General features: G+C 42.8%; 1 protein-coding gene across 2 annotated transcripts; it reads right to left on the reverse strand.

The window, feature by feature from the left end:
• Positions 1-20,565: 20,565 nt before the first annotated feature.
• On the reverse strand, positions 20,566-45,210 carry PLCXD2 (phosphatidylinositol specific phospholipase C X domain containing 2). 2 transcript variants are annotated; one of them, XM_064644117.1, is made up of 4 exons: positions 45,057-45,210; positions 31,345-31,805; positions 29,897-30,138; positions 20,566-26,643 (listed from the first exon to the last, which is right to left on the reverse strand). In XM_064644117.1, exons 1-4 carry the CDS (start codon positions 45,178-45,180, stop codon positions 26,481-26,483), a joined length of 990 nt encoding a protein of 329 aa, XP_064500187.1. In that variant the 5' UTR covers positions 45,181-45,210; the 3' UTR covers positions 20,566-26,480. The 2 variants fall into 2 exon arrangements, with proteins under 2 accessions (XP_064500187.1, XP_064500189.1); XM_064644119.1 differs by lacking the exon at positions 45,057-45,210 and adding an exon at positions 40,106-40,200.
• Between the last annotated feature and the right edge of the window lie 7,941 nt (positions 45,211-53,151).

Consider the following 53,151-nt stretch of genomic DNA (forward strand, 5'->3'; position numbering starts at 1 on the left):
GACTCCTTCTAAAGCAATGTATGCTGGTCAGGGGTTTCTCCTTTCCACTCCTGATTTGTCTCTCATACTTCATTTCCCCATCAAAAACACACTTTGAATCTTTTAATCTCACAGTTTTTCCATCTGACCGTGGTATCCTCCAGGACCACTACAGCACAACAGAAGACCCTCCTCCTTGTTATCTTTCCTGTGCTTCTGAGCATATCAGGAAGTCAAAGAAGTGCCCACAAATGTGATAATTTTTAAGTACGTTCCCTTATGTCGCAGGAAGGTACTGAAAAGGAGTCCTATTCACACTCCCCACTCTTCCCCAGCAACACCTCTAGCAGATGCTTGCATTGCTCCCCTAAGGTTCAGCTCTGGAAAAAGCTCTGCTTCTCCATTAAGGTTGCTGCTCCCTGTACTTTCAGCAGCACAACGTGAACAAAGCCCAGAATAACAGCTCCATCCAGCACGAGCTACAGCATGAAGTCTGTACACAGGTGCCCTGCCATAACACTAATATAACCATCAACCCATTCCAAATGCCATTTTTCACAGAAAAATGGAGAAAGCAAGTCACAGACCTGCAGGGTCTCTCATGGGTGTTGTTTCAGTGTTTACAGCCACCTCCATCCCTCTTCCCCTTTTTTGTACCTTACCATGTTAACCACCCCTGAGAGACACGGCAGACTGGGTGGATCCACCAGGTATCAGAGGGAGACAAGGGGCCCAGGACACCTGAGCATTAGCACAGTCACATTGACAAAAAGCTACCCCATCTGCCCCTCTGGGGTTTTGATCTCATACAGCTTACCAGGGCTGCACCGTTTGTGTTGTTTTTTCTTCCTGGGAGTCTAAAGCAAATCAAGCTCAGATGTGATGTTAGGCTGGCTATGTCTCCTCTGCCTATTCCTTCTTCCCCTATGGTAGGATAAGGTCCTGCCAAAACTCTGTGACTGGAAAGCAGGAGGCTATTTCAAGTCTAGAGCTTAGCAGCCTAAATGAAATAAAAGACTAGTGTCCTGAGGACTCTTTAGCAGCTCTGTAGCTATATGGATTTAATGATTTATTGTGGATAAGCCAGTCAAGAATCAGTGTCTGTTCTTGAAAAACATCATGATATTTAGGAATAATTCAGTCTTAAGAAGCGTGAAAGGCTGGGAAATTCCCAATTCTGAGTAAGACCAGTAAAAATCTTTTTTAGAGTCACATTTCCAGTTTCAATCAAGGGAAGCCTTGTCTCAAACATTCTTTCTTCACTTTCAAATGCATCTTAAAATACCAAATGCAGTTGGGGTCGAGTATACTGTTCAACAAACCAAATGAAACTTTCCCAAAACATGATTGATGAGGTATAGACATTTCATTTCCTCCAAAGAGAGGAAAGTAATCACCCCAATTTTTGCCAAATAATTTTTTTTCAAGATCCACAATTTCATAGAAGGTTATTTTAGTTTTGATAAAATTGCATTTTCTATTCTACAGAAAGTGTTTTCATCAAAACTTTTCCAAGCATGTTGAGCTGTAATGCTGCAGAAACTTTCCATTCAGGAGGTGCCTCATCCACAGCCATCATCAATTCCTCCCACAGTAGATGCCAGTGTTTGCTGGGAGCAGTGCAATTTCGTCCTTAAGCTGTCTGCATACTCTTGACAGACAGCTATTGTGTCTGCATCAATACAGCTGCTATCTGATAATCCAAATCCCTCATTGTTGTTTCCAAAAGAAAAGCATGCTTCCTTTCTTTCTTTTCATTTCCTGAAAAGCTTTTTTTTTTTTTTTTTTGGAAAACTAAAATCAAAACTATTCCCTGATTCAAGAATCCAACACTCAATTGTCCATCGAGTTGTTTCCAATCAACTATTCTGCCTGGAGTTCATATTCTACTTTACTACAGAATAAAGGGGGTTTTGTACATTGCACAAGATCTCATTCCCTAAGGCTACTGCTCATCCTGCAAGCCTCCCCTTCCACATGACAGGCTGTTCCTCCCTGTTCTGCTCTTGGTTAGGACTATCTGAAGGGCAAGTGCTGGATCCCAACGCAGACATACCCCTCTCAAGTGTCATGCTTTGGCTGGTGCCGCCAACCACCACCATCCACAGCACGTTGCCTCCAGCTGCCTCGGGGAGATGGAGCCGTGCCCGTTCTTCCGAGAGGAAGCCGGAAGGGTAGATGAGGTTATAAACAATGACTACCTTGTAATTAGCAGCAACACAATTACAAAATACAGGGTTTGAAGGGGCTACACGGTTGCTTCAGAGGAGCCCTTGTGCTGGGTGAGCTTACATCCCCAGTTTCAATGCACTGGGCTTATTCGTATTTTGAAATGGACACTAAAGAAGGTTCAGTGTTATAAAGGAGCACTGATAACACATCATTCAAACATCTTTCTACTTTGCACAGACACTTTAAACCATTTACCCATGAAACAACATGTCCAAGGCAGCTTCTTAGCACAGGTCAGATGCTGAATGGGAGGCACATTCCACCCTATAAACATTTAAGCCACCAGTAATTAACTTATCGGAGGCCACGAGTGTCCTTTGGTCTGCCAGTGCCTCCTCCAAACAACCAGGCAGTGGGAGTGGGTTTGTTGGTATGCACCAGGCATTTCAGGCATGAATCCCAGCCTTGTCCCAGCATACCCCAGTACGTGGACACAGCCAGCCGGCGGTGGAAACCTCACAAACCATGCTCTGAGAACGTGGGCGGTGCTCAGATTCAAAACACAGGCAGCGTGAACAGCGATAACATCAGTATTACAGAAATCTGATAACTGCATTACTGAATCTTACTAAAAAGCCCACAGGGGCTCCAGGAGTGGTTTCTTTTCTGCAGCATGTCTTGCCCGAGCCTGAGGAATGGATTGGCTCCTGCTCAGATCTTGCCCCTGTGAAAAGCCTGCTGCATCCCCACGTTTGCACAGGTACTTAGTGTCTTGGCAGTCTCCAAGTGGATGAGAAGATATAACTTATCAAAATCCTGTTAGTTGTCCGTAGATAGGATGCAGAAGGAATAGTTAAATTCACTAGCCTTGGGTACAGGCCATAGAGAGCAAGACGAGCTACCATTTTAAGAGGACTTGAACTATATTCAGCTCTCAGTCCTTCAGACTCCAGCCACCTCAGGACTTCACTTCAGAGCAGACTCCTGAACTGGTCACACATTTCCAAATTAGGGCAAGCATACAGCCAAGTGAAATCAGTCCTCAGAAGTCACAGTTACCTTCTCCTAATATCAGCTTACCATCATGCACCAGTGGTGTAAAAAAACAGCACCAGCTGTAAGGAAAAGTTGCAGCATAACTTGAGATAGTCCTGAACCACCTTCAATTCCAACCAAAGTAAAATATTCAGGTACAAACCTGAGTGCCGAAAAACAAACAGACAAACCAACCAACAATAAAACCCAGCAAAAAACCACCAACCAAACAAAAAAAACCAGTGGTCAGTAGTTGCTCTTGGACGTGCAAATGCACTTGGTGTTTTGGATCTCTTTGCTCTGTGGCTTTCAAAACTATTTACAAGATGACTGAGAATGTCATTCACATCAAAAATAACAACGGTTTTGTAACACTGCACATGTTCAAAGGTATGCCAAGTCTTGAATCCACACAACACTTATGGGAACCAATATTCCCCTACATCCCACCACAAAGTACAAATATTAAAGGAAATCTGAAAGCAAGACTCCTTAACTTTAAAATGCTTCTCTTTGCATGGAAAATATTTTGAACAGAGTGAGCAAGAAAACTCCAAAGCAATGTCCCAGGAAAAGTTTTCCTTTTTCATGTGAAATTTTTATTTTTCAATAAAATCCTTTTCTGCAAGACTCTTCCTACAAGAAAATTTCAGCCAGCTCTCTAGTCAAAATATTTGTATAATCCAGGTGGTAATATATAAACACACAAGGAGACTGTGGCAAGTTTAAAATTACTTTCTCAGGAACGGATATGAAGACAGGGCTGCAACTGTGGTGCAACTGCCCCCCATCTGCTTCTCTTCATGACGCAGTCACACTGACAGGCACCATGTCATTAGCATGCCTGTAAGCTTTTCTGGCTGTCCTGTTCTCAACATCTTCAAGAAGCATTTCAGATAATTCATGTTTTCGTCACCTGCATAGTAAGCTCATGAAGCAACTGAGCTTGAGATGTAATGCCTTCCTATTCTCATTGGGACGTACTCTCTCTGCCTTTCCTCCATGATTCACCTCAAGTCCCAACTTAATAGAAAAGTTAAACTTTTGCTGTCTTTTTTCTAAGTTGACTTGCCTTTTTTTCTTTTTTTTTGTGAGTAGAGAATCATCTCTACACTCTCTACAACTACCTGAAAGGAGGTTGTAGCCAGATGGGGGTTGGTCTCTTTTCCCAGGCAACTATCAGTAAGACAAGAGGGCATGGTCTCAAGTTGTGCCAGGGAAGGTTTAGGTTAGATATTAGAAAGAATTTCTTTACAGGGAGAGTAATCAGAGATTGGAATGGGCTGCCCAGGGAGGTGGTGGATTCTCCATCCCTGGAGATTTTTAAGAAGAAACTGGATGTGGCACTTAGTGCCATGGTCTAGTAACCGCAGTGGTAGTGGATCAAGGGTTGGACTTGATGATCTCGGAGGTCCCTTCCAACCCAGCTGATTCTAGGATTCTATGATCCTATGATCTATAAGGACTTTGGCCTGTAACCATTTCGAAGAGCTGAAACTGTTCAACTAGCATGAGGATCTAGCTCATATTGTCCCATCAGCAGTGCCCAAGCAAGCAGTAGGAGCTCTTTCATTACCTACACCTTTTCCTTAACATCCGCTCCAGTCCTGATGACTCCCTGACAGCCTCTGGCTTGTTCCTGCAAGAATTCCTCAACCTTGTTGTTAGATTTTTAAAAAAAAAAAGTGGTTATACAATTAATGCTTTATACAACACATGCTTTAATACACCGATGCTTCTCCATTGCTGTATGCCTTACACTCTCCACCTTACATCAACAGGTTTCATGCCTAAAAAAGCACTGAGGTACAATATTTTAGTCAGAATCCTTTTGAATAAGTAAATAAAGCATGCAGTCAGCAGCGATTTTTAATCTGATACTGCTCCTGTCCTAAGAGCTACACTTTATAAGGCACACCTCAATCGTATCACTTCACCAATATCAGATCTTAAGTCAATATTTATTCCCTAAAGCTATGCATACTATTTGGCCACCTTATGTTTTGTCTTCTTGTATTTTTCAGATGGAGAATGGTTGTGCGCAGGAAAGACTATTAAAGAAAAAAAGAAAAACATAGCAAAAAAAAGAAAAAAATATGACATACAGTCTCAAGCTCACAAGAATCATTTGACTCTCATTCTCTGGCTGCTTCAGTTTCATTTCAAGTTGTTTCAGAACACTGTAGCTATTTTGTACCCAAACTACTTCTCACTGAAATCAAGACAAGCTGCATGATTGCCGGATGTTGGCACATCCCTCCACTCCCCCCACCTTTCAATGCAGTCGCTGTCAGACTCAAAGCTTGATGTTAAAGGGCTGCTGCATGCCTGCCTTTTTCACTTGAGGGAGGTTGGGAATCTGTAACTCTGCCAGAAAACAGACTCATTTGTTATTAACACAGCCCATATTTAGCCATGTGTCTCCCAAGGAAAAAGCACATACTTTCTTCTTAACAAAGCCTGATCTCTGCACAGCAAAGTCCCCGGGGACTGCTGAATCCCATTTTGCATGGCCAAATAAGGTAAAGCAAGAATCTGAAAAATGCAAACCTGGCCTGAAATCGCCCATAGCTTTGAGGAACTATTTTTGGATTTGTTAACCTTTTCTTAAAAATCAGAGGGTGCTGCAAGGCCTTCGTTTTATTACTTTTTTCCCTCGAATACTTAACTTCTAGAAAAGTAGTTTGGAACACAAGTGAGCTTTAAGGAGATGAAGCGGTAGGAGACCAGGCCTGAAAGCAGCAGTAGGAAGCAATACTGAAGAAAACAGTGTTAAACTTCACCCAAAATAAAAAAGGTGCAAGTCCCCAACAGATACTGAAAGGACATTCTCCAGATTACAGGCAAGCGCTCTCCTGAAATGCACACAAGAAGGAATCCACTAGTTTACGTAACACGCTGAACATCTCAGAGGATTTTAGTTCTGGCCTCTCATTGAACTTCACTACTCTCCTTCTGAAGGAGTGGCCAGATACATTTGTTTAAAGGAGAAAATTATTAGGCATTTAAGGGAAAAAGGATAGGATGAATAACCTGTGTCTACATGTGAAACATCATTGCAAAGACTTCTTCGGGAGGTAACTCTTGACTTCATTTTCCTCTGCCCATCAACCATCACAAATACATCTTGTCCTCCAGCACTCTCTGCTTTGTGACCTGCCACATCTGAGAAGCATACAGCTGTTTCACAGGAACCCAGATATTCAGGATTCCCGTTATCAATTCACATTGAAACTACAAGCATCTGGGACATGGGAAAAAGCAAGCAGTTTCCTACCATTCCAGCTGAAGATGGAGTTACTTAGCTTTACACAGAGCAAGTGCAAAATAACACCACGTGGGTGATGCAGACATGGACCAAATCTTCATTTAAGGGGGTGGGAAAAGCACAGATTTTTCAACATGCTGAAAAAGTAAAAGCAGAAACTCAGCAAAAAATTGATTTTTGCTGTTTTTTTCCTAACTTGGTGAGGAGTTATGAGAAGGGATTAGGCATTGAGGGCATTATGTGACCGAGAAGCTGCTCCTGACTTCCCTGAGAAGTGAAGACACTGTCATGCCATGAAGCGTTTTCTCTTTTTGATTATCACTAGTACAGGCTTCCATAGGGCGTTTTTAATGCTGACTCAGCACCCCGGCTGGCTAACAGTTTTTGTGGAAGCATTACACCATTTGAGTTTCCTTAGCACACTGTTTGCTAGTCTTCTGCAGATACTGCGGAAATACCTGTATCCAAGCAGGATACAGGGAGGGAGAAGGGAGAAGCAGCTATTCACTTCCAAACCCCTGTGTTCTACAGGAGGTTAGCAACTGAAACTGTTAATGTGCTAATTAATCCCTTTAAACATTGTCATATTAGCAGCACTCAGCCTACTTTACCAAATTAAAGGTGAAAGAACAGCTTTTAAGTTTCTCTTTTCCAGGAAATTATTCAAAGGAAAACTTAGAAAACGTAGCAAAGTGGAAAACCAACAAGTTTAAAAGTGAGAAAGATTTACTTTTGCCTACAAGGCACCAGGGACACAGGCCAGGTTTAGCCTGGGTCACCACGTTCAGGCTCCCAAAACTACAGACCTCATCATACACTTTTGTACCTGAGGTCAAGTCTGTGGCCTACAGCAAAGAATGAAATGGCAATGCTGATGCAGCAGGACCATCCGTGTTTTAAGTGATGGCAATCCCAGACATGAGTACAGACTGGAAGAAGAGCTCATTGAGACCAGCCTGGCAGAAAAGAACTTGAGGATTCTTGTGGATGGAAAGCTGGAAATAAGCCATCAATGTGCACTCGCAGTCCAGAAAGCCAAACACATCCTGGGCTGCATCAAAAGCAACATGGACAGCAAGTTAAGGGAGGGGATTTCACTGCCTTTGTGAGATCCCACCTGGAATACTGTGTCCAGCTGGTGTCCCCAGCATAGGAAAGACATGGGCCTGGTGGAGCAGACCCAGAGGAGGGCCATGAAGATGATCAGAGGGATGGAACAGCTCTCCTACAAAGACAGGCTGAGAGAGCTATGGTTGTTCAGCCTAGAAAGAGAAGGCTTCAAGGGAGACCTTGTTGCAGCCTTCCCATACCCTAATGGGGCTTATAAAAAGGAGGGAGAGGGAGTTTTTATTAGGGCAGATAGTGACAGGTCAAGGGGCAATAATTCTAAACTGAAAGAGGGAAGATTTAGATTAGATGTTAGGAAGAAATTCTTTACTGTGAGAGTGGCAAGGCAGTGGAACAGGTTGCCTAGAGAAGTTGTGGATGCCTCATCCCTGGAAGTGTTCAAGGCCAAGTTGGATGGGGTCCTAAGCAACCTGGTCTAGTGGGTGGCATCCCTGCTTATGGCAGAAGTGTTGGAACTAGATTACCTTTAAGATCCCTTCCAAGATGAACCAGTCTATGATTATGTTTCTGTAGCGTAAGAGGAATTTGGAGGTTCCTCCTCCATGGGCAAATTACATTGCTCATCACATGGGACCATGTGCCAACACAAGAGCTTTGGAATAGAAGGGGCACATGGATTTTAAGAAGCATGACAGGACTTTTAATTTTTTTTTTTAAACAGTCAAAATTGTGACAACAGAGAAAGGCTGTAATCAGAACACAGATCAGTCTTCCTCAGCCAGAATACAGTTCTCAGTTTGAAGACTGTAATGCTCTTGAGGTGAAAATGTTATATGATTTTAATAAGTGTACAAATCTGAATATCACTCAGTTGTAGGACTCTGAGCTAATTTTGCAGCAGACTTCCACTCAGTGTGGGATTAGGAAATGGAGACAAAAATCCTCCCATCCAGTCCTGCATAATGAAGACACCTCCTCCTTTCCATGCTGATGCTGGTAGGAAGCACCAATTCCCAAGAGAGGTGAAGATAGGCTCCTTACAGACTCTCTTCCTGATTCTGGGAGCTTAAGGTCTTGGCCTGCTGCATCCTTACCAGGGAGGGCCATAGCATGCCAAATTGGCCAGGACCCAACTCTCTTGCTTGTGGCCAGATTGTGGCTCAGCTGCTGACCTGAGGAGAGCAGGGCTCCATGGAGAGGCCAAAAGGCTACTCCTCTGCCAGCTGGCCAATGGCCAAAGCAACTCCCTTTCCAAACCAAAGCCAGAAAATACTATGAAGGCTCTGACTCCAGCTTGAAACCAAACACAAAATTATAGAAGCTTCCTCTTGCTTTTTCACAAGGTTTTAAAACTGAGCAAGGTCCTGTGAAGCTCCTCAAATTATCCCTGTAAAATTTGTGTCTTTGTCTTTAACATAGTAGAGCTTAGGGGTGGGAATAAGGTTGAATTTATGATTTTGTTTAGGTTTTGACTGATAGTAAAACAAGACCAGGACACTTCTAAACTGAAGGGCCCAGAAAGCTTTAGCCACACTCATCTCATATTCTGGAAATATTTGTTTGGATTTTTTTCTGTTTGTTTGTTTTTTGTTTGTTTTTTTTTGTTTGTTTGTTTTTTTTTTAACTGATTCAAGCTGAAGAAGACAACCATGCCCTAAAAAAAGATTTCTATGCATAATTAGCAGGATTCCTTATTTAATCTAACTCAGGATTAAAAAAAAAAAAAAAAAGACATGGAAACACAGATTCTATATTTAGACTTAGGAGACAGGAAGAGTCCAGGATTGGACTTACCTGGATATCACATCAGGCCCCAGGTCCTTGACAGAGCTGTTTCCAACAGAACTGAGCACCACCAAGTGCAACCATGAGTTGCTGTTCTGGAAGCCATCTTGAAAGGAGATTAGGGGGTGGAAAGCATTTGGACAAGAGGCAGGAGGAATATCTTCTGATGGTTGGTCACATCTGGAACCTCACCAGGTACATGCCATCAGCAATTCTCTGGATGTCCACAGAAAACTGCCAAGCCCAGTTCTTTGCCTGACATTTCTCATGCTACCACACCACACAGAACCATTCCCAGAGAAAACACATCAAAACACAAGACACACACACACACACACGCACACAACCCCCCCCCCCCCCAAAACAAAAATACCCAAACCAATGCTTGTTCTATTTCTGCTAGCTGGAGTGAACAAAATGAAATAGATCTTTGTGTACGTTTACTATCTGTGTGCTTCAGTACAGAACAAAAGGCAACTTTATGCTTAAAATCTTCCCTATAAATCCTGTTTAATTCATCAGAATGAAGGATTGGAGCGGGGACACATTTTCAAATGCTGTACTGGAAACAGAGCTACACATACGTTTAAAGTTCAGGGTGTTTATATGACAGGCGTGGGACTTAGACTGACAAAGTTGATTATTTTTTCCTCATACTCAAGCAGACTAATGCTCTGTGTGCTTGTCCAGGGCCTGGGCCACAGCATCCAAGTGCAGGTCTTAAGTTACCCAGTCAAAGCAAACAGATTTGGGGTTTGGCTTCATGCACCATCCAGGCTGAATTTCAGCTGGCTTTGCTCGAGGTCCACCTCCATTCTCTGTAGCTCTTCAGGCTCAGCACTCAGCCCTACTCTCCCTTCGCATGCTTGGCCTCCTTCATCCTTGCAATTGGAGTTTCCAATGAGTGTCCTGCCTTCCACTGATGAGCCAAGGGCTGAAGCACCTCTCCTACGAGGACAATCAGAGAGAGTTGTGGTTGTTCTTCCTGGGAAGACCTTATTGTGGCTTTTCACTTTCTGAAGGGGTCTTGGCTGTGCTGGGTTAATGGTCGGACTTGATCTTAGAGGTCTTTTCCAACCTTAAGGACTATGATTATAAGAAAGATGACAAATTTTCAGCAGGGCCTGATGCGATAGGATGAGGTGTAGTGGTTTTAAACTAGAAGAGGATTGATTTAGATTAGATATAAAGAAAAAGGTTTTTATAATGAGGGTGGAAAACACTGGAGCAGGTTGCCCAGAGAGGTGGTGGATGCTCCATCCCTGGAAACATTCAAAGTCAGGCTGGACAGGGCTCTGAGCAACCTGGTCTAGTTGAAGATGTCCCTGCCTAAAGCAGAGCAGTTAGACTCAATGGCCTTTAAAGGTCCCTTCCAACTCATACTCTTCTATAATTCAGCAAAAGGAACCAATCCAGAGAAGGTAACACTAGCTCAGATGTACAAAGGATAGGAAAGAAAGAAAATCAGGGAAACAGGAGACAAAAGAAAAAAGCAAATCCACATCTAAGAGACTATTTTGTTTAGTTTCTAAAAGAATGCTTCTGGAAAAAAGATTTTTAGCTTTGGGCTTGGAGTACATAATGGGCAAATTCCTGTTTTTACCCCAAGGGTACTCCAGGTTAGGGGTTCTCATAGCTGGGGAATACAAAGAGCTGGTGGGCCTCTGAGGGGACCTGGAGACCACACCACTGCTCTGAGGTTGGGAATTCAAAGCTCTATGACAAGGAACAACATGGGGAAAAGCTGATCCAAGAAATCTGGGGATCAGTGGTGCAGCTTGAAGCCAGGCTCGTTCTGAGCACCAAACAGGCATGCTTTAGTTTGCAGAGCTCCCCAGAAGAATTGCAATTTTGTACATCAGTTTACAGGCAGAGGAAATCCTCCTTTTTTGGTTTCCACCCTCCCACATTTTCCTCCTTCTCCCTAGAAGTTCTTACCCTCACAGTAAGCCAAGCATCAAATGATTTCAATGTGTGGTTATGCTCAGAGAGGGCAGGGACCCTGGGGAAGCAGACAGGGTGGGGAATCCATGATTGTCACCTTTTCTTTTCCCCGTGACTCAGTTGCAGGCTATTCCAACAAGACAAATGAACTACTTTCAATTCAAATCAATTTTTAAATGAAAGAGTTGTTAAAATCAAAATAAGTATTTTCACATTTTACTGTAAAGATTAAAGAAAGCAGATCTTTGTAAAACAGATTCAAGTGACCAGCAAAGACATCTGAAAGGCATTTTATCAGCTGCTGAGCAGTATTTACTTATGAAACTGTTCTAATTGTTTTGGAATGTGCACCCTGGCTGCTGGAACAGCTCACTCCTGCTGATACACTGAGCAAAGTAATACGGGCTCATAGGACATGCCACTTTTATACAGCATTCATTCTTCATCCTGAAGGTAAATAGCATAAAATTTGAAAAGAAAAAGCAGCAAATACCTCATAAACAGTGACTTTTGCAGAGTTGCCCTACATGTTTCCAAGAGCATCAACTCATCAGCAAAATTAATCATTGCCATGACTGAAATCCTCACAGATCAGTAATTTAGAACTAAACCCATCTTGCAGCTGGAGATCATGTGGGTGAAAACTTATTCCTGCTGCCCACTAAAGCAGTGCTGGAGTCAATATATAGTATGGAAGAAGTGGTGTGTCCTGGCCACAATAAAGCCCTGCTATTAGCTTGCAGTCTCACCCTCCCTTAGTAGTTAAGCACTGAAGGTCTTGGCAGATCAAAGAAAATCTGCTCAATCTTGCCTTAATCTTCTAAAACCGAAGCAGAACTCTGGTCTGCATTACATGTGCCAGGCTCAGTAACAGCCTACCAAAAAAACAAATTGGTAATAGCTCTGTCTTCAAGACAAAGCAATCCCAAATACTGAGTCACAACCTGGAAAGTGTAGTGGTTTGAATGGCACTTGGACTCTCTGCATCACAAAATCCCAGCGCACTTTACCCAGCAGAGCTAGAAAAGCACAGAATAATTGCTATTATGCATGTTGATGTATAGAACATGGAAAATAAAGGACAAAGGACAAATCACCTTGATCCTCCTAGCATTGATGCAGAAGTGAACCACTATAGATGCACAACAGCCAAGTCAGTTCCATTGGCCTGGGCCAAACTTTATAAACAGACTTGTAAACTTCACATGCTTTGAGTTGACTTCATAGGAAGCAGGAATGTCACACACCCCTCCTCCCACCCTCCCTTCCAAAGCCTGAGCTAACAAAATCCTTGGAAAAAGCAGCTTCAGACAAAACCAGGCCAGGCTTGGAGATAAACAGTCCTGTTCAGAGCCCGTGGACCAGGCCACAACAGTCCTTCAGTACTGAGTTGTCCAACACAAGATAAGTGCTCCAGTGTGTGTGATAGTAACCTCAAATTATCTTCTGCAGGAAGCATTGCACACACACTGAAGTTCGTGCTTTGTGCAGACAAAAGGGCTGTGGCTTTTTAAAGAGCATGGTATTTGTTAAAAGGGCAGGTAGGATCTCCATTTGGGAGCAGGCAGATCTTGGAGAAGGGTGAAGGTGAGACAGGGTTAGAGTCTCTCACCTGAGAGGGCTCTTCTCATTTCTGACTCATCCAACAAGCAAGTTTCTTGAGTTTTCTGACTGACATCCCATCCAGGTCTTCTTCTGCTCCATGAGGGAACTGTTTGCAGTTCTCTCTGCATCTCTTCTCCAGATCCAAACCATATAGGCAGTCCTCAAACTCCTCAACTTTGATTGCCACTTCAGCTGCTGCCCCTTTCCTCTCCTGCTGTCAGTCACAGCCTGCCTCTGCTGATCAGCTACATGATCCATTCCTGCTCTCCTTTCACCAGGGCAAGGGTAAATGTCTCCTAATTTCCTGCTTTTCCCTGCCTTCCCTCAACCATCCGCAGTTACCATTTCTTTTTGTTTTGTTTCCTACAGCCAATTTTTTTTTTTTTTTAAACAGCTGGTTTGTTTTCTTACTGGAAAGCCTTTTTTGGCCTTAAGGCAGCATGAACTTCTCCCTGTTTTCTCCTGCTGAGAAGGGACATGACCTAAAGGTGAGAGCTTTGAGGCTGCAGAAGAGATTTCCTCGCACGACCTTTTTAATTCTTGGCCTCCACTGCTTCAGTCAACACCACAAGTGCCTTCTAGTATGACAATCACCATTTGTTGCTTAGGAATTAAACATTGACTAAACACATCATTCTGCATAGGCCATTGAACTGGAAGAATGTTTAGTGAGCTCAGCAGCTAAAGCTTTATTAACCATCTCTGGTGACCTTCTCCTTTGGAAAGTCTTCGAGCCCTTGGAGAAGGCAAAGTGCTCCTTCTATAATCCACAATGCTTTTAAAGCTCTAACATCCCCTCCCCCCCCAAAAAAAAAAGTTCTGCTAGCACATAGATGCTAACTTATCCATCCCACCATGGTATAAAGTTTTTAGTTCCACACTTCATGCTGTTCTGAGTTCTCTCCAAACCGGTTTAGCACCACCCACAGCACATCTACCGCTCCTTCTGCCACACCAGTAAGTTTAAGTGCTGCACTACAAGTAAAAAAAAAAAAAATAAAAATTCTTTTCCTTCCTTAAGTATGCCTGCAATGTTTAACAGTGCTCTAGAGCACAGGTCAGCTAAAGGTGTGTTGAAACAGAACAACTAACAGACAGGACAGCAAGTGGAGTTTTACAAACACCAGCAAATACAGTCATCCAGCAGAATAACAGAAGTCCAAAATACCCCTGGGGGAGGATGCCCCCTCCTAAGGTATCAAAACCAGGGTGAAATGTGTCATGGGATAATTATATTCTGAACAGAAGTCTGGAAAGCCTACTAAAGTACCAGCTTCTCACTCTGGTGCTTAAAAGCAAGCAGGGAGAAAAGTGACACAAGAATTCCTTGCATTTTCTGAATTCTCCTCTTCCTTTACTTGGCACATACGAAAGAGAAAAGCACAGGAGACAAGAGCCCACATTTCCCTCAGATTCAATGCTATTAATACATCTTGCTCTCATCAGATCAGGAAGAAAAACTTTGATGAGTGTTAGGTGGTCTTTTGTGGCTGTTATTCAATAAAACCCAACAAAATAAGAGAGCAGCTCTACCACCTCCCCAAAACTGGACTCTGTTCCATTTGGTGGCATCTTGCCAATGCTAACAGTTTAGTAGGACAGCTAAGTGCTTTTGAAACTAAAATGCAGCTTTCAACACTATTCCTAGACCAATCAGATCTGGAAGAAACCCATCAGTCTGAACACTGTCTCAGCTTGAAGCCAGAAGGCCATACCTAATTAAGCTCTCCTGGGGGACATGGCTACACGTGCCAGCTCCCTTTAGTTAGGAAAAGAACAACACCAGCATTAATGATGAGATTCTCTGGACAGAGCAGATGGACTCTGACCGTCAGGAACCCAGCAAGACAGAAACGAGACAGAGGTCTAAGCATGGATTTGAGATTGAGGAGACACTACCTGCTGGCCTTTCTTTTCCTGTCCTACCATATACAGGAGTCTTCAACAGAAGAAGGAGGTGTGGTGCCCTAAGATGTTAAGAGATGGTATCTGGAAGCAGGTACTTGAGCCTAACTTTGACCCTGGGGGTCCACATTCCCCAGGGGGGTGTGTCACAGGAAAAGCCAGGTGGGACAGCACCCCAGCACTTCATGAAAGGCATTCTTGAGTCTGCATGTGGGAGTTTGGTTTCAGTCTGCTTAGACTAGTACCTGTATCAGACTACACAGTTGCAGTCCTCAGCACTTGAGCAGGAGTGTTTCTCAACCTTTAATGAATGTAGTGCAACACCTCTGTCATCTGGGCAGGTATAATGATCACCATGGTCATATTCAGCATATGAGAAGGTAGTCATGGTTTTCTTCTAAAACATAATGCAGGTTTTTCAGTTTGCCACTTCCAAAACTCTGTAGTTTTGGCAAGGGTTGAGGCTCACAAAGAAAATCCCACCTATGGGTTCTGCAGGCACAAAGGGTGCATGAAGACCATTAAAGCTATAAATGCCCAAACAAAGCAAGACCCCAGGAACAGAACGAGGCAACTGCATATCTCTAATAAAGCACATGGTAGAGACCTGGGGCACCACGCTGGTGAGCCTCTGGAATCTACCAGCCCATGTCCCATGGGAAGCAGGAGGAACAGCAATACACACCTGTCTGGTCAATACTGCGTTTCAGTGGGCATAACGACAGTAAGAAGGATTTTTCTTCTCTTTCCTAAAACACTCTAACCAAACACTCACAGCTAGTGGGGCAGGAAAACAAGGATTTCAAGCTGGCTGATTGTTAGCCATCTACAAAAGCACACACATTACTGGGTACTCCAGTGTCCTCCTTTCCCTCTAAAAACCTTGCTCTAACAGCTTCCACAGCCTCTTCTGCTCCAAGAGTCATAGGATAGTAATAGAATAGAGAACAAATTCACTGGTCAATCCTTTCATTTCACTTTTGGGTAAGTCTAATTCCACTATAATCCTGACCTTGAGAAGCTGGTTCTCTGGTGCATTTATTAACACTGCCTGCATTATCCTTCAGCCTTGGAAAGGGGACAAACCTAGCCCCAAGACAGGAGGAAGGAACATGTGGAAGGGAAATTATACTACTTAAAAGTTCTTGGCAATAAATGCAAGAAGACAAGATTGTCATTATCTAGTTTATTGCATAAAGAAGTAATTTTTTAGTAGTCTAGTTTTTAGTAAATCTTTCCAGAACATGGCAGTCAAGTAGCAATTTAAGAACACAATCCCCCTTGTGTACAAAATCCAGGTGATATGAAGATCATAGAATGGCTTGGGCTGGAAGGGACCTAAAAGCATGTCTAGTTCCAACCCCCCTTCCATTAGAGCAGGGTGTTCAAAGCCCCATCCAGCCTGGCTTTGAACACTTCCAGGGATGGGGTATCCACAACTTCTCTGGGCAACCTGTTCCAGTGCCTCACCACCCCCACAGTAAGAATTTCTTCCTAGTATCTAATCTAAACCTACTCTCACTTTGAAGTAATTCCTCCTTGTCCTGTTACTATGTGCTCTTCTAAAAAGTCCTCTGCAGCTTTCTTGTAGATTCCCTTCAGGTACTGGAAGGCTGCAATTAGATCACCCCAAAGCCTTCTCCTCTTCAGGCTCTCAACTCTATCAGTGTTTCCTCATAAGATGGGCACCACTAATCTCTTTCCTGACTTAGCACTATGAAAAACAATTACTTGGCAGGAGTTTCTAGGATCCTCCAAATTACATTGACTCTATTACTGTAAACTGTCCTGCAGTAGCCTTGCCCTTCCTTTGTGGAAGGACATATTTCAGGAAACCTAACTGAGTTTTAGACTAATTCTGAATCTTAAAGCCTGGAGCAATATGTCTGGTTTCAAGTGCTTTTGCCAGCATGGCTGCACAGTGAACATATCCAATGGACAGGGGCAAAACCAGTCTTGAGAAATACCAGTTCATCACTCCATATACATGGTTGTGGTGTGCAACCAAGGAGACAACCTGCTGAGACAGCCTCAGACAGTCCTGTTACTAAGGGCAATTTTCAAGACAGATTTATGGAGGGTCAGAGGGGATTATCTTTGCAGTACACTTTTTTTTTTATTTTGGCAATGACCAAAGCACATTTTTCAGCAATATCCACTACCACACAGGATGAATTGGCCAATTCTGATGTTCAAAGTCACAATTCCTAAGAAATGCAGAATTAGAGGAAAAAAACACCCTGTTGGTATTTAGGCTGTCATACTAGCAACTGTTATTTTTCTCAGGAGAAACACCTGGCACATCGTATTTTATTTGCTGCCAGTGTAGTCTTTCAAAAGATGCAATCAAATAAAATTCAGAACATTTACAAATGTGGAACTGCATTTAACATATCAGATGAACTTTGTACTGGATGTGATTCAGAGATTGAACTTTGTGTAATAATTTGTTCTGTCTCAAAAAAGCACCCCCAACTGAGAGCTTTATTTTCTGTTCCAAAGGGCAAGTTACAGCACCATCACTGCTGCATACCTTTCCTCCTCCTCCCTTTCCACTGCTCGAGCCTCTCTTTCTGAGGATGGCTTTTGTTTCTTTCTTGCACTTGTGATTTTAGGTTTGGCAATTTCAAGCTGGAAGAAAACCTAGAAATACCAAAACCCAACCCCTTGCTCTGAACAAAAAGAAAAGTGAATTGCTCAGTAATAGAATGTTCAAGAAAAATATTTTTACCATCTTTAATCCTCATTTACACAGACCTTACCAAGTAAACACTGTGTTTTTCTCCACCTGATCTGCCAGAGGGTGACTGATGAAGGGAGGAACACCCCCTAAGCAGTCTTATTTTCCTTTTCTTAAAGTGTATTGGCAAGAAGCAGCACGATAGAAAACAACTCAGCTATCAATTTCTTCTGTATGTTACATTCTTGAGTGTTCAATCCAAGAGGAATTTGTATTAGTTACAAACACATCTGAAGTGCCAAGGTGCTGTGCCCTAGAGCAGAGTGAGGGCCTGGGGGGACATGGTTGGGCCAGCCATTTGTCTGCCCCTCTGCTGAGCCACCCAAACAGCATCTGCCACAAACAGTATCAAAACTTCCTTGTGATTATAAGAGATGAAACACCAAAGGCTCCTACGACTCTGATCAAACATTGAAATTGCCCTTTCAGACCCAAGCATGAGATACCATCTGGGCTTTGCACAGACCAGCCAAGCTTTTAGGCCATTTCAGTGAAAATTGAAAGCCTTTGCATGAAGACCAATACATTGTTCAGCATCTCCTGAGTCACCAGATCCTTTTCAAAGGTTCATCCATCTGCCTCAATGTCTGTGCTAGCATTGTCACACAGTTTCCACTTCATGCAACTACCCACTGGCTTGCTTGATGTTCTAGTGCCTGAGGTACCATCAGTCACTTCTTTTCTTCCACCCAGACACTGCTCACTACAGATAAAGCATGACAAAACTACCCTTGTACCAATTCCAAATTAGAACACAGGCTAAGAAATCGTATCTTGCAACAAAGGGGTTGTTTTATTTTTAAACTACTGAAAACAAAAAATAATCACAAAACAGACCAGAGAAACATTCACCCCTCTGAAGTGCTACCCAACTTACAACCATATGCAATTTGAGCCCATAGGTTATATTGAAAACTTTAATCCACAAATTTGGTCACGTAAGCACTTCTGCCACAAGCACGTGCTCCCACTGGTTGCTGAAAGGAATGGTACCAACTCACTGAGGCAGAATTTTCTGTTGAACCTGCAGATATAAACCTATACAGCTACTTGTACGACACTAGCTTCTCCCTTGAGCAGGCTCTGCATCATCCCAAAGTTCTTCCCCCAAGGTATATTTACTTCTGCTGCAGATAAGAGACATACAAGAAACAAACCATTTTCTACTCTAAACAACCTTCAATTTTAATTTAAAGCAAATCTCTGAATGGAGATTCCTTAACAGATAATCAGTTGAGTTTGAAAGCATGATTACCTTAACAGCTTATCCATTCAGCAAGATACCTGTTTAATGATCCTGATCACACTCACCATCTTTTCTAGGAGAATCCACTTTGTCTTGACTTTAGGCAGTGGCACTGCTATCAGCTGAGCAGAGCAGAAACAAGCATTAAACTCTGATCCCCAAGAAGAGCATCTGGGCTCACCAACCAGCAGTAGTTCAAAACTCACTTGGCTTCTTTTTCCCGCATTTGCTCACCTGAGACCTCAACAAACTGATCCTGCTTAGTACATTTAAATTGGAAAGAGGCTTTTTGGTTAAATGCTTGTATAGCCTAATGCAAGTGCCTGGTGTGCCACCTATCTGATCAGAGGAATCAGTGGCATTCCCATTACTCAGCTCCAGAGCCTGACAGCATTTTCCTCACCTTCCAGCTACAGGTGAAACAAGAGCAGTTGGCAGCATACACCAGGTTTCAAACTGGCTTTCCTTCAGACAGCATGGAAGAGTTGATCCTCCACAGCTAAAAAAAAAAAAAGAAGATTCAGTACCCCCTAAGAGGCAAATACTAAGCCACATGTAATTCAGGAACGATCCTGTTTGAACAGCTAATCACAGGTTTGTGGCAACAGTGAAACTCTGTATAAAGGGCGTGCATAAATTTGTCGTAGAACATGCATCTACTTTTTGCAGTCTCATATGCTTCAAAAAAGTATCAACTTCATGCATATATGTGCACGTACATACATGTGTGACCTTTTCCAGCATTTGCTCCACAGAGGGGGAAGGGGGCAAAATAAAAAAAAATTGATTAACCCCCCAGGGAAGCAATACGATGAAATCATACTCAGTGTTGCACCTGAAGTCCCCTCAGGTATATGATTTTCCTTGCCTAGGGCAACAGTATACAGAGGGGGGGGGGAAAAAAGTCACACTGCTACTGCAAGCAGTGCAGTAGCAACCATCAACTTTTTTTACACACTGGTAGCTTATTCCAGACACATTAGACTCACGTGGCATAGGTATATATTCTGCAAAAACTAGTGGCACACTCCCTGCCTACAGCACATTGCAGACAGATTACTAAACCACTGTGTGTCACTGCTAATATAGTCTGGCTTGTAAACACTTACCTTGAGGTCTGAGACAACAGGTAGGAACAGTAGTGATTAAGTTCGGAATTCCCAGTTCTACCTTTAGAATTAAAGGTAGGCACACCCCGCTCAGTCACTGCTGTCTGAAAACAGTAGGGAATCAGGGCCATCCATTCTCCCCTTCTCCCCACCCCAGTACTCCCACATCCTCAAGACAGGCAAGCTGAAAGTAACTCAAAAGCAGTCTCTCTGATCTCACTGGGTTACAAGCATCCAACATTAGCCAAGGCTCCAGGAGTCATTATCAATGTTTTATTTCCTGATCAAATGTTACTGTGGAGCTTCATCACCTGTATTAAAGCAGTAGAAGCTGCACATAAGTTATATATGCCTTCCAAGATAGACCTGGATCCATGTATTAGCATGCTTTTATCCCAGTGCAGCCAGGCAGAGATATAACCGTGCATGCCCACAAGTGCAAGCACACAGAGATTTCTAATCACTTTGCACTGCTGCTTCCACTGAGAAGTTGTCAGCACATCCTAAAAATAAGCATGTTGTCCAGGTCCAACTACCCAGGAGACATAAGTGCATCAAGATGTGACACTTCAAAAAAACCCCCAAACCAATGTTCAGTGACATGATTCTGCATCAGAGAAGTAACTGAGCTCAAGTGATGTTGGTTGACTCACAATGGAATCATCATGTATCAAAACAGTCAGCAGTACAGAACACACAGTAAAGATGATTAGCTCATGTTATACTTTTTATTTTCAGGATTAAAAACCCCAACAATATAAAGCAGAAAGAAACAGATGTGAACCCCAAGTTTATCTGCAGTTCAGGTGAGGCATCCTGGTTTCACAAAACTATATTGGACGGATGGATCAAGCACAAACTACCACAAAAGAGAACAGAAACTTCATAAAATAAAAATTCACCTGGCCCCTCTGCCCTTTCCCACAGTATAAATAATAATAAAAAAAAATCCATCTGCAAAATACATTTAACATTAAGAAAAAATCCAAGAACCATCAAAATTATTGTTATAGAGGATGTACTGATCAATACTTTTTTCAAAATTAAGAATACACTGCAGTCAATGTAGGTGAGATATCACAGATCTATCAGTGGGTAAAAGAAGTACTGTTTCAATGGACAACACAATATATTTTATATTCCTGAATATTTATGTAATCAGATTCAGCACACAGTTCTAAAGCTGACATTCCTATTCCAGTCGCTACAATTAAAAGTTTACTTGATTAGACTTACAGAGAAATAAATATGCTAATGGAAGTAAACACTTTAACAGGACAGACATACTGATTTAGTAGGACTGATTATTTTTAATACAAAATAGAGACTGATTTAACAACCTAAAACAAAGAGCTAATAGGATTACCATTAAAGGTGTGATTAAGTAAATCACTATACTCTTGCCACAGTTAGTCCTACATATGTGTCCTTAGCATAAAATGTATTTGCTCTTCACCATATGCTCTGGCTCTTTTATTCATCTGTTGAGTTAAAAAACAAGGCTGGAATAAGAATTTGTCAGAGAGAAAAGCAAAATAAAAATAATAATTAAAAAAAAAATCTTATTTTCCACTGCCAAAAAGAACTGCATTTTGAACCGATCTGAACTTTGAATGAAGTTTTGGGTCAGTTCTGTTCCTCACATTAGACAATTTCTCTGTGCTTAAACAACCAATGAAAATTTGCCTGAAGTTTTGTCTCCAACAGTGGTCCTCTGACCAAAAAATTTGCTTATTAGGGATTGGTAACAATGTGTTGAAATCAAGACAAAAGTCTTACTAAAACTTCATATGGACTTTGTATGAAACACTGCAAAGTCAAGTAAATCTCAAGTCCCACATGCTCTCTAGACTTCCATGGGTAACCCAATTTTAAATCAAAATGGCCACATCCTCTATCTACTGAAGTCCTAAACCCTGGACTGCTAGATGATACAGCAATGAACTCTGACACCTGAGACAGGTATGCAAAGAAAATATTTCCAAAGGCTTAGCCAGATGAGAACAAGATAAGCATCTTGGCAGAAGCCCTACTTCTGTTTGAGCCAGAAGTTCCTGCTCAAAAGCAACCTTACAGCATAGGTGCTTTGTAAACTCCAACATTCTAACTCAGTGCAAACACACCAGAAGACAGGAAGACAGCATGTGTTGGGAGCAAAGACAGCGTTTTCTCATTGTTCCTGTCTTCTCCAAAGAGTCCATTTAGCAGAATATGGGCCTTTTTGCAGTCAGCATTTCTGCTCTGAATCACAGAATCATAGAATTACCAAGGCTGGAAAAGACAAAGATCATCAAGTCCAGCACAGCACTGCTGTGCTCAGTATTAAACGATGTTCTCAAGTGCCACATCCACACACTTTTTGAACTCTTCCAGAGATGGCGACTCCACCACTTCCCCGTTCGGTCTGTTCTCATGCTTTACAACCCTTTCTGTGAAGAATTGTTTCCTAATACCTGATCTAAACCTCCCCTGGTGCAGCTTGAGGCCATTTCCTCTTGTCCTGTCAGTTGTTACCTGGAAGAAGAGACCAACCCCCACCTCACTACAACCTCCTTTCAGATAGTTGTAGAGAGCAATAAGGCCTCCCCTGAACCTCCTTTTCTCCAGGCTGAGCAACCCTAGAAGACTCCCATCTCACATCTCTCACTGCCCACAGCACCCTTGAAACATGTCTTGCCAGCACTGTCTCCAGCAAGATCCTTACCATCCCAGCAGAGCACATGCACACAGGTATCCCTTCAGTTCTTGAGATAGAACTCAACAGCAGGATTTTATTTTTATTTTTTTAATAACAAAAGAAAACACTAACTCCCAGTTTCACAGTTCAACATATTAGGACAGTAGTTCCCAAGTAAGAAGCCAAGAGATTGTCAGTCTGCAAAATCCAGTAGTGACTCCTTTCCTGTTTTCACCTACAAGGACACAGTAAGAAGCTAAGTAGTCACACATGTAACAACTATCTCCCTACTACTTCCCATCAGGGATACACACAGAGATCTACTGTGCCTCAAATGTGCCCTTGAATTGCACATGGCAGCAATCAGTGCAAGGAGAACAGGAATGCCACCAGTGTGCTTGGCATTCTGTGTTGCATATTAGGAAGAGAAAGAACAGTCATAAAACAATATATAAGTAACCTGAATCTATAATAACAAACCATACGAATAATTATTCAAGAACATGCAATTCAAATAAGTACTTTGCCTCAAGCAGCTGCTCTTTTCCTGGCTTTTCCTCTCCCAGCACCTACCAAGAAGTCAGAACAACTCTTCAGGGGGAGTTTTCTACCTAGACTGTTTAAAAGTAAACCCTACTGCTTTGGAGATATACAAGCAAGACTGAAACACTGTATTCACCAAATGTATGTCTACGTCAACAGCAAAAAACCCCCAGCTTTCTCCTGTGTTCATGTCAATCTTTATTTTCCTCAAGCTCACACATCCCTGATCTCACAGTCTGAATTGCTCACACTGACCTCAGGAACAGACCACTCAGAGTCAGACTATTGTCTGTGTGTCTCAGCATGAGTTGCAGCCACTGTCACTCACCTGCCAGACCTGCTCCACTCTACTGCCTGAAACTGGGCCAAACACTGCCACACCTTCCACGTGAGCACCTTCCACTACTGCCCTACTTCCTTGATCCTCCCTTCCTGCCCAGCTCACCTTTTAATTTTGTAATGCTGCAAAATAGAGTCCACAGCCCAAAGTTCAAGCCTAGATGAGCTCCATCTTTCAAAGCATGAGGAAGTCTGAAGATGTTTTGGTGTTGTGTCAGAGAGATAAGCCTGTTTGTTATATGGGTAGCTTTGCTCTGTGTAACAGAATAGAAGGGTAGTTCATATTGCTTAGGATGGTTTAGGACTACCCTAGGACCAATTTGAAACACCAGCACTAACATTGCCCAGAATATCCATGGGAGATATCCTGTCACAGACAAGTGTTATCTGCCAAGAGCCCAACTCACTACTTGAGACTGTCAGGTTTCTCACATTAGAAGCACAACATCAAGCACTGCTCTGAAAAGACACATGAGACTCTTCAGACAGGCCAACCTTACAGAAACGTTGTTCTCCCCACACACATACTTAACCATTAATCCTAAAGCTGTTGTCCATTTCTTCTCCCTCTGCTAACACTCTTAACACCTAACATGCCATTATCTATTTCAAGAGGCAAGAGCTAACAGCAAGTATGTTAAAGAAACTGCTGAGTTTACACTTAAAAATGTCTAACCAAAGCCCTGAGTTGCAACCATCCCGTTTCTATCCAAATAAATACAGCAGAAGGACCAATGACCCAGTCATTCCTGTGCATGCACAACACAAGTATTGGTTAAGTCCAATAAATCTCTTTTGAGGTAGATATATACAGTACAAAATACATTAAGGGTCAAATGCAAACATCATATTCACTTCATCTTCTTGCCTTGTCTTCCAGTTTTGCAGGAAACCTTGCAAACACATTATTTCTGCCTAATCAGTATTCAAGCCAGGTTTTTCTGAGTTCTGAGCTCTAAGACAATTTGCAGCTACACCACCACTGAAACCAAATCCATACACGTAATGCTATCATGGAGTTTCAGTTAGGGCCACAAGTAAAAGTAGGTTAACACAAAATACAGCTAAGGAAAATCCAGGTATTTTAAATAAATTTGCACACTAAACAGTGCTGTTCAAAAAAAGGTTCCAACAGTTTCATCAACAAGAAAAAAAAATAAAAACCTTCTGCTGGGGTTTTCAAAGGAAGTATTAAACTAGAAATTTGAGCTTAGTTCCCAAAAATTGATTTTTATCACTTGTCCCCTGTCACTAGAACACAAGAGGAAAGGAGAAAGACAGCTTGAGTGACAGGCAGCCCCCTACCCCCAACTCCCTTAGAGAAAGGATTCAGTTAAAAAATTCAAAGAACTCTAATGAAAACCATGCAAACAACAGATAAATCAGATTACAGTCTGCTCAGAATCCAGCCAAGGTTCACATGGAAGGTTTGCAAACCTTTAGATAAACTTGTCCCAAGTTTAGAGTTTGTGACAAGCAAGCAAAGAGGTTTGGGATTTTTCACAGCTGTCAGACCATGATGGAAGACACAGGATACAATAACAAAAATAATAAATCTTGAGATTCACTTTTCTTTTGAATAAAATATCCATAAAAAATGATCCATTCTATTATAAATAAGCTTAGAGATTAATACAAATTCATATTCAGTGAATAATTAGTGCACCAACAGTTGCTTTAGAAAGATGACTGAGCAGAGAAGCATCTGCTAATCAGTCATTTTTGTGCTTAATCTTTTTTTAAAAAAAAACAAAGGTAAACCAGACTGCAGGACTGCTATCAGCTAGTGAATTAAGTGCTGATAAGTCCCAACATGCGATTGCATTGGCGCAAACACACATGGTCACATCTTCTTGTGAACAAACAAAAATAAGCATGACTACAGAAAGAAGCAGCACTGACACCTGCCTGTGCTTCTATGACTATTGCTTACTTTGTCATAAGCATGTGAAGGTTGGAGAAATTTCTCCCCCATAGCTGTGGCTCTGTCTACAAGCACAACTTGCAGGTCCTATTTCAAAATTCATTGTCACATCACAAGTCACAGTGATTCAATATTTGGGCTTTATGCAGTCCCTGTCAACTCCAGTTCTTTGAATATCAAGTAATCCCCCATTTAGCCCACCTTCTTCCAGAGAAAGGCTGTCTGGGTGAGAAACTTTCCCCAAAGAAAAACTGAAGGATGAAAAAATCCGAGTAACCAACAAGCAAAAGAGAAAGGTTGTGCTGTACGTTCTCACATGTCCCAACAGGAATTCAGACTTGTGAGTTATAATCTTCAAAATCTGAAGATAGAAATATTCTCCAAATTAATGACAAAAGAAACACAAACAAAAAAGAAACAAACATGGTTGCAATAAATGTATTGAAGTATTAAAGTAATATAAAGAGGTCCAGAAGAAGCATTTGGACTCCAAAGAGGAAGAGTGGGACAAGCCTTCACCTCTCAGGCCCAAAGGACAGTTTGGATATTTAACAGTGTTAACAGCTTCCCCCTGAACAATGGCAATATTGTCCCTTCAAGTAAGTCAGAGGTAGTGTCTAAAACAGCATAATGAACACAGCAGCAGCCCCCAGCTGGGCCCAGCTATGCCTGAGGTGGCCCAAGAACAATACCATCTCAGCCAGCCTGGCCAGACTGCTACGGGATCAGCAGCAATCCTCGGAGTGAGCCGTGGTGATGGGAAACAAGCAGGATGCACACACAAGGGCACGGTGAGCCCAGTCACCAGGGAGATGCACCCTACAATCGGGTACATCTGCTCCAGAGGCCAGCCTCTCGTCGGCAGGCAGGGACTGCACCAGACGGCAGCAGATGTGTGCATAACTTAGTCAAACACTTAGCACAGACAGACACGCAGCAGCACTCAGACAGTACTTTGTTCCACTCAGGTCCACACATCACCAGGAGCGGGGACCTGGCTGTATGTGATGTCTAACCACGTTTCCTCTAGGACACTTTTTTTTTTTAAATGAATGGAGACTACAATGGGTTTCACTTGATAAGTAAAACACTGAGCATAGTTCAAAGATGTCCACTGATGAGCACAAGCAGGATACAGCAATCAGGATTTAGATGTAGATTCATCCTCTTCTAAAAGGAGGTCATTCAGTGCAATAACTGTAGCAGCAAAGTCAACCAGCTCCACAAAGTCCGAGGTAATTATGTTAACACCCATAACACCGGGCTTCTGTTCTTTCACCCAATTCAAAATCATGGGCAGGTTCCTAAAGAAATTGAAATAAAGAAAATTAGACACTTTAAAAGAGACACTTCTCTATACTTAACTCTACTTACTTCAAACACAACATGCCCTTTACAAAATATATTATCTCATGTCTGTAATTGGGTCCTGACTGCCACCAGCTGATCAGACGAGTGCTTAACATAGCACATGGTCATTAGCTATCAAATACTGGTCAGTCATCAATCCAAATTAGCAGGCATACAAAACATTTGTGAACTCTGTGTTCACTGAGCAGACTGTGCTTCAGTATTCAACGTTACACTACAATTTTCTCCAACCTGGTTTGTTTTCACCTGAGCATGTGTTAAGTCAAAATCTCAATTTCATAGCAGACTGCAGTGTAGCACAAAGCAAAGCTCTATCTGGCCTGAGATGCTCCCCTGCCCATTTCTGCCTCAGAGTCAGCAGGAAAAAAGTTGGAGGCAGCATTCTACAAAACTCCTTTCAGCTTCCAGACCCACAACGGGATCAGGGAAACCAAACCCAGAATCAGGCTGTCAGCTCTATAGGGGTTGAATGTCCTGCTATACATCACTGTAACCAGAGGAAGGTGAGGTGTGTCAGGAACTGAGTTAAATGGAGTTAGAAATTCTACTATGGGGAAAAATTTCAAGTAATTTCTTGGACACAGTGCAAGCCAGGAGTCTATACCAGCTTTTTTGCACTTTAACATGCAAACACCAGGTTTTTCAGCAGTTAGACAAATGGATAAATACATTAGTATTATTTAAATTAGTGCCATAGCACCCATACATTATTTGTGAAGATGGTAGACATGCAAATTAGCTAGCAGGGTGATAAAGAAAAAAACCACATCCACAAAAATTTAAAAAACACCCTACCACACCTGCTTCAGGAAAATTTTAAAAATCTTATCAAGAATCAAGAGAAAAAGAGAACTTGAGTGAAGGCATAATTACTGCCCCTGTCAAGGGACACATGAGACTTCTGCTGGCTAAGTGTGACTGTTGCACGTTTCTCCTTTAACAAGAGCTCAAGAACATTTAAATATTCATATTCAGGGCAAAATTTCCATATGAGAAGGCAGACATCTACATAAAATGCAAAGACTGATTTGCACATCAGCTAGCCTGTGTAAACGTACGAGCAATCATGCTTTAGCAAACGGCAGCATCTACTAAATTTTCAGTTTACTTCCAAACAAGGGGTAAGGATAGGGCTGAAAGGCAGGGATGGAGCGAAGGCAGGCTTCCAGCTAATGGTGGCTTACGGCCCAGATCCGTGCCAGGAGTCGCTTGAAAAAAAAACACGTATGTTTTAAAGCCGAAACGCGGTTCGATGCCGGGTGTAACCCGCAGACCGCAGCGGCTGCACCGCCCAGCCCCAGCCCGGCGCTCACCCCGCTCACGGTCCCCCAGCGCCGCCCAGTGCCGAGCGCCCGCACAGACCCGGAACGCCGGCTGGGACGGCTGGTGTTTTGCCAGATTAATGCCCGTGAACAGGAAGCAGACTGAAAATTCTGTGATGTATACCGCCACCTTACTTGACAGAATCGCCTGGGTTGGAAAGCATATTAAAGGTCATCTCATTACTACCCTGCTGCCACGGGGAGGGACACTTTACACTAGACCAGGTCGCTCCCAGGGATGGGGCATCCACAACTGCTCTGGCTTCATCACCCTCACAGTAAAAAATTTCTTCCTAATACCTAACCTAAACCTATTCTCTTGCAGTTTAAAGCTATTCTCCCTTGTTCTGTCACTACATGCTCTTGTATGAAGTCTCCCTCCATCCTTCTCCGTCCCTGGAGGTTTTTAAGATGAGGCTGGATGTGGCACTTAGTGTCATGGTTTAGCAACTGTGGTGGGAGTGGATCAAGCGTTGGACTTGATGATCTCAGAGGTCCTTTCCAACCCGTCTGATTCTATGATTCTATGATTCTTGTAGGCTCCCTTCAGGTACTGGAAGGCTGCAATTAGGTCACCCTGGAGCATCCTCTTCTCTAGGCTGAACAATCCCAATTATCCTAGCGTTTCCTCACAGGAAAGGTGATCCAGCCCTTTAATGATCTTCATGGCCTCCCCAATGGACTCACTCCAACAGGTTGATGTCCTTCCCATGCTAGGGACCCCAGAGCTGGACACAGCACTCCAGGTGGGATCTCATGAGTGGAGTAGAGGGGCAGAATCACCACCCTCAACCTGCTGCCCATGCTGCTTTGGATGCAGTCCAGGATGTGTTTGGCCTTCTGGGCTGCAAGTGCACATTGCCAGGTCATGTCCAGGCTCTCATCCAACAGTACCCCCCAAGTCCTTCTCAACAGGCCTGCTCTCAGTCAACAACTTACATCAGCAACTTTTGTGAGTGTGAAAGCACAACAATTGCTATTTTTAGAAAGGATTTTTAAAAAGCTACATTGACATTAACTTCAAAACAGTAATACTGTAATTAACTCTGAAGTGACCAATGAACAAGGAACATAAACTGGCTGCTGAAGATGTGTGTTTATCTCACTGCTTAGAAATAAGCTCAGTTCCTGATCGAATTAGACCAGTTGAGACCATCTGTACGAGAGTAATTTAAAACTTAATATCATTACAGCAAAATAAACTGTTAGTGACATCAAAACACGGAATATTAAATAGTGAGCCAGGAGACCAGATCCTATCAGGACAATTTTGCTAATTTTTAGCAAATAGGCTACAAGGTGATAATTCCATAATATTCAGTCATATGGAAATATTCTGGTCATGCTGTTAACACTATTAAGAGTCACTGGCACTCTGTGCTACTCCAAGTAAAACCCTCTTATAATGATCTTACTCATAGACAAAATAATTGTACAACAGTCAGTGGTATTAAAGTCAAATGGTTAATCTAATTTTTGGTAAAAAAGAAAAAACACCCAAGATAAAATATATGACCTGCCCCAGGTCATATATCTGTCCATTACTGATATTACTGGGACAGATTTGTACAGACAAATGCAAAACCAAATGCAGAAATAGCCAATCTTCCTCTGTGGCACAAGCTCTCCGCCCCCCCCAAGCCACTTACAGTTATATATATATATATACACACACACCCTGTCACTGTATTATTTTCATTGATTCTTTATTTTTAAGGGTTGCAAATATCTCTCACAAGCAACAAGTACTGAGCAAAGCAGCATCAAGCCTAAGCTAACATCTTGTGGTTTCTTGCTTACTCAGTGCTTCTTTCAACGTGAAACGTGGTAAGTAAAGAACTGAGAAATGAAGACAAGTCCTTACCTATGAACAAGTGTGTTCTTCAGACCACGAACGAGATGCCGTGCAATAGTTTTCACCCGAGGTGTGAGGATTGCTTGAGAAACATGAAAAGTCCCATAACGACTCCGTTCCTCAAGTGTAGTCTCCAGGAACTGCAGCAGTTTGTGCACGTTGGTTGTATTAGCCCACGGTGCTGGCATTTTATTACCTGGCCACAGGAAGGGGTATTCCTGATACAGAGGGTGGTGGTAAAATATGAGAACCTAACAGAACAAAAAAAAAAAAAGAAGAGAAAAAATAAACAAACAAAAAAATCACAATTATTATATTTTTATTTGAGCAGGATGTTGCACTGGCTTGTGCTCATACGGTACTGTTGCAGCTAGCATAGCAGTGAAAAGAGGACCAAGCAAAAAGAAGGTGCTCTCAAGTCAAGAGTGTCAGCAAATTTTCTGCACTATTGCCAAAGGAGACAGAGATCATTTTGGTGTAGCTGTGAGAATGGGATTGCTTCAGGCTTTCAGGGTCATCAGTTTACAATGACAGGTGCCAGGAGCATACTGAACTGTCTTTTGAAGAATTCAGCTTAAATACATTTCTAAGAGAATTTCAGATTCTTACCATCAGAGAATACTGTATCTGTACTTTAAGTTAAGAACTTTAGCAGTCTTGCCATGTTCTGAGTAACTCCTACTAGGTGGCTAAAGGGTACTGGGTCGAGTGGTGTAATGGCATTCTGCTGACACTTACAGCATGAGATGCCAAAGCTTTCTTGCTTTCAGTAAAACCTTCTCCAAATCAAAAGTCCATATTTTATGCCTTGTAAGGTGGTTCTCTATAAGAGGATAGCACAAAGATGCAATACTTTTAATTAACACCAACATTTACAAAACATTCATTTTGAGCCCTAACACTGACAACATTAGCTCAGAGGAATTCCTCAAAGCCCCATGTATTTTACAGTTTAAGAATTACAGCTGCTGCTGAAATTCAGCCACTGTTGAAACCCTATTCTTGGTTTGTATGTACACACGGGAGCAGAAAGAAGCATTTAACCTCACCTCTATAGATTTGGATGGCTGCAAAGGAGCTAAGAAATTCTGTACTCTACCTCAGTCACATTAAAGCCAGAAAGATGACAGTTAATCAAATCCTCACCAACACAAGTCTGCAATACATGCTCTTCCAGAAGAGAAAACCACTTGTGAGGAACACAAAGCTCCAAGGATATATAATTTAATTTAACAAGCATGCTTGGGAACAGGACACAGACTACTCACATCATGGACAAGGGGATACCCTGCTGCACATAAATGGAGGAAAACATACACACTACATAAAGGAGGCCCTAGTGGGCTTTAAATTGACCATCAGCATCATCCTTGGTCCAACACCTCTGAGTGGGAACTACACTGTTTTTAAAATCTTAACCTTTTGGGTTTGAAAAACATTACACATCCTTTCCCTACCTGGTGCTTCTTCTCCCACATGTACTGTAATGTCACGTATTCCACACATTCAACAGCACAAAGTTTGGATTCAAATGCTGAGTGGATCCTGTTGATCAAGAAGTGGTGATGGCCGTCATCCATGGCATAGAAGTGATTGAAATCCAAGAAGATTACTTCCTTGGGGTGCTGCTCAAGGAAGGTATTAATCTCCTTCAGCCCATCCCATACTTTGATGCCAAACAAGCCATGTATGAAATAAATCTCTTGTCCTATTTCCCCAGGTTTGGAAGATACACGAAGATCAAAGTAGCGGATCCCACCTTCCAACTGCTCTTTGAAAGTCAGATTTTGAGTCACTGACCATTTCTTCATGATCCTTCTAACCAAGGAAATTCTGGCCAAACGTTTGATGGCTGTGGCTTGGTCTGGTCCCACAGGAGATTTCTCATCAACCCAGTAGCTGAAAGAATCATGTGATCCTGGGGAAAAAAAGCCAAGAATAATTAATTTTAGAAAAAATGACTATGCCAAAACACATATATTCATGTGCTCTGTAAACCGAACAAAGTCCTACATGTATGGCAGGATCACAGAAGAGTTATGCTCAAGTGTGAGCCTTTCAGACTATCCTTTACATCTTGGTTTTACCTGACGCTACAACAAGAGCTGTGCATAGGGTTCTCAGCTGGGAGCTCACACAAGAAAACAGTTCTAATTTCAGTGCACTCCGAAAACCACAAGACAAACATAAGTGGGTAAAGAAGAACTTCCCTCTAACCTTCCTTCAATTTATAAACTACCAATCAATCTTCAAAGCTTTCCCAGAGCCTGGTAGATCACTGATCTACAATGAGACTTCCAGCTTCATTGTAAAAACCTGAGACTTCAATTTAATTCTACCTGGTAAATCCAATTACGACCTAATACAGCAGAGTTCTTCAAAGAGGTATCTTTATTTGTGTGATGGACAGAGGCATCTGCACCTGCACAAGCCTCAAGATAGTAAATAAATGATTAGTAGTTTGAACAGTGGGCAATGATTGGCTGAACTTAGAGGTGGAACCCTTGAGTACACCACATTTACTGTGTGTGTAGATACCAAGCTCATGTTAAATGAGATCACAAACATGTCTTTTACCTGGCAGTGTCTTTGAGTGACCAAACATATGGTGAACAGAAAACTCCTCAAAAAAAGACGACCAGCAATCAAAATCACCAGTCCATGCCAAAATAATGACAGTCCAGCAAAGCTCCTGTAACACTATCTGTACCTTGGCAGAAAAACTGCACCTCTAGCATAAAATTTTTGCTTACTAGAAAAAACCTCCAACTGAAAATTCAATGGTAAATGGAAACAAACCTGAATAACAACAAAATTCCTTCAAAATAACAGCTTTGGAGTCAATCAAATATCCCTACCCTAGCCAAGTCAGTAACAGAACAAAGAGTGAGGGCAGTGTATCTTGGCCTGCACTGTACCAGAACAGCAGAAAGCAAAGACAGGTAGAAGTTGATCCACCAGACTGAGGTTTACCAGGGATTTCTAATCATTGACACCAGGCACCAGCATTCTGGCCATGCAGCTGCAACTGCTGCAGGCTCACCTTCCCTGTGAAACCCCAGACAGAAAAAACACTATAGGAGCTCTATCAGCCCTCCTTCCCTTTCTCTTCAGCACAGTGGAAGAGTTTGCTCATTGAGCCAGACCCCCACCCAACCCCTGCAGACCCACTTGCTGAAGTACAGAGAAAGCATCTTCACCACCAGTAACAAGGAGCTCATATCCCAGCTGCCCCAGGAATACAAGGACCCTGCACCATGTTGCTGGCATCTGCATTTTCTAATCGTGCATGGCCTAAGCTTTTCTAGCATGGCTATGCTTTTCTAGAATTTCCTTCTCTACCTCAGTTTGCAACTCTAAAAAGTCCTACCTTGTCATATCCAATTTTAAGATGAAATTTGAGGCATCCATAGCCTCTTTTACCCAAACCTTTTGTATATAAGGGGTCACTTGAAGACTGATGCATTCCCTGTGATGCAAGGTCAGAGCTACAAACAAGATTATGATCTCAATTGGATTATCCCGTCGGCATTTTTTAATCCAGATGGAAGAACAGACTGTGCATAAACCAAACATCAGTTGCCAACAACCTTAAATGCCCTCTGTCTCCATGAATTTCAACTAGTTCAAAAGTAATGAAAAGGTACCATGAAGATTAGTTTTCAGGCTTTACAGATAACCACTAAAACTAGTTCTGACCAACTCTTCATGAATTCTTTACAGCCTTGTAAAATTGTGCCTCTTATGGTTTTCCATTCAGTCCTCTAGAAACAAGTGACAAAAGAGCTGGTTTTAAAAGATGCCATCTTAAGAAGCTATTTACTACCTGTCACAGTAGACTACATCAGAAAGTAGCTGTCAGTTTTGGAGTGAGAGGATTTTCTTTCCCACCTCCAAACATGCAGACAAAATACAGGATCAAACCCCAAACAAAATACAGGATCAAACATTTAGTGAAGACATTTCAGAAGAAGCCATGTGAGGTCTGGCTCATGCAGCAAGCTGTAGCTTACAGATGTTTGAGTTTCAGACACCTTCCCATACAGCAGAATGAGTCTTTCAAGCTTCCATAATATTTACAAAGTAGACTTCAATCACATGGGGCTTGTCTTCTGCCTTGGAATGAGTCACTTGGCACACAGGAATCATGGGGTTTTTTGTTTTTCACTGTGAATGTGTTTGTTTGGTTGGTTGGTTTTTGTGTTTGTTTTTTTTTTTTTTTTAATGATCTTGATTTTATCTATTTTATTTCTTCCTCTGTTTAAGTCAATGTAGAAAATTGTTTGACTTTCTGGAATAATGACATAAGAAATATTTTCTTTTTATTCTAACTAAGACAGTGCAGCAGTCTAGAGATCTGTCTATAGGAGTCACTCTCACCATTATGCTCCCTTAGACTGATAAATCTGACTTACAAAGGAATGACAATTTTATCTGGCCACAGATATATCGTTGCCAACTTGGAGTTATCTGAGCAAATCTGAATCAAGAAACAGCTTGTTTTCTTAAGTCTGATCACATACTTTACAGCTACAAAAGCCTTTCCTTTGCAAATTGCCACATACAAGGTGCATATAAGGACACAAAGAGCAAATTTGCTCTCTACAGTATCACATTCTATTTACAGCACTAGAGAGCAACATGAAAGAAAATGAGCCAGAAGCACATTGCAACTTTTTCAACACATAGTTTAAAAACTGCACTCCTTAACAGCAAACTAAACTATATGTGACATGCTTCTATAGTTAGAGAAGATCCTTTTAACTCTCTGCCCATGGTTCTGCTAAAAGTCTAAGAAATGGAACTTTCACTTACAATGAATTCAACAGGCATACCTAGAAAAAAAAAACAACCAAGCAGAACATGAGCTGGAGCATTTGAAAAACATGCCTTTCTTTTGGCAGACCACCTGTTGGTAGCAGACCACCTGCTAAGGAGGACAGGGGAACATCCTCAATTCTATTGAACATCATCAATTCTACTGATCATTCTATGGTCAATACTGAGGCTGGAACGACAGCACAAGTTCAATTAGTTTTCAGTGGTCATTTAAGAAGGCCAGCCACCACTGTGAGAAATATCTAGGCCAAACCTGGACCCACAACATTTTTACTCCAGGGAGAGAAAACCAAACTGAAGCAACAGCACTGGATGCTCGTTGGGCTGTGGGGTAAGAGCAATGTGGGGATTCACATCATCCACCAGGCCCTTCTTTAATTTAAGATCACTGTGATATGTTACCAGCTCAGCCACTGCCTTTTAATATAGCTTAGCTGTGATGTTAAGTACATGCTAAGCCGATTGTATCATGAGGTCAAAATAATCCCTGCTCTCCTTCACTCTGCTCCTGAACTCCATCAAAGTGTAGCCATTCTGCAGCTATGGCAGAAACCAGGCTGGTTGCTGATACGTGTGATACAGCATGATTTCTTTTTGAAAAAGCATAAACTAAACCAATCCAACTCTGTAAAATTTAAAAGGCAAAGGCTAGAGCATATACCAGAAGAATGGAGAAGACTAGTCCCATTTTGTTAGCAGTTCAGTGTAAGAGCTGCTAACCACATTCTCAACTCATGTCTAACACAAGGATGTGTGAAGATACTCAGATGCTGTACAGTGACAGCAAGACAGGGCTGGAAGTTCCTGGACAGAGCAAGTGCCACAAAACTCTCATAGCAATGTACATAGGAAAGTCTTTTTCACATGTAAAAAATCCTTCACGATCTGTGTTCCCCACCACATAAACAGTGTGTGTCACCTCAAATTATTATGGGCACTTTTCTTTGGAAAAACAACCGCAAGAATTCTTGAAGCAAGACATTTCAGATGATACCTACCTGAAATATAAATAACATCCCATACTGATTCAATAAAGCTATTCCTTAAACCTTTTGACTGTGAAAAAAGTAACCAACAGAACCAGGTATTTATAACCTCCACCTTACACCTTGAAAAGTCAAAAGGCAGAGAAAAGTCAAGAAACGTGGTCTTCATTGTCCTTTAGGTGAACAGAGGCCAGAAACCCAGTGTGAACTGCCTCCAAGGCACGTTCTTGCACGTGCAGCACACATCTTTCTGAGTTACTGTCGATGAGACCGGATTAGCATTCAGATTGCAAACCTCACTGAGCTGTTCCAGTGACACGGCACCAGTCTGGTGCTCAGCCCTTCCCGAAACCAAGTCAGCCACAGAAAATGCAACAAAGTGATGATAATTTGCCACTTGCTTCCAACTGGCTGAAGATGCACAGCATGAACCAGCAGGCATTAAATTCAATCATGAAAGAGATTGCACATTCAAAGACAAAAATTAGTGGACTGCTAATCAGCTGGCAGCTCTTATAGACAACAGCTGCTCTACCTTGGTTTCAGTTCTTTCATCTGACAAAGACTGGAAGTTTCAAGGAAAGCAGTCACATCCCATCGAGTGCCCAGATATTTAACTATCAAAGGCTATGATACAGCTAGAATAAAGAGGTATCTTCTAGATGCCAGACTTAAAATTATGGATAGTCCTCTTAATTTTATCCCAGTAATTACAAACATGGATTAATTTTTATTTGTATCTTTAAACATCTTTTTATTCTCCTTATACTGATTTCTCAAGTTAATTGTACGTTAAACAGATCACTTCTTAATTCAATTTGTATGTTAAATAGATTGTATTTCACTGTTCAGATGACTTTTTTCATTGAAGCCTCTCTGCTAATTGTTAGAAAGCAGCTGTTTATCATCACATCTGCAGTAAAATCTACCTTTCCAGTCTGTTGTGTCTATTTGTCCTGCTGCTTAGTCACAGATAGTCAAATTAACCCACGGTGTAGCTCAAACAAGTGATACTCATCAATAGAACATTATTAAGCATCAAATTTCAACACTTATTAGCTGTATCATTTGATATTATCTTTTGTTTCCACATAGTACTTTCTGCATATCCTGTTGCAGCAAGAGGGATAGGGATGAGCATCATCTCACCAACCTGTGTCTTTCTGCAAGCGTGTAAATTTACCTTCATGGGATGTTAAAAATATGACTCTATGGCATGTGAAGTGCAGAGATCTTCCAACATATAACATACTTGTGCACTGCCAATTACTTCAAAACAAGACAAAACCACCCTTTTTTTGCGTACAAGCATGTCTACTAGCATACTGCTGGTCTCCCTCGTAGCAAGGCTGTGGACTAGTCAGAAGCAGCACCTAAAGACACTTTCTGCAATAATCTGGCTTACCAAGAAACAATAAGTGAAAGCAGAAGGGCAGGAGTTTAAATAGATCAGAATAAATTTGGATTCATCTTCACATTAAAAGAATGTTATTGGGATGAAAAGCGCAAGAAAACCTCTTGTGTATGTTAAATGTGCCTAAGAACCAAGGTCAAGGTAACATTCCAGCCCCCTAAAAGCATTAGAGGGTCACTTACGGACACAGAACCCCCCAGCTGTAGTGACGCCAAACTTCTTAGCACAAGCTTTTCTCACTGGACGAAGTACATTCCCCACACGTTACAAACCACTGCACACGACATGGCATAGCAAGCATTACACAGCCAAGACAGCCAGAAGCACAGTAATCAAGTTTCAAAAACACAGGATGTAATTGCCAGCAAGTTAAGGCTATCCCACAAACGTTCCTCTAAAACACATGTCCTGTGTGCCAAAACTGAGGGAAAAACGGGACAAGCAAAAGTGCCTCTCAAAGCCTAGAAGTCCACAGGATTCAGGTCATTAACAATCCAGATCTTCTAATCAGAAGATTAACATCTTAAAAGTTCATCACTAATGAAAAGCAAATCAAATAGTTCATATTAACTTGCCTAGCAAAAGGAGGCAAGGCAGAAGTAACAAACATCCTATTGATAATTATCTAAAACTATAGAGATGAGTGTTTATATTTCAACAATCTGAAAAGAATCCTTTGGTATTCTTAATGCAGTTTCATTAGGAAAGACAAATCCTGGTATAGACTAAATCCTCTTAGGAAAACTTCCTCTCATAGAGGAAGAACTATCCTGATTTCCCACTGCTTCTTTCAGGGTGGGAGGTGAAGCGGGGTACAACAAAAGGGGCATAAAGAGAGCTTAAAGACAGCTTAAAACTATCTTAGACACAATGTCACAGGGTAGTTTGCTTTTCTTTCCAGCCAGGAGGAATCCTTTCGGCGCTGGTTGGAGTTATTGGCAATGAAGTTTAAGGTCATTTAGTAATGATTTCCCATTTATCAACAACCGCATCTGTCTGCATTGGGAAACCAAGAAAGCAGCAGTACATCTCTATCATTTCAAATCCTGAATGGATCTAGCTGCTCCTCTTCAGTTTAGAGTCCAAAACTCCTGATTTCTGACCATTCAGAAACGTGTGGATCAAGGGCTCGTTCTCTTCTGAGAAGGCTCTAGTGAAATTCTTTCTTGTTTTCATTATATGGTAATTTTCCCTCTTTTAACATCTTTTCTGGAAGAGCAGGCAAACTGGAACTTTCACACAACATGGAAAGAGAGCAACAAACATTTATATCAACATTATGACTAGTTTTCTCCATTTGAAGTAAAACTTTGGCATGTTCTGCACTCATTTACCAGACACACAAGTCACTCTCTAGGGAACAGATCTTAATAAGGAAAAGATTTATTTTTTTTTATCAGGAAAAACTAAGACCTTGATATACATTTCAAGAACATTGGTTTTGGCTAAACAGATGACAGAAGTCTTTTAGAAAGAGAAACCCTAAGACTGGCTTTTCAGGGGAACTTCTACAAAGACTCAGTGTCTGCACACCAGTTCCTCACACAGGGACACACAAAAAGAATACTTGGTTACTTAGGAATAGTGCAACGTCTTCCACCGAATATTCTCATCAGTGTAACATTCCTGATAATTTAATAGACTCTCTAAAAACATTTGAGATTCGCTGTTACAATCAAGTAGACTACCAAGGTAATAAAAGAGCTTTTCCTTTCAGAAGTTCATCCTGAAAATTCTGTATTTACAAATCATACCCAACATCACCATACTTAAACGGATGCTTTCTTCTAATGGTTACTACCTGATTCATTGCTACGTGCCAACTAAATTGGGAAGGAAAACAGAGCTTGGTGCATCAGAACAAATCTTACATTTCTTCCCTTTGAGTTTTAACCCAACAGATGGCCAGCTCCGCTGATTCAGTGATCCTTTTAATTAGAACTCCAAAGGAATACTGTTTGGGAGGAGCCTCAAGCTCACCACCACTTCCCTCAGCTCATGCATCCAGAGCACACACCAGCCCATGAACGAAGAAGAAAACCACAGCATTAGCAAGTTCAGCAGCTCACCTCAGGGTCACGCAGGCAAAGAGAAAAAACCATCAGATGTAGTCAGAGCCTAGTGACCAGCTTCTTTTCAGAACCGTATCAGTTCTGCTTGGCCAAGTCAAATGCAGGCAGCTCATCGTGCTCTTGGTGAACACTCGTGCTGCCAGGATAGCAGAGCTGGCCAGTTGCTGGGTGGGAGATGGCACTCCTGGGCAGATGCACAAGGCCTCACCAGCTTTCCTGTGGCATTCCCCATGTGCCTGACACATGAGGACAACAAGCACCCAGCAGACATGCTACAGCATCACTCAGTCACCCACAGCAGCTTGTCATCACAGGAAACACCCCTCCATGCCTTGTATCACCTCCTTTAACTTAACTATGGGCTTGGCCAGCAGGACTGCTCCTCATTATGACTGCCTACTAGCTGTATGTGTAAAGCTTTGTTTTCCAGGGATGATCATTTCATAGTACTTTGATCATTTAGATCAAAACCAGGAGGCTTCTTACTCAGGCTTTTGGAGTGAGCTTCCCATAGAAGGGCAGAAACAGTGGCATGTTATAGTAGTGAAAGTTTTGGCCACAGTCATACTGACACTACCATGAACAAACTATAGGAAGTTATTGTATTCAAAGTTGGTTAGAAAGTTAAGAGTGTATGTGTCATAGTGGGGAATTAGGCAGCATGACTAGTGCTGTAATTTGGAGCAGCAAGCAAAGACTTACTATTTTAGAAGAGCCACCTCCCCTCAGAGATCAGTGAACAGTCAAAGACACTTAAGTATTTCAAGTCTCAGACATGATCTTGTTTTAGCCATATTCAAGCCAATAAGATTTTCTGCTAAAAAAAAATGCTTCTGGAACTGTAAAACTCATCTTTTCTGTCAGCTCTGGTTACCTGCCACCCAGCATCCCACAGGAAACTCCTTACCCATCATCCAACCTAATGCTGACAGGAATAGCTCCACATTCCAACTGCTCTGCGTGACTTAGAAATGAGATCCTGGCCAGCCTTCCGCATGGTTTCTGAGGAAGCAAGAACACACCAGCTGGTATCACTAGAAGATGACAGAAGAGGCTCTGTGCACGATCAGAAGCTGCAGGTGAAGAGCTGCCCCCCTCTCCCTGGAGAGGCAGCTTGCCCAGCCAGAACATTCCGCACCAGCAGAGCACCCTGCTGAGCATGATGCTCAGTTCTAGGTGTACCAGCATGTGAAAAACTGGCTTTTGGTGGCAAAAATTTCCTTACTGTTTCAAATCAGCCTTAGATGTACAGAATTTGACCTACAAGACAAAAATTTACATTTCAAAGTTTTAAAAATGAAATTTTCCATTTTTCAGCTCTCTTCTCCAGTGACACCAATCAAACCAATCAAAAAGTTCAGATTCAAATTAATTGTTCCCCACCTAAGCTTAATTTTTACTAATAGCATGTGTTTCACCCAAACTATGTGAAAGAAAATATAATCACCCATATATTCTACATACAGCCATTCAACCTGTTGTTCTTTCCTTTCTACATCTGCAGCACCATGACACATCAAGCTAACCTTCATGTTCCCTTGGGACACCCACATGCTCCAGCACCCACACTGGGGCTTGCCCAATTCCATGAGCAGCTGTTGCAAGAAGCTTTTCTGGCAGAAACCACTTCTCAAAAAAACCTAAACCCAAACCAAACCAAAAAACAAAACAACAAACCACCAAAAAAACCACAAACAACACAAAAACTCAAACCCTCTAAAATCCCTCTAAACCATCATCACCACAGAAGACATTTCCATCAGGTTAGCTTGCTGAACACACTCATTTGTACTTGAAGGGGAAGAGGAGGGAAGGCAGGGGACAGAACACATTTTTGATTACCTTACTTATATTTATGAAAGGGCACCCATAACTGTTCTGGAGGTTCCTGCAAGGAGCAGTGGATCCCTAGCTAAGTCATCATAAGCTTTCTCTGGAAGACAAAGAAAGAGAATCAGCATGGGGGAAATTCCCAGCTAACCATCCTGCCCAAAGCTGGGAACCAGTCGGGGGATACGGGTTGATGCAAAACTGTATACCTATCTGTTACATCACAGCTCTTAAATATTCAAAGCTGGAATAAGAATTAAGTAAATGCATTATTACCAACACCCAAAGGAAAACCGAATTGCCTGCTCTTCTGCTTATCACATTCATCCAGCTCCTTGGAGGCTGGACTGATAAAATGCTCAATAAGCAAACACTGATGGCTGGCACTGAACATCCACTAGACTGCCCTGTTGTCTCAAACCAACAGGTACAAGCTTATCGTGACCTCACAAAGTGGACCTTGACACAGTGTTTCATCTGTAAAAGCTCGATGAAACAGGAGAATGGTGCTGCACATCCAGATGCTGAGAGACTTGAGACTCTAGCACCTAGTTAATCAAGACACTTGCTTAAGAATTTCTGCAGTAGTTAAAATGAATCAGTACAAACTGTACAAACCACAGTGCAATGAACTGTCAGCATGCAACTACAAGCAAGGATAGTTGATTTACTTCAAAAGCAGATCAGTGAGAGCGCTCCAGATTCTTCTTGTGTTCCATTTCTCAAAGAATAAATAAGAAAAATAGCTGATGCAGATCAACAGATGATCAAGGAAAGTAATAAGTATCACAGTTGTACATGATTTCATAAAATTCTTTAAAGTAAACCAGCTTGAAATTAAACAAATACCATACAAATACCCCGCCAATGGTCACATCCACAATCAAAATGTTTAAGAGTTTATTTTTAAACTCACATTCAAAGAGGATTAGTGGAATATAATTAAGAGAAAACCCTCTGGACTTTCACACAGGGTCACCACTTGTTGAGAGTGGTTATTTTTGTTGACTATATTGTACGGTTGTAAGTTGATGACATTTTAGTTACTTGATATTTGGCAATTTCTTATTGCAAAAGATCCCCCCCCTCATGACATCACACATTTCTGGGATGAGACTACACTAGTGTAACATTTTGTCTAGAGTTTTTATCTAAAAGAAATGACAGAAAAGCCCAAATGTGGGAACAGATGACACAAACTTTAGAGAATGACCTTGAATTTTCCAAATTCTCTCTCCATTTTGAGCACAGAGTTAAATAAGCATGTAAACACACTGTATACATTATGAGGTACCCATCTTCAACATCATTTGCTACCCGTTGGTTCTAAGGGCTGAGCAAAGAATGACCTTCTCTGCCCTCAGGTAACATGTTTCACACCATATTTAATAGCTCATGGAATCCCAGAATAATGTAGCTTGAAAAGGACCCCCAGGAGTCACAACTACCTTTTCTAAAGCCACTGAAAACAAGCAGCTCCAAAAGCAAAAGCTTTGCAACAAATAAACAGCAGAACTCTATGAAGATCTCCTGAGCATCACACAAGAGACTTAAGACTTTGCCACTTAAAATACCACACCATAAATTAAATCTAAGATGTTACTTTACTGTGTATACTATAAATTCTTTCACTTCAAATAGCCTCATTATACCATCATTTTGTCCTTTTCTAAAAAAAATAAAAATAGAATGTTATTCTTTGAATGCTGCAGTTCTTCTAAGCGCAAAAAGTATAAAAGAGTGTCATGATTTTTAATGCTGACTTTATTTCAAGTTAAAACAGGTTTTAAGGTTTCCACTCCTAGAGTTCCATCTCTGCTCCTATGTACAAAGAGTGACTGGGAGCAGGGAGGGGAAAACAAACTAAAAACAAAACCCCCAAACCAAAACCAGCTGAGTCCATCATTCCAGGGGAGAAACACAAATGCATCAAGAGATGGACAAAAGCAGGCCACACAGGCATTAAGCACAAACAAAAATGCTTCTCATTCAACCTGAAGCCTACCTTTCATCTCCCTTTTGAAGATAACACTGGTCTCCATTGCTATTCAGCATCTGTAAATAGATGCCTCAACTGCAACCTGTATTATACAGTCCTTTCCTTGCACACTACTTGCACACCACCCTGGCTGTCAAGAAGGTTGCTTTGTCAAGCACCACATCAAAAATCCACCTCAGCAAAATAATCATTTGACTAAAATAATATTAAAAAAATGTTCCAAAACATCTTCCCAAAATGTCTTTTGCCTGCTTACAGGTTATATAACGTATATACAGGAAAGGGGTGGGAAGATACACCAACCTTGACCATAAACAAAGATATAAGCATTTTCAAAAAACCCCACTACTCATTTTAAAAGCATCATGGCATTACTGAAACAAGAACTCATTTCTTTGGTTTCTCTGCTGCAATACTGGTTGCATGATGTTTGCAATAGACAGACAGCAGCAATGCACCCTAATGCAATCACAACATTCTGCTCAGTGTGTAGCCTTTCAGTGGCTACAGCAACAGGAATTTGACTTATTACAGTTCACTAAAACAGAGAAGAATTTCTTTGCTAGAAGTTCCAAAATATGCTGACACTTGAATTTTATATGAACATTCAACTTCCTTTCTCTCCCACTTCTGTTGAGCAGGGTCACATAAAACGTTTTTGCTACTGTCAGGGTAGGAAAGGGTGCCACTTTTGACTGAAACTTGGCATTTCTGCTGTTCTGCTTCAGATAACAGCAGTGACTGCTGTGGTACCTCACAGGAGGTGCACAGCCTCTTCCTCTACTTGCTTCATGAAGGGGACAGGTTATTCCTGCTGACACAAAAAGTTACTCTGTTTCTAGGGAAGCATCTCCAAAAATCTGCTATATAGAATCAATTAGGTTGGAAAAGACCTCTGACATCATCCAGTCCAAATTTTGACCAAACACAACCATGTTAACTAGACCATGGCAGCAAGTGCCATGTCCAGTCGTTTCTTGAACACATCCAGGGATGGTGACTCCAACACCTCCCTGTGCAGCCTGTTCCAATATTTAATCACCTTCCTGTGCAGAAATTCCTCCTAATGTCCAAGGCACAGCTTGAGACTATCTATAATATAACACATATCCAAAGTGTTTTTCAAGCTAAAGCACTAAGATGAAAACCAAGCCTCTACCAGTCTAACATCGAGTATCAGAATGAGCTGACACTGTAGCCACCCCTAGAACCTTCCCTACTGACATCTACAAGTAATAGTATTTTTTGCCATTTACAGATGGAAAGTCAGCTTCTTCCTATGTAAGTTTCAGGTCATCTGTTGTTGTACTCGTTTATCTATCTGCAAACCAGAAGTGGTGAGGCTTACTCTTGCCAATTTTAATAAATTAAACTAGAAGCTCTGCACAGGAGCCAGGTGTTAGATATTTTAAGTTTATATAGAAAATTTTAGGGGGAAAATTTTAAAAGTCATTACAGTATTTTAGTGTCTCTCATGTAAGACCATACATTAGGATATTTCATGATCATACTACACTCTTTTTTTTTCCCCACCCCTAACAAATCATGCTTAGATTCTGCTATAGAAGAGATATCATAGAATGGCCTGGGGTGGAGGGGACCTTAAAGATCATCTAGTTCCAAGCCCCCTGCTATGGGCAGGGATACCTTCCGCTAGAGCAGGTGGCTCAAAGCCCTGTCCCAGCAGACCTTGAACACGTCCATTTGTTGAACCTCCAGCTGTTCGGGTCAACGCAAACCAACCTTCTTCCCGACTTGATTCCAGCCTTACTTAAACAACCTGAAAAACCTTAAGGAGGACCTCCAGAGGCCACAGCTACCTTTTTTAAAGCCAGTGAAAACAGCAGGTCAATGGGTTCGCTTCTCCCGGCTCTATTTACGTTAGATTAAGCCCTCCTTCCCCTGCTGCAATGGACAGGGATTCTCTCACCCCGAGCGCTCCCCTACCAGGGACGCGACGCCGCGGCCGACAGGCGCCTCCCCCCCAGCGCCAGCACCCGGCCCCCGAACACCTGCCCGACCGCCCTACCCGGGATGGCGAGGTTGGAGAGCGGGAGGGCGCGCAGCGCCGCGGGCAGGGAGCCCATCCAGTCCGCGTTGCCCTCGGCCATGGCCCCCACGGCCCCGCCGCGCCGGCGGCCGCGCTCCCTCATCCCCGGCCGGGCGGCGCGGCCCAGCCGCCACCGGGGGGGCGCGCGGGGCCCGCCTTATGTAACAGGGGAGTGACGTCACGGCGGAGCGCCGGCACACCATTGGCTGCCCACCGCGCGCCCCGCCCCGGCGCCCGTGAGGGGCGGGGCGGGCTTGGGTCCCGTACCCACGGAATCCCGGGATGGGGCAGGACGGGGCGGGCTTGGGTCCCGTACCCACGGAATCCCGGGATGGGGCAGGACGGGGCGGGCTTGGGTCCCGTACCCACGGAATCCCGGGATGGGGCAGGACAGGCGTGGATCCCGTACCCACGGAATCCCGGGATGGGGCAGGACAGGCGTGGATCCCGTACCCACGGAGTCCCGGTATGGGGCAGGACAGGCGCGGATCCCGTACCCACGGAATCCCGGGATGGGGCAGGACAGGCGCGGATCCCGTACCCACGGAGTCCCGGGATGGGGCAGGACAGGCGTGGATCCCGTGCTCACGGAATCCCGGGATGGGGCAGGACAGGCGTGGATCCCGTGCTCACGGAATCCCGGGATGGGGCAGGACAGGCGTGGATCCCGTGCTCACGGAATCCCGGGATGGGGCAGGACAGGCGCGGATCCCGTGCTCACGGAATCCCGGGATGGGGCAGGACAGGCATGCATCCCGTGCCCACAGAATCCCGGGATGGGGCAGGACGGGGCGGGCTTGGATCCCGTGCCCACAGAATCCCGGGATGGGGCAGGACAGGCTTGGATCCCGTGCCCACAGAATCCCGGGATGGGGCAGGTTGGGAGAGACCACAGTGAGGCATGTACTACAACCTCCCTGCTTAAACAGAGTCATCCCAGAGAACATCTCACAAGATTGTGTCCAGACGGTTCCTGAGTATCTCCGGTGAGGGAGACCCCACAAGCTCTCTGGACAATCTGTTTCCAGTGCTTGGTCACTGCACAGTAAAGAAGTTCTTCCTCATGTTCAGGAGGATCTTCCTGTGCATCAGTTTTTGCCCATGTCCTCCTGTCCCATTGCTCAGCACCACTGAGCAGAGCCAGCTCCAGCCTCTTGGCACCCTCCCTTCAAACACTTATGCGCATTGGTGAGGTCCTCTTCCAGACTTCTCCAGGCTAAACAGGCCTAGCTCCCTCAGGCGTTCCTCATAAGAGAGAGACACCAGTCCCTAAAATTCATTCATTCCTGCTACTGTAGTACCAGACAACCTGCCCCAAGTGCAGAGGGCCAGTGTCTTGGTTTTACGATGCCAAATGGTCAGTAAGTGGATCAGCTGGAGCGACTTACGCACTGCGCCTGGCAAGAGCCAACACGGAGCAGAAGATTTAAGGAGCAAGAGAGGGCAGGCTTAATCCCCTGCTCTTCCAGCAATTCCCTTTTGCTGGCAGTCTCACACTGGGCCCTTCACTGCATTTAACTGGTGGCTAAAGCATTCTCCAAAACAATTTCTGGATTTGCTGTGACACACAAGATGGATCTGCTAAAATATGCTTTTTCTGCCTTGCATTATTATGTGCCTTTGAAGGATAATGCTTTGTGAGCCAGTTCTCTTAAAAGCTGCTTACAAATATGTACAAACACTTTGCACATTATTCACAGAATGATTTCATTGATATCTAGTAAAACTGCTGATTGAACTATATATTTCAAGTATATATAAAATTAATTTATCTCTAAATACACAGGTTAACTATGTATTTTCACCTAATACAACCAGAACTCATCTCCTTCCATGAGTCTGCGTTTTCCTTCTCAAGGAAGTGAACAAAGACATTTTGCTTTTAGAGCTTTGATACTGAAGAATCTTAAAAATAGTGCAATTTCTATTACAGGTTTTCACAAAGCACTCCCAACCTAGTACCCTCACACTCGAGGAAGAGCATAGAGGGTAGGTTTGGCATGCATTCCACTGTCCTGCAGCCCTGTTCCCCCTTCCATTTAAGACCACCTGGTACACTTGCCCCAATGTAGGAGACAGCAAGCCATGCTACTCAAAGCCATATGTATGAGATCAGAAACATTTTCTCTTGTAAATAAATTTATATCTTCAGCTGGCAGACTGACTGCTATATGGGAGCTCTGGTCCATATCCCTGCAAGTTTATCTCCCTTAAATGACTACTTTACTGTAGGTTACCTTGCTCTCTCATGCTCCCACCATTGCAGCTTGTGACCGCTCAGCAAATGTGTGTGTGTGAACTCCTTGAATGTGGTTGGTGACCATGGCTGTGTCATGGTGTAGCTTTCCAGGATGAGAAAGCTTTGCAGTGCAGGGGTAGCCATTTCACCAAGGTTGACATGTTCCTGAGGACATCTTTGTGACTTCGGGGCAGGGACTGTAAACACTGACACTGCAGTCTAGAGCCAAAACTATTACGTCTGACTGCTGACACAGTACTGTTGGTGTCCTTGCCAGGCCCTGTGTTGCATTTCCCATCTTTCAACACAGGTAAGGATGGATTGTCTATGGTTGAGAGTCTTGATTAGAATTTTTAGACCTGTGACAGCAGGTCTTAGCAGTTCTCTGCCATCAGATCAGATAGAAAAGATGGGGGATAAAGCTGGAGGGGGGAGAGTCTCAAACCTTCTCCCTTTGTAGCCTCCCAAAAATCTCTGGCCCTTTGCCATCACCTTTTAATAGGACCAAAGAACGTGACAGCACTGGGGTGCTTCAGTGCTACTACAGCACAGCAACTTTCTCCCTTGTTCACAGCTAGTTGCAGCATCCCCAGGCTATCATGTGCAGCATGAGTACACTCTGGCTCTTGTGGTTAAGATGCTGTCTAGATCTCCAAGCTGCAAAGGACATTTAGACTGTGTGGGACACCACCAGCTCAAAACCAGCATGATGAGGGAAGGAGAAGATGCATTCATCCAGCACAGGGACTTCAGCTGTGAGCATCGCATGTGATGCACAGATACTGGCCACCAGTAACCACTAGCAAAACTTTTATATGGTCCAAAAAATCCTTTGTGTGCTTTTCTAGGAAAGAGGAGCATTAAATTACCTGTTCTCTACACTAAAATCTCAGCCTCTTTCCATCTCCATAAAACTCTGTAATTTTCTTCTGTAATCAGTACCAAACCCTGCAATTATGATTATTAATTTCCATGGCTGGAGGGAACAAATGTGCATTAATAATACAATTTTATTTTCCACAGACTAAACCTACAAATTATGTAGGGTCTTGTCACTTGAGACCGTTCAAATGCTCCACTTCAAGCATGTGTTTAAGTGGCTGCAAAATGAATGCCTAAGCAGGCAGGAAAAACATCATATTATTGACATTTTTTAATTCTAGATCAAGGTCAGTAGGCTGCTGTATTTTTCCATGTCGCTTGTGCATTCACATATGAATTACATTCAGCAGTGAGGATGGCCTGACTAAAACTTTACTATCAATTTTGCCTCACAGATTATATAGCCATATTTATGCCTTATGTGGATTTACTGAGAGCTCAGCTATTCCCTTTTGCCTGGGTGCAGAGCACAAGCCAGTGTCAGAGGCAGCTGGGACAATCTAGCAGCTGAAGTCGCATTCCCACACTCCTAACCCTCCTGTTTTCAAATGCATAGTAAAAAGATTAGCTGTGCAGATCAGGTTGATGCTATTTAAGCACCAAGAGGCATATGGTTTTCACTGTTAGGCAATTCCAAACACACAAATGTGGTTTATTTCAATTTTAACACGTGGTTCTTGAGTTGTCATATACAGAATATAAATCCAGAACAATGAACTTTTTAAAACCTTTAAAGCAACTGAAAAGAAGTTGATATTATCAAATGCTACAGGGAGCTTTGACTCCTTCTCCTTACCATATTGAGTACCCTGGTAACATGTCTCGTTCTTAAACAGGATGCTTTGCCATTGTTAAAAAGCTTTCTGTCACTGTTTTCAAAATCTTCCATTTCAGCCCAAAATCTACTGTGCCATGTAAATTCCAAATCCTTACATGCAATTTATCAGCAGGAAATAGATCAAATAAGTTATTGAAATGGCTTCTGTGTCATCTGCATATTTTAAAGGTCGCTTTGCTACTGATAAGAAGAAAACTGCAGGATTCACTCTCACAGAGAGAAGCTAATTGCTCAACATTTCATGTAAGTATACTCAGACTCTTCCAAGCTGTTCATTACCATTTTTACCCTGATTGTAATGGAATTATTTAACATTTAAAACCATCAGATACACTCAATCACAAAGCTTTGCAGACATCACTGCGTTTAAAACACTGCTTCTTCAAGTGCAATAGACCAAATAGTGGTGTTCATTTTCCATTTTACATCAAGTCAGAAAACCACTATTGCAGCACTTTTTGCATTTCCTAAGTCCATTGCAAACACTTAGATGTCTGTCATATAATATAGCCTTTGTAATTTTGACTTCCCCCCCTTTTTCTGTCCACCACTCATAGCCTCGGTGTCAGTTTATATTACCTGCTGCTCTCTCTCTCGCCTTTGTTTGCTGGTTTCTGTAAGCCAAGCCCTGACATCTGTGAGTCGTATGTTTGACAATAGCGAGCTATTCAATACTTCGTTTACACCACATGAGGGTGTTTCAAGCCGTGTACGATGCCAGAGTCAATCTGGAAGTCCTCTCACTTGGAAAGGAACCAAGGGGCGAACAGATATATTATTTCTCAACTGATTAAAACTCTTATGAGGGCAACCTGATACAGGAGACTGAAAGAAAAGAGATGAAACATCACAGGCTAGAAAACAGCTGGAAGAGGAGTTTTAAAGACATAATCGGATGTTCCCTGAAATCAAATAATCTTTACTGTGGACTTCCCTGAGCTTTGTCTTGTTCTTAAGGAATAATTTTAATTATAATATGAATTTATATTATTTCCACTAAAATCTCCTTAGGCGGGATTAAGTAATCATTATCCCCTGCAGAGCTTTTTAGGAGCTTTCCATTGGATTATTGCTCAAAGTTAATTGCCAAGTCAGGGAGAATTACTTACAAACATAAACAATAAATTAAAAAAAAATTTCTCCTTTGTATACTGTTTATTCTGGAGTTAAAGTGTGCACAGTTCTTTCTAATGTTTGCCAGCTCTGATAAGTGATGGCTTTAAATCCAGCAAAGGCTACACAAGGTAACTAATACCCTTTGTGGGTTAACAGGTATAATTTCTGTGCACAGCTCTGTAAAACAAACACATACATTAAAACAAACCCATAGGTTTTCAGCAGCTTTCAACACAGCTGCAATAAGGGAAACATCTCTCTAAAAGAGAAAACTCTGTGGGTCCTTATTAAGGTGGGCTGTTCCCCCAGGAAATCCCAGATGGCAAAGCCTATTATCAGCAATTGCTATCTAATGAGTCTGGCTCTGGAATGGCCAGGCAACCTGTTCTCTCCCACAGCCCTGTTCTCTCCCACATCCTGCTCCCTGGCACTGCCACACCTCCACCTGGATTCCACCGACTGGAACACACCGAGCAAACTATAGGGGTGCTTCTTAAATAAACAAGCCAAGCTTAATTAATTTCCGGGACCAAAAGGTGCCTTGTAAGAGAAGCCATTGCAATGCTGTTTAAAAAGGACGTGTGATTCAGAGTGAGGCAAAAGGTAATGCAGGAGGCTTAAGGCTTGGAGGGACAGCTGTCAGGTGTGCCAGGAGCAGGGCATCCTCTCAGTCACAGCTGCGCCCTCCGCTGACAGAAAGGTGGAAGCCAGGCAGAGGCTGAGGACACCAGCCTGCCCCACGCACCCTATGGGCTTGGGGCTGGCAGCCTTTCCCAGCTCTCTGTCAGCAGGGCCCAGCACCACCTGGATGCAACCAGCAGGAATACAAACCAGGGAGCACTGGGAAAAGTCACTCACTCCACCGAAGTCCCGAGGCCCTGCAAGTGACTTCACAAGGCACATTAGTAACTGAAAACAAATCCTGAAAACAATTCCTTGCTTTTGGCCTTTTTTCCCTTCGCCCTACAACATTTACCATCTCCTCAGAAGCAGATGGAAACCACTTTTGCATAAAACCACCTTGCTGCTTAGTTTTCCAGTGTGTTGCTTTTACAGCTGTGTAATGCACGTGTTAAAGACCACATACAGCAGACCCAGCTAATTTCACAGCATTACATTACATGCTATACATGACCTCAGATTCTGACTCGGGTCTGCTTTACAGATTTCACTTTGTCATGGATTTGCTTTTAGCAATGTGACACTGTGGTTTTGGCTGGGGTAGAGTTCATTCTCTTCATAGTAGCTGGTATGAGGCTGTGTTTTGAATTTATGATGGAAACGGTGTTGATAACACAGAGAGATGTTTCAGTGCTTACACAAGGTCAAGGCCTTTTCTGCCTCTCACCCCCCCACACCAGTGTGTGGGCTGGGGGGGTACAAGAAGCTGGGAGGGGACACAGTTGGGACAGCTGACCCCAGCTGACCACAGGGATATCCTACACAATATGGTGTCACGTTTGGCATGTAAAACTAGGAAAGAAGAAGGAAGAGGGGAACATTAAAAGCGACGGTGTTTTGTCTTCCCAATTCACCATTACACATGATGGATCCTGGCTTTCCTGGAGATGACTGCCCATGGGAAGTGGTGAATGAATTCCTTGTTTTGATTTGCTTGTGTGCAGCTTTTGCTTTCCCTATTAAACTGTCTTTACCTCAGCCCACAAGTTTTCTCACTTTTACTCTCCCAGTTCTCTCCCCATCCCACTGGTTGAAGTGAGTTGACAGCTGGGGTTAAACCACAACAAACATTCAAGACTCTCTTAAAAAATCTTTTTTATACCCACACAGCAAGCTTTGAAAATTTTACTCTTACAGAAAAGCTTTTATCTAACACTCCCATAGCCACTTTCAAGCATCTGGTAACTTGATTTGGGCCTAATTATTCTGGGGTTGACAGAACCCAAGTCCAAGTGGAATGATTCCAGCCTATATACAGGGGCAGCTGCTGCCAAAAATAATCACAGAGAGTGGTTTGGGTTGGAAGGGATCCCTAAGTTATCATATAGTTACAACCCCTCTTCTATGGACAGGGACACCTTCCACTAGACCAGGATGCTCAAAGCCCCATCCAGCCTGGCCTTGAACATTTCCAGGGAGGAGGCAGCCAAGGTTGCTGCAGTCGAGTGTTTAAGTTTTTTTTTCTTTTTGGGGTGGGTGTTGTTTTGGTTTTGTTTTGTTTTGTTTTTTTTTTTGGTTGGTTTGGTTTTTTGGTTGGTTTTTTTTTGGTTGGTTGGTTAGGTTTTTTTGGTTTTGTTTTTTTTTTTTTTTGTTTGGTTTGGTTTGGTTTTGGTTTTTTTTTTGTTTTGTTTCGTTTGGTTTTGTTTTTGATTTTTTTTCCCCCTCTTTAAAGCAGGGTTTAATTTTGAACATAATCACAATTCTTGAGTAAAATGTATGTTACACGCTTATCCTGGTGCAGAGCACCTGGAGTCAAACAGAGATATAAACTATCCCACACCCAATTTAGCTGCAGAAAACCGGGACGATAGGGGCTGCTGGGGGTGGGGATTTCCTCTTCCAGGTCCCACTCTGAGGGCTGCCCGTTCCCCGGTTCCCTCTGTGAAGCCGGCATCCCCCCCGGGCAGGCAGGGGCCATCCCCGCACCCGGCAGGACGGTTCGGGACGGGACGGGACGGGGCGAACGGGCCCCGCTCCCCGCGGCCGCGGCGCTGCGGCTCCGCCTGGTGCTCAGCAGCGGGATCGCGCGGGGGGCTCCGTGGAAAACCTCCCGGACAGGCTGGAAGCGCTCCTCAGCCAGGCGGAGTCCCGCGGGGACCGTCACCCTGCTCATCCCCCGTTTGCGGAGGCAGCGGCAGCAGCATCCTTTCGGAGATGGGCGGGTCGGGGAGCGGCGCCTGCCGCAGGCAGCGGTGGCCCCCCTGAGCACTGTTAAGGGGCAGAGGGAACATCTGCGGCCAGAAGCAACCGTGGGGATTAAAATATCCCGGATAAATAAAATTACCTCCTTCGACAGCTATGCTACGGGCAGTCATGCT

The sequence above is a fragment of the Pseudopipra pipra genome, chromosome 2 (genome assembly GCF_036250125.1).
Source record: "Pseudopipra pipra isolate bDixPip1 chromosome 2, bDixPip1.hap1, whole genome shotgun sequence".
Lineage (NCBI taxonomy): Eukaryota > Metazoa > Chordata > Aves > Passeriformes > Pipridae > Pseudopipra > Pseudopipra pipra.

Excerpts from the sequence above, each read along its gene's own strand:
- PLCXD2 (XM_064644117.1), bottom strand. The coding sequence starts at position 45,180 with ATGAGGGAGCGCGGCCGCCGGCGCGGCGGGGCCGTGGGGGCCATGGCC. Across the intron at positions 30,139-31,344 it reads TGTGGGAGAAGAAGCACCAG|GTTCTCATATTTTACCACCA; the intron begins GTAGGGAAAGGA and ends TTGTTCTGTTAG. Across the intron at positions 26,644-29,896 it reads AAGAACACACTTGTTCATAG|GAACCTGCCCATGATTTTGA; the intron begins GTAAGGACTTGT and ends CAATTTCTTTAG.